Below are 72,089 nucleotides of genomic sequence, written 5' to 3'. Positions count from 1 at the left end.
TGGCTTGCGTGATATCTCTAGTTTCTCCAACAGTTATACTAGAGACAAAGTCTCTAACCGAAGACTTAGAAGGATCATTAATACTACCCCCATCGGGTATCTTGCAAATCCTATTGAAATCCTCCAAATCCACGGTATAGGATTTATCGTACAAATCAAACAGTATGGATGAGTCACGACCAACTTAAAATTTAAATCTACGCACGAAAGAGGCAGTGAGCATAGCATATTGTTCACATTTATCCGAGAGGAATTCTTCTAACCCGACATTGCAGACAAGGGTATCAAACTCATCCTTGAAACCTCCTTCGATCATGAACTCGTCGGAAGGCCATTCACATGGTTGTACTGGTGCGTCCCTTAGTTGAAAAGGTTCGGGCTCCCGAAAAGAGAGACGAGGACCCTTCTTACTTGAGGAACCACCATAAAACTTCCTCCTGAACATAATTTCCTTTTGCTGAAAATTTTGAAGTTCAAGAGAAAAGTGAATAAAGAACCACCACACCTTGTAGAAACTACTCCTACTAGTGCCTAGAGACCGTATCACACGCTAAAACTACTTGGGACCAGCTAAAATCAACATTTCTAGCTCAAGAACAGGGTCACCAAGGTAGCAAGAATACGCGAAGGATAAAGCACTAGAGCGAAAACTAATTGGACCAATGGAGGAGTCACTTACCAAGGAGTAATTTCCCCAAAACGGTTTGGAGAATGGTGCTTTGAGCAAGGAGATCGTAAATCACAACCAAATGAGCAAGAACACGGGTTTGAGCTGCGAAACAATTTTTTCTGGAGGTGGAAGAAGAGGCTGAGAGCTGGAATGAGTGGAGGGGGTGCCTGTGGGCCCCACAAGCTTGCACTCCGCCACCAGGGGGGTAGGTGGCGGTGGCAGGGCTTGTGGCCCACTGGTCTGGCCCCCAGGCAAGCTCTCAGGCCCAGAAATTTTCAAAAAATCCAGAAAAAATCATAATAAATTTTTAGGACCATCGGAGAACTTTTATTTTCGAAGTATTTTTCTCCGGGACGCTAAAACAGAAAACAGGAAAAGCTAAACTAATTCCATCATTTTTCTTCTAAGCAACAGAAAATTAAAGCTTAAAACAGAGGTATGTGATTCTTTGATTCATCCGTTTCATGGTCATCGAAAGAAATCCGTCAATGGGGTTGATCAAATCCTTATGACAAAACTTTCTTGAATCGCAAGAGAGAACGGAGAATTTTCAAATAGCCACTAAGTCACCTCAATGGGGATATGTATCTCCCCAACAAGCAAATCATACTTCAACTTGACACGAGGAATAGGGCATTCAAAGCTTCCAATGAGAATCGATGAAGTCTTTTCGATAGCGTTGATGCAATGTACTTGATATCGTTTTTTCGGAAAGTGCACTGTGTGCTCATTACCGTTGACATGGAAAGTGACATTGCCTTTGTTGCAATCTATAACAGCCCCTGCAGTGTTTAAAAAGGGTCTTCCGAGGATGACAACCATGGCATCGTCCTCGGGAATATCCAAGATAACAAAGTCTGTTAAGATAGTGTTGTTAGCAACCACAACAGGCACATCCTCGCAAATGCCGATAGGGAAAGCAGTTGATTTGTCGGCCATTTGCATAGAAATTTCAGTGGGTGTCAACTTATCCAATTCAAGTCTACGATAAAGAGAGAGCGGCATAACACTAACACCGGCTCCAAGGTCACATAAGGCAGTTCTTACGTAGTTTGCTTTAATGGAGCAAGGTATAGTGGGCACTCCGGGATCACCAAGTTTCTTAGGAGTTCCACCTTTAAAAGTGTAATTGGCAAGCATGGTGGAGATCTCAAGATCTGGTATCTTCCGTTTATTAGTCACGATATCTTTCATGTACTTGGCATACGGAGACATCTTGAGCATATCAGTTAACCGCATCTGCAGAAAGATGGGTCTTATCATCTCAACGAAGCGCTCAAAATCCTCACCATCCTTTTTCTTGGATGGCTTAGGAGGGAAGGGCATAGGTCTCTGAACCCATGGCTCCCTTTCTTTACCATGCTTCCTAGCAGTGAAGTCATTCTTATCGTATTTCTTTGGCTGTGGGTTATCAGGATTAACCGAAGGTTCAATCTCCACATCCTCATCATTGCTAGGTTGAGCATTATTATGAACATCACTGTCCATATTGTCACCAGGTTCATGTTCATCACCAGATTGTGTTTCTGCATCAGACGTAGAAATATCATTAGGTTCTTTAGGTGTGACCGTATTTGGTGAACTGGCATATAGGCTTCTATCATCCTTCTTCTTCTCCTTAGGATGACTGGGTGTATCAGCATTGATTCCTTGAGAATCTTGATCAATTCTCTTAGGATGACCTTCAGGATACAAAGGTTCCTGAGTCATTTTGCCTCCTCTAGTAATGATTCTGACAGAGTTGTCATTTAATTCATTGAGCAAGTCATTCTGAGCTTTAAGTACTTGTTCTACCTGAGTAGTAATCATAGAGGCATGTTTACTCAGAAGCTTCAGATCGTTGACATTTCTGTCTACACAAGCACTTAAATGGCTAAGCATACAAGTACTTTGTTCCAAATGTCTGCTAACATAATCATTGAAACTCTGTTGTTTGGCAACAAAGTTGTCAAATTCATGAAAGCATAGGCTAGCAGGTTTGTCAAAAGGAATATCACTCTCATCAAACCTACGCAGAGAATTTACTTCTACTACCTGTATCGGGTTATCGAGACCATGGATCTCTTCGATAGGTGGTAGATTTTTGACATCTTCAGATCTAATGCCTTTCTCTTGCATTGATTTCTTGGATTCTTGCATATCTTCGGGATTGAGGAATAGAATACCTCTTTTCTTAGGAGTTGGCTTAGGAGGTGGTTCGGGAATAGTCCAAGCATTATCGTTGATCAAGATGTTATTCAGTGGTCTCAGCTTGTTCTACAGTTCGTTCCCTAAAAACACAACCGACACAACTATCTAGGTGGTCTCTAGAAGCATCGGTAAGTCCGTTATAGAGGATATCAAGTATCTCATTCTTCTTAAGAGGGTGATCAGGCAAAGCATTTTGTAGCTGGACGAGCCTCCCCCAAGCTTGTGGAAGACTCTCTTCTTGGAGTTGAGCAAAGTTGTATATTTCCTGCAAGGCAGCTTGCTTCTTATGGGCAGGGAAATATTTCTCACAGAAGTAATGGACCATCTCCTGGGGACTACTCACACATCCAGGAGCAAGAGAGGTGAACCAGACTTTAGCATCATCCTTTAGAGAGAAAGAAAACAACTTAAGGATATAGTAGTGGCACATCTTCTCCTCATTAGTGAAAAGGGTGGCTATATCGTGTAGTTTGGCAAGATGGGCTACGACCGTCTCAGACTCATAACCTTGAAAAGGACCAGATTCGACTAGAGAGATTATCTCAGGATCGATAGAGAATTCATAATACTTATCGGTGATAAAGATAGGTGAAGTGGCAAACTTTGGGTCGTATTTCATCTTAGCTTCCCGAGATTTTTCCTTCCACTTGAGAAGTAATTTCTCAGCGTCATAGGAATCCTTACACGCAAGAAAATCCTCAGCTATCTCTCCATCCATAACGTAACCCTCAGGTATATCAGGCAATTCATATCTAGGAGAGCTAGATCTAGCAGGAGCAAAAGCAGGTTCTATCTCAATAGTATCAGCAGTATCAGAAGCATCACGAGCATTGGCAGTAACTCTAGCAATATGAGCATCAAGGAATACCCCTAGTGGGACATCAGGCAAAGTAGCATCTATAGCAGTATCAAGCATAGCATCATCAGGCAAAATAGCATCTCTAGCATCATCAGGCAAAGCAGTATCAAGCATAGCATCTCTAGCAGTATCAAGCATAACATCTCTAGCAGTATCAGACATAACATCACGCATAGTATCAATCATATCATCTCTAGCAGTATCAGGCATAACATCAGGCATAGTATCAAGCATAGCATCTCTAGCAGTATGAGGCATAGTATCAAGCATAACATCTCTAGCAGTAGTATCACAAGCATCATCAAGCATATGCGACATATCAAGATTTCTAGCAGGAGGTGATGTCGGAAACTTACTCATAACAGAAGGTGAATCAAGTGCAGAGCTAGATGGCAATTCCTTACCTCCCCTCATAGTTGAGGGCAAGACTTTGGTCTTCGGATCCTTCAGATTCTTCATAGTGATGAGCAGATATAAATCCCAAGTGACTCAGAGAATATAGCAATACCTCCCCGGCAACGGCGCCAGAAAAATTCTTGATGTCAACTGTTCTTCCCCTTTGCAACGACACCAGAAGAATGCTGTTAGCACTCTCCGGCAATCGAAACTAGAAGAATGTTGTTGAAGCCCACCAGCGCGTGGGATCGTAGCAGTTTTCGAGGGTAGAGTATTCAACCCAAATTTGTTTGGTTCGCACGACGGGAGGTGAGAGAATACTCTCAAGTATTAGCAGTTGAATATGTCAGATTCAACCACACCTGAAAGATCAGTATCTGCAAGCAAAGTAGTAACAACAAAGTAGCGAGTAACGGCAGCGGCAAGGAACAGTAGTAGTGACAGCAGTAGCAAGTAGCAATAGTAGCAAGCGACAGTAGTAGCAACAGTAGCAGTAGAGCAAGACAAGTAACAATAGTAGCAACAGTAGTGGCAGCAGCAGAGCAAGACAAGTAACAACACTAGCAACAGTAGTAGCAGCAGCAGAGCAAGACAAGTAACAGCAGTAGGACAAACTCGTAGGCAATGGGTCGGTGATTTGTTTGGATGATATTCATCATGCAAGAGTTATAACACAGAGAGATATGTGTCTAGCTCCCGTTCGTCAATGTGATGTAGGCATGCATTCCGTGTGTCGTCATACGTGCTTAGGGAAAAGAACTTGCATGACATCTATTGTCCATCCCTCCCGTGGCAGCGGGGTCCAAAAGGAAACTACGGGATATTAAGGTTCTCCTTTTAATAAAGAACCAGATCAACGCATTAGCACTTGGTGAACACATGAACTCCTCAAACTATGGTCATCACCGGGAGTGGTTCCGGTTATTGTCACTCCCGGGTTGCCGGATCATAACACACAATAGGTAACTACAACTTGCAAGATCGGATCTAAAACACACATATATTGGTGACAACATAATAATTTCAGATCTAAAACCATGGCACTCGGGCCCTAGTGACAAGCATTAAGCATGGCAAAGTAGTAGCAACATCAATCTCAGAACATAGTGGATTCTAGGGATCAATCCCCATCAAAACTAACTCGATTACATGATAGATCTCATCATACTCATCACCGCCCAGCGAGCCTACGAATAGATTACTCACGAACGACGAAGAGCTTCATGGAATTGGAGAGGGAAGAAGGTTGATGATGATGATGGCGACGATTTCCCCTCTCCGGAGCCCAAGACGGACTCCAGATCTGCCCTCCAGATGAAGAACAGGTGGTGGCGGTGGCTCCGTATCGCAAACGCGACGAAAACTCTTCTCTTTATTTTTTCTGGGACGAAAGTGAACTTATAGACCTGAGGTTGGGGGCGGCAGAGCCCTGTGGGCCCCACAAGCCTGCCCACCGCCACCAGGGGGGTGTGGCGGAGCCAGGGCTTGTGGCCCACTGGCCCACCCCCTCAGGTGGAACTTGGCGTAGATATTTTTCATATTTTCCAAAACTGCTCCCCGTAGATTTTTAGGACGTTTGTAGAACTTTGATTTCTGCACAAAAATAACACTAAGGCAATTGTGCTGAAAACAACGTCAGTCCAGGTTAGTTCCATTCAAATCATGCAAATTAGAGTCCAAAACAAGGGCAAAAGAGTTTGGAAAAGTAGATACGATGGAGACGTATCACTGCTACTGCTCCTTACTACTCCGCTGTTACTTGTTGCAAGACTTTGTTGGCGCTGTTGCCGGGGAGGCTAGGTAAGCAGCACTAACATCCCGTCAACAAGGCTTTTTCTGGCACCGTTTCTATCATACTACCTTGCTACTGAAACTTTGCTTGCAGACACTAATCTTTCAGGTGTGGTTTAATATGACACATTCAACTGCTAATACTTGAGAATATTCTTTCACTTCTCGTCGTGCGAACCAACAAATTTGGGTCGAATACTCTACCCTCGAAAACTGTTGTGATCCCATACGCTTGTGGGACATCATGCACCATTCCCTAACTTCGGCCAAGACCTCTACGTGTGCCTTGCCATTGCCGATCTTTGTACATGTGTGCCTCCCTATGTGTCTCAATTAGCATATTTTTTATTCTAAATCAAATGTGACATGACGATGGTTCTTGGTTGGCAAACATTTTGTAGGATCGAAAGTATGTCTAGAGGGGGTGATTAGACTACTTGATAGGATAAAACCTTAGTCTTTTTCCAATTTTATTTGTGGGCCAAATTTAGCAATTATGACTAGTCAAGTTCACCCTAGAGATGCACATCTAATAGTATAGCAGCGGAAATTAATGACATGCAAATATAAAGTAGAGGGTAAGGTAGGGAGATCAAACGCAAAGGTTGACACAGTGATTTTTGGCATCGTTCTGATAGGTGGCGCTATCGTACATCCATGTTAGTGGATACTTCAACACACGAAGGGTAACGACTGCGAGATTCCACGGAGGGCTCCACCCACAAGGGGTCCACGAAGAAGCGGCCTTGTCTATTCCACCATGGCTTCCGTCCATAGAGGACTAGCCTCAATCACGGTAGATCTTCACGAAGTAGGCGAGCTCCTTGCCCTTACAAATTTCTTGGTTCAACTCCACAACACGAAGTAGGAGGCTCCCAAGCAACACCTAACCAATATAGGAGGCACCACCCTCCAAAAGGTAATAGATGCGGTAGAACGATGAACCCCTTGCTCTTGTTCTTCAGAAATAGTCTCCTCAATGCTCAATCACTCTCTCACATATTTGGCATGGGTAGGAGAGATTGATCTTGTGGAAAGCAACTTGGGGAGGCTAGAAATCAAGGTTCAAATGGTTGGAATGGAATCTCTTGATCTCAACACATGAGTAGGTGGCTCTATCTCAGAAAAATGGATCTGGCAAATGTAAGTGTGTTCTGAGTGCTTCCTCTACGAATGAGAGGTAGGTGGAGGGGTATATATAGGCATCCCCCAAAATCCAATCGATACAATATTATTTCCCAACTCGATGACACCGAAAAGAATCTCGATGGTACCGAGTTGCACTAAATGTGGCAACTTTTGAATTCTTGGTGAGACCCATATAGGAATCTCGATGCTACCGATACGATGACCTAGACGAGTTTCCAAATCTCGGTGAGACTGATTTCAAACTTGGCAATTCCGATTCTTGAAATCTTCTCAACAAAAAGTTTGTCACTGAATCTCGGTGGCACCGATGTGAAATTTGATGGTACCGAGTTGGTAGGGTTTGGAATAGGATCTATCAAGCGTAAAATTGGCAGGGCCGAATGGAAATAGTTGGTGGCACCGATTTGCGCCGTCCTTACCATTCATCGAGGACGGCATGGCCGGCGCGGAGGTATAAAACGTCTAATAATACCATCTACTCCCTCTTTATAAAGATGTGGGTAATCCCAAAAGTAATGTCTCAAATCAAATAAGAATGTTTTCTTTTGCTGATAGGGGAAACTAGGTGGTATGTATTTAGCAACAATGTAATTAACATAATCAGCAAACCACATTATGTTAGGATAAACATTGACCATAGCTAGTTTTTCATCACAGAAGCTATCATCAATAGGTAGTGAGTCATCAAGAACATTTTCTAACCTAGATAAGTTATCAACTATGGGGTTCTCAGCTCCTTTCCTATCAATGATATGCAAATCAAATTCTTGTAGCAAAAGAACCCACCTAATAAGTCTAGGCTTAGCATATTTCTTTTCCATAAGATATTTAATAGCAGCATGATAAGTGTGAAAAATTACTTTAGAATCCAGAATGTAAGATCTGAATTTATCACAAGCAAATACAACTGCTAAGAATTCTTTTTCAATGGTAGCATAATTTCTCTCGGCACTGTCTAGAGTTTTACTAGCATAATGGATAACATTTAATTTCTTATCAATTCTTTATCCTAGCACAACACCAACAACATAATCACTAGCATCACACATGATTTCAAAAGGCAAGCTCCAATCACGTGGTTGAACAATAGGTGTAGAAGTTAAGGCTTTCTTAAGTGTTTCAAAGGTTTCTACACAATCATCATAAAAAATGGAAGGAGCATCCTTTTGTAATAAATTAGTAAGAGCCCTAGAAATTTTGGAGAAGTCTTTAATAAACCTCCTATCCAAGGAAACTACGGATACCTTTAATATCTTTAGGACATGTCATCTTCTCAATTACATCAACTTTAGCCTTATCCACCTCAATACCTCGTTTGGAAATTTTATGAGCCAAGACAATTCCTTCATTTACCATAAAGTGGCACTTCTCCCAATTCAAGACAAGGTTAGTTTGCTCACATCTCTGCAAAACTCGATCAAGGTTGCTTAAGCAATCATCAAAATAAGTACCATAAACTGAAAAACCATCCATGAAAATATCAACAACCTTTTCACAAAAATCACAGAATATAGTAGTCATACATCTTTGAAAGGTAGCAGGTGCATTGCATAATCCAAAAAACATACGTCTATAAGCATAGGTTCCAAAAGGGCAAGTAAAGGAGGTTTTCTATTGATCAGGTTGTGACACACGTATTTGAGAAAATCCAGAATAACCATCTAGAAAGCAAAAATGTGTGTGCTTCGATAATCTTTCTAGCATTTTGTTTATGAAAGGTAAACGATAATGATCTTTTCTAGTACCTTTGTTTAATTTTCTAAAATCAATTACCATTCTATAGTCAGCCACAATTCTTTGTGGAATGATTTCATTTTTATCATTAGGAACAACAGTAATATATCCTTTCTTAGGAACACAATGAATGGGACTTATCCATGTATTATCAGCTATCAGATAAATTATACATGCTTCCAAAAGCTTTAATATTTCACTTCTTACAACTAATTTCATTTCGGGATTCAGTCTCCATTGGTGATCAACAACGGGTTTAGCATCTGGTTCCATATTAATCTTGTGCTGACAAAGAGTGGGACTAATGCCCTTAAGATCATCAAGAGTATACCCAATAGCATATCGATGCTTCCTTGCAGTTTTTAAGAATCTTTCTTCTTCATGCTCTGTAAGGTTAGCACTGATAATAACATGATATATCTTCTTTTCATCAAGATAAGCATATTTCAAAGTGTCAGGTAATTGCTTTAATTCAAACACAGGATCGCCCTTGGGTGGAGGAGTACCTCCTAGAGTTTCAACAAGCAAGTTGTGTTTAAGCATATGCGTTTGCTCAAAGAACATATTATCTAGTTTATTTCTTTCACGCATATGCATATCATTTTCATGGTCTAGCAAATATTGTTCTAATGGATCAGTAGGAGGAATGGCAATAGAAGCAAGACCAATTACTTCATCTTTACTAGGCAATTCTTTCTCATGGGGTTGCTTACTGAACTTGGAGAAATGAAACTCATGAGACATACCACCAAAATTAACACAGATAGTTTCCCTTTTGCAATCTATTTGAGCATTGAGAGTGTTCAAGAAGGGTCTACCAAATATTATGGGACAAAAATCATCTTGTGGTGAGCCAAGTACTAGAAAATGAGTATGGTATTTTACTTTTCCACACAATACTTCAACATCTCTAACAATCCCAAGTGGTGTGATGGTGTCTCTGTTAGCAAGTTTAATAGTAACATCTATGTCTTCTATTTTAGAGGGTGCTATCTCATGCATAATTTATTGATATAGGGTAAGAGGAATAGCACTAACACTAGCACCCATATCACATAAACCATGATAACAATGATCTCCTATTTTGACTGAGACGACACGCATGCCAACAACAGGTCTATTCTTATCCTTAGTATGAGGTTTGGCAATTCTAGCAGCTTCATCACAAAAAAAAACAAGCCCATCAATATTATCGACCAAGAGATCCTTAACCATATCAATGCTAGGTTCTACCTTGATTTGCTCAGAGGGTTTGGTTGTTCTAACATAACTTTTGTTAACCACGGATGAAGCTTTAGCGTGTTCCTTTATCCTATCAGGGAAAGGTGGTTTCTCAATATAAACAGTAGGCACAACTAGGTAAACAATGTAAATGATAGTTTCATCCTCAACTTTAATTGGTTCTTCAACTTTTTATTTAATAGGTGGATGATATTTAAACCATTTCTCTTTAGGGAGATCAACATGAGCAACAAAGGTTTCAAAAATGAGGCTACTATCTCAGAGTCAAGTCCATATTTAGTGCTAAAATCATTGAAAGCATCGGTATGCATAAAAGATTTAACACAATCAAACTTAAGTTTTATATCTGACTCTTTACCTTCGTCGAGTTCCCAATCTTCATAGTTGCATTTAATTCTGACCAAAAGATCCCACCTAAATTCAATAGTCTTCTTCATAAAAGAACCAGAACAAGAAGTATCGAGCATGGTTTGATCATTACGAGTAAGCCAAGCATAAAAATTCTGAATAATAATTCCCCCCGGAGCTTATGATTGGGGCATGAATATAAAATTGAATTCAGCCTCCCCCAAGCTAGAGTGATACTTTATCCTTCACGAGGCCAAAACTTATAGATAAAATTTTGATCACGATGAACAAGATACATAGGATAATTTTTTTGGGTGAAACTTCAATTGCAATCGATTCCAGTTCCAAGATCTTGTATCATCACATAGCCTATATGTGACAGTCCGAGACCGACGTTCCAGAAGATTCCCCTTCTATTCCGTTCTCGTCGTGTGATTTATTTTATTTGTTGCACCATCATCGCATCATGAGCATCATCAGCATTGCATCGACATCCTGTTGCCGCCTGTTTTCAAAACTTGCATCCGTCGTTAGTTGCCGGTTCTCGTCGTTGTCCGTTCTGAGCCCGACCGCACATGCACGCGCCCGCGGCATCATCTAAATCTTGTTTTCAAAAGCGTGTTCGAAACTTTCTATGATTGGGTTGGAACTTGGCGTGCGGTCGTAATTAGTTATAGGTAGGCCGCCTGTCAAATTTCGTCGCAATCAGAGTCCGTCTGGTACCCGAACGGTCGTCCATAGCTGCATCGTATTCGGTCTATCGTCGGACGTCTTTCGATATTTTAAATCTCATTGCCGGCTCGCCCATTTTCCCTCTCGTCTCTGGATAACTACTCTACACGACCACTTAACCATCCCCGCGTTCGAGATTGTCCAATTCCGACCGCGCGGTTGGATCCGGGACGAAATTTCGCTAAACCTAGCCCCCCCCTTTGTCTATAAATAGACCCTCCTCCTAATTTTAGACAACCCCTCTCCTCCCGCCTCGGGATCTGTGCCACCCCGAAACCCTAGTCCCACCTCTCTCTCTCCTCCCACCAGCCTCCAGCCGCCGCGGGCCTGCCGAGCCCAGATCGGGCCCAGGCAGGCCCATCCACCGCCGCCGCTCACGAGCCTCTCCATCGCGTCCCCGCAGCTTCGCCTCCAGCGCCTCCCCGCAGCTTCGCCGCCAGCGCCTCCTGCAAGCCGCTGGTGCCCCGTGCCTCAGCTGCCCCGCCGCCAGCACCTTCCGGCCGCCACCATGACCGCTCCTCGCCGGCCAGCCTCCGGCCGCCGCACGGACTGGCTGCCCCGGCGAGCCGTTGCCCAGCCGTTCGTCGCCTCGGTTCCCCGCCGATGCCTGATACGTCTCCATCGTATCTACTTTTCCGAACTCTTTTGCCCTTGTTTTGGACTCTAATTTGCATGATTTGAACGGAACTAACCCGGACTGACGCTGTTTTCAGCAGAATTGCCATGGTGTTGTTTTTGTGCAGAAATGAAAGTTCTCGGAACGTCCTGAAAATTTACGAAGATTTTTTCTGGAATAAAAGAAAAAAATACACGCGCAAAGATCCACGTGAGGGGGTGTGCCAGTGGGCCACAAGCCCACATGGCGCGGCCACCCCCTAGGCCGCGCCATGCAGGCTTGTGGGGCCCACGTGGCACCACCGCCCCCAATCTTAGTCCTATATCTTCCGTGTTATAGCTGTTACATGATGAATCACATCCATCACACTCATCCATCACCGATCCACTGCCTACGAGTCTTTTACTACTGGTCCTCGCTACGTTACTTTGCCTAGGCTTGTCCCTTGCTACAAGAGGGATTGGGCCACTTTGCTGCTGTCACTACTGCTGTTACTTTGCTACTGCTGTCGCTACTGCTGTTGCTTGTTACTTTGCTGCTGCTATTACTACTGTTTCTTGCTACTCCACTGTTACTTGTTGCAAGACTTTGTTGGCACTAATCTCCCGTTAACGTGCCTTATTCTGGCGCCATTGCTGGGAATTGCCAAAGCTTTTTCTGGTGCCGTTGCTATCATACTACCTTGCTACTGATACTTTGCTTGCAGACACTAATCTTTTAGGCGTGGTTGAATTGACAACTCAGCTGCTAATACTTGAGAATATCCTTTAGCTTCCCCTTGTGAGCGAATCAATAAATTTGGGTTGAATACTCTACCCTCGAAAACTGCTGCGATCCCATACGCTTGTGGGACATCAAGGCTTTTTCTGGCGCTGTTGCCAGGGAGGCACAACTATATTCTCTGAGTCACTTGGGATTTACGTCTGCTGATCACTATGAGGAATCCGAAAGATCCAAGAACTAAAATCATGCCTTCCACTACGAGGAGAGGTAAGGAACTGCCATCTAGATCTGCACTTGATTCACCTTCAGCTTTGAGTAAGTTTGCGACTTCGCCTCCTGCTAGAAATCTTGATATGCCGCTTGTGCTTGATGATGCTACTTCTGCTGCTTATGATGCTATGCTAGATACTATGCCTGATGATGCTATGCTAGATACTATGCCTGATGATGCTATGCCTGATACTGCTTTGCCACTTGGTGCCCTTGATGCACATATTGCTAGAGTTGCTGCTAGATGTGATGATACTTCTGAAACTGCTGATACTATTGAAGTAGAACCTACTACTATGCCTGAATTGCCTGTTATGCCTGATACACGCTATGTTATGGAGGGAGAGATAGCTGAGGATTTTCTTGCGTGTAAGGATAGCTATGATGTTGAGAAACTTCTGCGCAAGTGGAAAGAAAAATCTCTAAATGCTAGGATGAAATACGACCCGAAGTTTGCTACTTCGCCTATCTTTGTGATCGATAAGGATTATGAATTCTCTGTCGACCCTGAGTTAATCACTCTAGTCGAATCTGATCCTTTTCACGGTTATGAGTCTGAAACGGTTGTAGCCCATCTTTCCAAACTGCACGATATAGCCACTCTATTCACTAGTGAGGAAAAGATCCGCCACTACTACATGCTCAAGCTGTTTCCTTTCTTGCTAAAGGATGATGCTAATACCTGGTTCACTTCTCTTGCTCCTGGTTGTGTGCGTAGCCACCAGGATATGGTCTACTACTTCTATGAAAAATATTTCCCTGCCCATAAGAAGCAAGCTGCCTTGCAGGAAATATACAACTTTTCTCAAGCTGAGGAAGAGAGTCTCCGAGAAGTTTGGGGGAGGCTTATCCAGCTACTGAATGCTTTGCCTGATCACCCTCTTGAGAAGAATGAGATACTTGATATCTTCTATAATGGACTTACCGATGCTTCCAAAGACCATCTAGATAGTTGTGCTGGTAATGTTTTGAGGGAACGAACCGTAGAACAAGGTGAGATTTTGTTGAATAACATCTAAGCTAACTCCGAAGAAAAGAGGTATTCTATTCCTCAGTCCTGAAGATATGCAAGAAGCCAAGAAATCTATGCGAGAGAAAGGCATTAAATCTGAAGATGTCAAAAATCTACCACCTATCGAAGAGATCCATGGTATCGATAACCCGATACAGGTAGTAGAAGTAAATTCTCTGCGTAGGTTTGATGAGAGTGATATTCATTTTGATAAACCTGCTAGCTTATGCATGGATGAATTTGATAACTTTGTTGCCAAACAACAAAGTTTCAATGATTATGTTAGCAGAAAATTGGAAAAGAATGCTCGTATGCTTAGTCATTTAAGTGCTTGTGTGGACAGAAATGTCAATGATCTTAAGCTTCTGAGTAAACATGCCTCTATGGTTACTACTCAGGTAGAACAAGTACTTAAAGCTCAGAATGACTTGCTCAATGAGTTGAATGATAATTCCGCCAGAGTCGTTACTAGAGGCGGTAGAATGACCCAGGAACCTCTGTATCCTGAGGGTCATCCGAAGAGAGTTGAACAAGAGTCTCAAGGAGTTAGCACTGATGCACCTAGTCATCGTAGAAAGAAAAAGAAAGATGATAGGAACCTGCACGCTAGCAACCCTGTTGCTGCTACCCCTGAGAGTCCAAACGATGCCTCTATCTCTGATGCTGAAACACAATATGGTGATGAACATGAGCCTAATGATAATATCAATAGTGATGTTCATGAAGATGCTCAACCTAGCAATGAAAAGGATGTGGAGATTGAACCTAGTGTTGATCTTGATAACCCACAGCCTAAGAACGAGAGATACAACAAGAATGACTTCACTGCTAGGAAGCATGGTAAAGAAAGGGAACCATGGGTTCAGAAACCTATGCCCTTTCCTCCTAAACCATCCAAGAAAAAGGATGATGTGGATTTTGAGCGCTTCGTTGAGATGATCAGACCTGTCTTTCTGCAGATGCGTTTGACGGATATGCTCAAGATGTCTCCATATGCTAAGTACATGAAAGATATTGTGACTAATAAGAGAAGGATACCTGATCTTGAGATCTCCACCATGCTTGCTAACTATACCTTCAAGGGTGGAACTCCTAAGAAACTAGCTGATCCCGGTGTGCCCACTATACCTTGCTCCATTAAAGGCAACTACGTTAGAACTGCGTTGTGCGACCTTGGAGCCGGTGTTAGTGTTATGCCTCTCTCTCTCTTTATCGTAGACTTGAATTGGATAAGTTGAAACCCAATGAAATCTCTCTGCAAATGGCCGACAAATCAACTGCTTTCCCTATCGGCATTTGCGAGGATGTGCCTGTTGTGGTTGCTAACACCACTATCTTAACAGACTTTCTTATCTTGGATATTCCCGAGGACGATGCCATGGCTGTCATCCTCGGAAGACCCTTTTTAAACACTGCAGGGGCTGTTATAGATTGCAACAAAGGCAATGTCAATTTCCATGTCAACGGTAATGAGCATACGGTGCACTTTACGAAGAAACAATATCGAGTACATTGCATCAATGCTATCAAAAAACTTCATCGATTCTTATTGGGAGCTTTGAATGCCCTATTCCCCGTGTCAAGATGAAGTATGATTTGCTTGTTGGGGAAATACACATCCCCATTGAGGTGACCTAGTGACTTTTCAAAAATTCTCCGTCTTCTTTTTCGATTCGAGAAAGTTTTGTCGAGGGGATTTGATCAACCCCATTGACAGATTTCTTTCAATGACCATGAGATGGATGAATCAAGGAGTCACAAACCTCTGTTCCAAGCTTTCACTTTAGGTTGCTTAGAAGAAAAATGATAGGTTTAGTTTAGTTTTCCCTGTTTTCTGTTTTAGCGTTCGGTGGAAAAATAATCCAAAAATAAAAGTTCTCCGAACGCTGTGAAAATCTTATGATTTTTGCTGGAATATTTGAAAAATACTGGGACAAAGAGTCTGTCTGGGGGCCACACCAGTGGGCCACAAGCCCTAGGGGCGCGGGCACCCCCTGGCCGCGCCACCCCAGGCTTGTGGGGCCCACAGGCACCCCCTCCACTCATTCTTGCTCCCATCCAGTTCTCCTACCTCCAGAAAAAATCATTTCGCAGCTCAAACCCATGTTCTTGCTCCTCTTCCTGGGATTTTCGATCTCTTTGCTCAAATCACCGTTCTCCGAACTGTTTTGGGGAAATTACTCCTTGGTAAGTGACTCCTCCATTGGTCCAATTAGTTTTTGCTCTAGTGCCTTATACTCCGCGTATTTTTGCTGCCTTGGTGACCATGTTCTTGAGCTTCGTATGTTGATTCTAGCTGGTCCCAAGTAGTTTTGATGTGTGATATGGTCTCCAGGCACTTGTGGGAGTAGTTGCTACGAGTTTCGTTGAGCCTTATTCACTTCTCCTTAGAATCACTAAAAATTTCAGAAATTTTAAGAGATAGAAAAGGGAAAAGATGAGGAGGTTCTTGAGAGGCTCGTCAAGCCGTGACCCCAAGGATGATGGGAGTGAGAAGAAGGCCAAGTATCCGGTCCCTCGAGTCATAGAAGTTCGCCCGTGCGAATGGCCAAGCGACGTGTTCTGACGCGCCGCTGGCATTTATGAGGACTTTTATCACTTGGTGGAGAACGCAGGCCTTACCGCCTTCGTTGAAGATAAGTGTTCGCAATACCTCCTCCTCACTAATATCTTCGTAGAAAGCTTTAACTTCTATCCGAGGAAGAATCCTCCTATGGTTGAGTTTAAACTTTATGATGTCCCCCAGCGCATGTCACTCCAGGATTTTTGCAATGTTTGCAAATTACCTTACGTAGGGGATATCCATGAACCTCGTCCACGGGAATTGGAAGCTTTTATAGGTACAACTGTTGTAGGAGAGGAGAGTGAGTGTCTTGCGCTAGAGCTGCTAGCATTCATTTTCCCGTGCTTCGGTACTTCTCACTATTTGTGGGAAAATGTTTGATTGGTCGTGGGAAAGCTGGGTCACTTAGTTCCCCAGATCTTGCGGTATTGCGCGAAGCCCTTTATAACGATAAAACTTATAGCTTGGGCGCCATAGTAGCTCAACGGTTGAACCTGAACCGTTCTAAAGGTGTTGTCTATGGAGGTATCTACGCTACTCGTCTTGCTAGACACTTTGAGATACCTACTAGACTGGAGGAAGAAGAAGAGATGCTTCTTCCCAAGAGATATCTAGATTACAATAGCATGGTTCGCCATGACTTTCTTGATAGAGATATAGGTGGAAGGATGATTTATAACCTGGTATTTAGTCAGGGTACTCGTGAGACTATTACTTTGCTTGCTCCTTCTTTGTTCAATCTTCATGCAGGCAGGTACACTATTATGCCCTCGGACATCTACGCATATAGGGGCTTGGCCCAACCACAAGTGCCCGTGCCCGAGCCGCCAGTCAAGTACCAGACGCCAGTTTATCAGTGGGAGCTAGAGAAGCTCACACAGCAGTGGCATACTCAGTCCACTCCGGAGTACCGCGGAGCTGGTTATTTCCCTCCTTGGGAGTAGACCAAGTTAGGCCAAAAGCCTAAGCTTGGGGGAGTATGTGTTCTCACCGACTTTACATTCTTGCTTATGCTTTCACTTTGTTAGCTGGTGTTCACACTTTGTCACTGTATCATCCATGCTACTTTATTTTCCTTTTCTTGTTTCTTTTCGTGTGTCTGTCTAGTTTGAGAAAAACTAAAAAGATTTTCTTTTTCTTCTTTTGCTTGTTGGGAGCTTTCCCGTGTAGATAGTTTTCTTTTTGTTTGGGTCAAGGTAGAAGATATTAGTTACAATGTTTAGTGGCTCTTGCATGCATACCTGTTTAGCTTTCAAAGAGCCATATTACTTTGTCTTCTCCTTTGTGTTTGCCTGCAGATTCCGGCTTTAGTCCAATGCACGAGCACGCTTATTATTGTTCACATCATTCGGCCGTGCAAGTGAAAGGCAATAATGACGATATATGATGAAGTGACTGAGCCTCGAAAAGCTTGTATGAACTCGATCTATTTTGTTTTTGTAAATATGACTAGCTCATCAGGCCTGATTCAACTTTGTTGTGAGAGAAACTTGTTTGCAATGACAACTTAGAGATCATAGTTGCTTATGCCATGCTTACTTAGCTAGGAGCTTATGATGGTTTGTCTTGGATGCCCACATGAATGTTGATATGACTATGATGTAGTATGATAGGATGGTATCCTCCTTTGAATGTTTCAAGTGGCTTGACTTGGTGCATGTTCACGCATGTAGTTGAAACAAAATCAACATAGCCTCTATGATGTTCATGTTCATGGTGATTTATGTCCTACTCATGCTTGCACTCAATGTTAGTTACTCTCAATGCATTTTGATGACTGTTGTCGCTCTCTAGTTGGTCGCTTCCTAGTCTTTTGCTATCCTTCACTTGTACTAAGCGGGAATACTGCTTGTGCATCCACCTCCATAAACCCAAAGTTGTGCCATATCAGTCCACCTTACCTACCTATGTGTGGTATCTACCTGCCGTTCCAAGTAAATTTGCATGTGCCACTCTCTAAATCTTCAAGAAATAATCTATTTTGCATGCCCGAACCGCTCATGTGGTGACAGGGGGCTATTGGCATCTTCCATGCTAGGCGTGTTATCCTCGATATGTGTTTATTCACTATCATTCACGAGAAAGGGGCCGCTAATTGGAATTCCCAGTTCCATACTCAAATCGAAAAGATAATTGCAAACTAAACTCCCCGAGGATTGATGATGGTTTGGACGGTACCCGAGGATCCGGCTAGCCATGAAGTGTGATTGATTGGTGGTGGGGGAGTCAAAACTTTACTTTTATGTTTGGGAACCTCTTATAGCATGTGTAGCGTGGAAGATGTCGAGAACTCTTAGTCATTGCGTTGACAATGAAAGCATGCCACCCAAAATTATTATCTCTGTTTTCAAAGCTTGAGCTTTGGCACCTCTGCAAATCAATGCTTCCCTTTGCGAAGGGCCTGTCTATTTATGTTCATGTTGAGTCATCCTCCTCTTACAAAAGCACCAATTAGAGACCACCTCTGTCATTTCTATGCTTTGCTTTTAACTGTGTTGAGTGTGACTATGACTGGATCTTCATTGCCTTGAATTACAATGTTTAGTCAGCCCTTGGTCTTTTAAGGTGCTCTGCATTTATGTTTTGCGGTCTCGGAAAGAGCTAGCGAGATACCATCTATTCGTACTGCTTCATGTTGTTTTGATTGAAGTGTTGACATTTGAGGCTTATTATTATTTGCTTGCTAGTTGATTATGCCATTGATATGAGTTTACCGTGAGACCTAGATGTCATTTGCTTATGTGGTTTGATTGTGATGTTGCTGAAATTCTGGTTATGAGTTAGACATAGTTGCAACAACAAGATCAAACAGAGTTCGTCAAAGTTTTTCTTTTGTCTCTCTCAGTTTGTCAACTGAGTTGCTTGAGGGTAAGCAGGGCTTTAAGCTTGGGGGAGTTGATACGTCTCCGTCGTATCTACTTTTCCGAACTCTTTTGCCCTTGTTTTGGACTCTAATTTGCATGATTTGAATGGAACTAACCCGGACTGACGCTGTTTTCAGCAGAATTGCCATGGTGTTCTTTTTGTGCAGAAATGAAAGTTCTCGGAATGTCCTGAAAATTTACGGAGATTTTTTCCGGAATAAAAGAAAATACATGCGCAAAGATCCACGTGAGGGGGTGTGCCAATGGGCCACAAGCCCACACGGCGCGGCCACCCCCCTAGGCCGCGCCATGCAGGCTTGTGGGGCCCACGTGGCACCACCGCCCCCAATCTCAGTCCTATATCTTCCGTTTCGCCTGGAAAAAAAAATCAGAGAGAAGGTTTCATCGCGTTTTGCGATACGGAGGCGCCGCCACATCCTGTTCTTCATCTGGAGGGCAGATCTGGAGTCCGTTTCGGGCTCCGGAGAGGGGAAATCGTCGCCATCGTCATCATGAACCTTTCTCCGTCGACAATTCCATGATACTCTTCATCGTTCGTGAGTAATCTCATCATAGGCTTGCTGGACGGTGATGAGTTGGATGAGATCTATCATGTAATCGAGTTAGTTCTTGACGGGGATTGATCCCTAGTATCCACTATGTTCTAGATTGATGTTGCTACTACTTGGCTATGCTTAATGCTTGTCACTAGGGCCCGAGTGCCATGATTTCAGATCTGAACCTATTATGTTGTCGCCAATATATGTGTGTTTTAGATCCTATCTTTCAAGTTGTAGTCACCTACTATGTGTTATGACCCGGCAACCCCGAAGTGACAATAGCCGGAACCACTCCCGGAGATGACCATAGTATGAGGAGTTCATGTATTCACCGCGTGTTAATGCGTTGGTCCGGTTCTTTATTAAAAGGAGAACCTTAATATCCCGTAGTTTCCATTAGGACCCCGCTGCCACGGGAGGGATGGACAATAGATGTCATGCAAGTTCTTTTCCCTAAGCACGTATGACTACATACGGAATACATGCCTACATTAGATTTATGAACGAGAGCTAGCCACATATCTCTCTGTGTTATAGCTGTTACATGATGAATCACATCCGTCACACTCATCCATCAACGATCCAGTGCCTACGAGTCTTTTACTACTGGTCCTCGCTACGTTACTTTGCCTAGGCTTGTCCCTTGCTACAAGAGGGATTGGGCCACTTTGCTGCTATCACTACTGCTGTTACTTTGCTGCTGCTATCGCTACTGCTGTTACTTGTTAATTTGCTGCTGCTGTTACTACTGTTCCTTGCTACTCCACTGTTAGTTGTTGCAAGACTTTGTTGGCACTAATCTCCCGTCAACGTGCCTTATTATGGCGCCATTGCTGGGAATTGCCAAAGCTTTTTCTGGTGCCGTTGCTATTACCTTGCTACTGATAATTTGCTTGCACACACTAATCTTTCAGGTGTGGTTGAATTGATAACTGAGCTGCTAATACTTGAGAATATCCTTTAGCTTCCCCTTGTGGGCGAATCAATAAATTTGGGTTGAATACTCTACCCTCGAAAACTGGTGCGATCCCATACGCTTGTGGGACATCAGTGCCTCGTTCCCCGCCTCGCCTTCTGACGCCGTCGCCCCGACGAAGCAGGTCGCCGCCGCCCTGGTCAGCCCCCGATCCAGATCGGATCGGGAAGACCCCCCCCGCGCGATGAGAGGTCTAGCGCATCGCCCCGTCCTAGGCCTCCCCCGCATAGCGGCCTAGCACCAGCACCCCGTTGACCTGCACCAACCGCTGCGGCCCAGAGCGCCCCGAGCCGGCCCACGCCAGTCGGGCTCCCCACCAGCTCGCGGCCCACGCCGCCCTAGCCTCCTCCGCCTGGGCTAGGCCCAAGAGTAAGGTGTGGCCGCCCCGAGCCTCTATTTTTTTCCCGCTCGTGCGCTGTATAGTGTTGTCGCGTTTTGGCACTGTAGACCCAATTAGTTAGATTCGGCCGAGTAGTATTTTAGGATTTAATCTGAATTTAATTCTTTTTCAAGAAATAGGTTATATTTCGAACACCCGTAGTTTAATATCCGTATGTCGGATCGCGATGAATTAGATACGGATCTTGTGTAGATTCTTGCGTAGATTACGATTTTGCAACTTGCATAAATGTTTGAAGTAGTTTGACGTGTCGAATGTCTAGTTTTGCGTGGTGGCTCAATAGGATAATTGCCCGTATTTATTTTTCGCGTGTGTTCGAATTGCTCGAACTCCGTAGATAAAATGCTCATGTTTTAGGAACCCTTGTGCCATGCATTTTAGAGTAGTCTTTGGTATTTTTCCATGTAGGGTTTAGTCGTTAGTTAATATTTCGCGTTTAGGGCATATTCCCGCATATACGTGTGACGTTGTTTTCATTTTTGCAACCCCACATATTATATATGTTTTTGGGGTAGAAAAATCCATAGGATTTAACTGTGCATTTCGTTTTAGCTTTTGAGCAAGTTAGTTCGTGTTTTTTTTGCCATGTTGCCCTTTTGTTTATTTTTGTGGGATTTATTGCGTGCTTGATATGATTAAGTTGTCAACTAGAGAGTTGCTCTTGGATGTTTAGTCTAGCCCATGGTATTTTTGGTTGCAATAGAAATCCATGTCTAGGTGTGGTTTGATTGCTCTCAACTTGCTAGGAAATAGTGCTGATTTGGAGATGCTGAAATATTTCTAAGTCTGAAATCTGTTATATTTTGTTGCTGTCTTTGCATGAGTTTATCTAGTGATCTGTAGCTTTTTTGAGGTTGGTGCAATGGAGTTAGTTGTAGGATTTAGGATTCTCTAGCATGCCGTGAATTTTCATGCCATTTGGAGTCCTGTAGCTTATGGTTTTGCTGCTGCCAATATGCCTTCACATCGAAAACTGCAGTTTCATAAACTGTTATTTTCACCAAGTCTGAAATAGTGTGTGAAAAGCCATTTGTGACTTCTTTTCCTAGTGATCAATGCTTCCATGCTAGGTGTTGTTAGTTGTATGTTGTAGTGCTTCTTGCCCTCTATCGTGTCATGCCTTGGTTGAGTATATTGGATTAGTGTAGCTCGTAGTTGTGGGGTGTAGAAAATGCTATGTGGCTGATTTTGGCAGATTGTAGTGATTTCTTGTTTAGCTCGTAGTTGTTGAACCGTTGCTCCGTTTTGATCGTGTCCTATATGAAAGTTGCTTACAATCTCGTGTAGTTTCATATTATCTTGCTGGTTGTATGTTTTGAAATGCTTGTGACTGCCATTTGCACACATATTGCATTCATGCCCCCTTATCTTGCGGTTGTCGTATCTTTTGAACCGTAGCTCCGTTGGAGATGTTCTCTATGTGTAAATTGCTTGTAACGACGCGTAGAATCACATGAACCTATTTGTTTTGCTGTTTAACAACTAATTAAATGTGTTAGTTCAGATCTGGACAGAATTGTAAATTAACATGTGAGGTCGTTTTGGAGGTGCTATATGTCATTTCCGACCTCATTTAAAATGCCTAGATAGGTAGCTTAATTACGCTTCACCTCTTGCCATGAGTAACCACATTTAATATTGCCATGTACCTAATCGGGTTAGAACTAAATAACTCATATGTGGAGTTTTGTCGATATGCAACTCGTTGCATATTGAACTTCACTTAATGTGTAGTGTTTGATTGTTGTGAATTGCCATGCCGTGTGTTGCATATACTCTTTTGTTCATGCATCATATGTGTTGTGCATCATGTGGTGAACATCGTGTGTTGATGCTTGTTTCCGGTTTGCTTCGTCTCGATAGAGTTCCGCAAGCGTGTCGGATTGTGAGGACCCGTTCGACTACATCGATTCGTCTGCTTCACGGAGTCATTCTTCTTACAAGCGGGATCTCAGGCAAGATGACCATTTCCCCATATACCCTTACTATCATTACGATGCTAGTATTATCGTTTCTATCGATTATGTCTCGTTGCCTACCACTTGTTAAACATTAGCCTCTCAACAATGCCATGAAAACCTTCAACCTGTTCACAACCTAGCAAACCACTGATTGGCTATGTTACTGCTTGCTTAACCATGTGTTAGCGTTGCTAGTTGCAGGTGCAGTTGCTTCCATGTGATAACATGGGTTCCTTGTTATATCACCATATTTAATGCTATTTAATTTTTAATGCACCTATATACTTGGTAAAAGGTGGAAGGCTCGGCCTTTCTAGCCTAGTGTTTTGTTCCACCTTTGCCCTCTTAGTTTCAGATACCGGTGTTATGTTCCATAATTGAGCGCTCCTAACACGATCGGGGTTGTTATGGGGACCCCCTTGATAATTCGTCTTAGATTAAAGCTGGTCTGGCAAGGCCCAACATTGGTTCTACATTTGCCCAACATAATAATTCTGTTAATATTGAGATGCATAGGGAGTTAGCGCTACCCGAGGAGTAATTCTACATATTACACGGGGGGGGGGGGGGGGGCAGCGATGATGGTGTTGGTCCAAAACAGAGCAGCTTACTAACGCTACCCGGGGCAACTCGGCGTCTGGCATGGTAACCATCGCTCATCCGTCGTGTCCTCAGAACGAGATACGCGGCTCCTATCAGGATCGTCGACACACCGGGCGGCCTTGCTGGATTAGTTTTACCTTTGACGAAATATCTTGTGCATCAGGATTCCACTGATGCTTTGGGTAATCTCAGAGTTGAGGTTTTCCACTAAGGAGTCCAACGAGATCGCGAGCTTCGTGAACGAGGATTTCTATGCGGCTTGTGGTAATTTGTGATGGATTAGTTGGAGCACCCCTGCAGGGTTAAATATTTTCGGAAAGCCATGCCCGCGGTTATGTGGCAACGTGGAAACTTTGTTTAACACTGGTTCTAGACAACTTGAAGTTAACTTAGTTAAAATATGCCAACTGAGTGCGTAACCGTGACTGTCTCTTTCGTGAGTTCCTTCTCTGAACGAGGACACGGTGGGGTTATGTTTGACGTAAGTAGTTATTCAGGATCATTCATTTGATCACCAGTAGTTTACGTCCGCTTTGCGTAGATCATCCCCCTCTTATTTCTTGTACTCGTAAGTTAGCCACCAAATACATGCTTAGTCGCTTGCTGCAGCCTCACCACTTAACCATGTCCCACCTAATAAGCTTTGCTAGTCTTGATACCTTTGGAAATGAGATTGTTGAGTCCCCTGTGGATCACAGATTACTACAACACCAGTTGCAGGTACAGGTAAAGGTTACTTGACGCGAGCGCGTTGATTGTTCATTTGGAGTTGCTTCTTCTTCTTCTTCATCGATCTAGGATGGGTTCCAGGCTGACAGCCTGGGATAGCAAGGATGGACGTTGTTCTTCTTTTCTCGTTTGTTTTCGTCCGTAGTCGGACCCTGCTCTTCTTCATGATGATTATGTATTGTACTGATGTGTCTATGATGTAGCTTGTGGCGAGTGTAAGCCAATTCTTTATATCTCTTTGTTTTAGTACATGTACTTGTAATGATATCCATTCTTGCAAAACGACGAGATGCACTTCTATCCCTAACGAGGCCCTCGTGCCAAATTGAGGATAGGATCACATCTTGGGCGTGACACTATACCATGTCAATGCCCCCCCCCCCCCAAAGATAAAGGGAAAACCTTCTTCTTGACTTCATCTCCGGATAGACCTGCAAGCTTAAATAACCCACAAACTTCATCCACATAGATTAGGTGTATATCGGGATGTTTTGTTCCATCTCGTGCATAAGGATTAGCTAGCAATTCCTCTATCATACTAGAAGGAATTTCATAATAAACATTTTCAGTAGGTTCAGAAGGTTGAGGGGCAACTCTTGGTGTTTCCGGTCGAGGTGAAGATACCACGAACAAACCCCTCAAAGGATTACTTTCCATAGTGACAAGTAACACTAAATTTCAGCACCTAATATAATTTTTTCCTTACCAAATTCCGCTTATCAAAGGCGCTTCACTCCCCGCCAACTGCGCCAGAAAAGAGTTCTGATGACACTCAAGTATAGGGGATCAATCATAGTCCTTTCGATAAGTAAGAGTGTCGAACCCAATGAGGAGCGGAAGGAAAAGACAAGCGGTTTTAAGCAAGGTAATTTCTACAAGCACTGAAATAGCGGTAACTAGTTGTTTGATGGCAAGATAATTGTAACAAGTAATGAGTAGAAATAGTAACAATAGGTGCAGCCAGTGAGCCCAATCCTCTTGTGGCAAAGGACAGACTGGAACAATTTCTTATAATAGGCAAAGCGTTCCTGAGGACACACGGGAATTTCATCTAGTCACTTTCGTCATGTCGGGTTAATTCGCGTTCGATACTTTGATAATTTTATATGTGGGTGGACCGGTGCTTGGGTGCTGTTCTTACTTGAAAAAGCCTCCAACTTATAATTAACCCTCCCTCCAGCATACGCAACTACGAGAAAAGTAGTAAGGATAAATTCTAACCATAGCATTAAACATAGGGATCCAAATCAGCTCCTTACGGAGTAGCTCATAAACTAGGGTACGAGTTTCTCTTACTCTCACAGCCAACCATCTAATTACTACTCCATAATGCATTAGCTTAGGCCCAAAGATGGTGAAGTGTTATGTAGTCAACATTCACATAACACCACTAAGGGAATCACAACATTCATATCACCAGAATATCGAACGTTGATGACGAGTTGATGGATATACTTCTCGCCCCTCCTTGGTTACCCCAAGTGGAAGGTGGAGATGTAGTCAGCAACAGATTTCCCTTACACGGGGACTGTAAGGTTTATCGAACGAGGAGGACTCTGAGGATCAACAAGTAGGTGTCCGTTGCTCTCGCGCTAGCAGAAGACGTGGACCTTCACACACAACAAATAACTTTGCTCCCAAGGACTTCAGAGAGGTTGTCAATCTCTCCGCCCTTGTAGTTTGCAAAGGATCAAAACACAAGCGGGAATAGCGACAATGATTGCAACGGAAAAGTAAATAAAAGCTAGTAAATGATGGAGGTGTAAATAATGGTGGTAATATGGACCAGAGTCACATGATGTTCACTATTGATGTCTCTCTCCCAAAAGACGATAAACAACTATGCTAGGTAAATTAATTACAGCTGGGCAATTGACAGAATTATAAACGCACCACAATGATAATCATGCTACAAGAAAGTTAGAGGCTCAAAAGTAATGGGCTATACACCAAGAAAACTAGACCGTTTATCCATCAGCATCTAGTCTCTAATCATCCACCTTGATATATCTATCCAGAACATCTCGCTGGTATTAAGTTGTGAGCCCCACCCAAAGTGTAAACTCAAAGCAACGGACAACTGCATTAACGAACTTTGCATAAGGTAAACAATCCTTACAACCGTGGTCACAAGAACCATTGTTTTCTCCCTGGTGGCAACAACACATCCCCTAGTCTCATGTTTCTGTCACTCAAGCTAGACATCAGGGGCACGAACCCACAATCATGCATAACGCTCCCTCTTGGAGTTACAACCTACTGCTCGGCCAAAGCAATAAAAAGCAATGGAGAACATGCATGAATTACTCAAGAACATAATATAAAAGGAGAACCAAATATATAACTCTTCACAATATGAAAATAATCTCATAATCCATCGGATCCCATCAAACGCAGTATAGCAACAACAGGTAAATTACATAGATGCCTTGATCATGTAGGGCAGCTCACAAGGGCTAAGCATTGAAGCACAAGATTGGAGAGAAGACGTCACATAGCTACTGGTCATGGACTCATGGTCCAAGGAGGACTACTCACGGTACGTCCGGGAAGCGCCCATGGTGGTGGAGAAGCTCCCGAAGGTCAATTCTCCCTCCGGCAGGGTGCCAGGAAGAGGTCTTCTCGTGCTCCCGATCTCGAAAGCATTGCGGCGGCGGAAGGTGGAGAAATTCGCAATTCTGGATATTATTTTAGGGTTTTCTGTCGGAGAGGTAAATATAGGCCGAAGGAGGGCACCATAGAGGGTGGGTCCCACCCAGGCGGCCTGGTGGCGCGGCTAGGAGGTGGCCCGTGCAGGGTGGCCGCATGGGCGAGCCCTGGCTCCCCTCTGGCCCCACTTGACGATTCATGAAGCTTCCGTCACGCTGATTTTTATAAATTTTTCTTAGAATTTTTGGGGCTCTGGAAATTGGGGTAAAAGTCCTTGCAAAAAAGACATCAGCACACAGAAACTGACACTAGGTGCACTGAGTTAGTAGGTTAGTCCAAATATGTGTAAAAAGGTATAAAAGTGTAGCAAAACATATAACAATGTCACCCAAAAGAGCATGGAACAAACAGAAATTATAGATACGTTTGGGACGTATCAACATCCCCAAGCTTAATTCCTGCTCGTGCTCGAGTAGGTTAATGATAACACAAATAATTTCTATGATGACATGCTAACACACATATAAGAACTTCAAAGTAAAGCAAGTAAGATATGCAATTCAAGTCAACACAATAACAAGCAAGAGTCCATATTTAGTATTGAAAATAGCAAAGTAAGAACATAAAGGTGCAAGAGCTCTCACTGTCCATGACTCGAATGTCTCCAAATGGTGTTTGCGTGCAAGAAGTGGGAGAAGGGTTTATAACATAAAAATATTATATAGTTTAATTGAGAAACTCAATCTACTAAAACTTCACACTTGGTCTCCTTCGGAATCTTATTTTGACTCATCGCGACACCACTAGTCAGGCACAAGTCAAAATGATCCTCTCCCTTTCGACTTTGAGTACTCATGCAATGGATGAGCGCAAGCAAGATATGTTGAAACTTAGGATGGCAAAGAGAATAATGATAGGGAAGGAAGAAAAAAAGGTGTGAAAGGCTCACATCAATGAGGAAAACCATAGGCGAGAGAAAGCCAAATGATAGATATGATGCGAGGAGTAGGGATTGCCATGCAACAGATGCACATATGAGCTAAGGTAAGCTCTACAATGGAACTAGTGGGGGTGCATCCAAGTTGCTTGCTCATGAAGACCTAGAGCTCATTTGAGGAGGCTCGTCATTGGAATATACAAGCCAAGTTCTATAGTATAAGGGTCCCCACATAGTTATGCACGAATGATAATCTCTATGGAGTACAAATATAACAACGGAGTATGGGTGTGGATCTTTCAAAATGAATAGTAGTGTTGCCCCCTTCTCTTTTTTTTCTTTTTCTTTTTTCTTTTCTTTTGTGGCCTCTTTGGCTCTTTCTATTTATCTCTCATTTGTCCTCTTTGGGATCTTTTCATGTGTCCTCCTTGGGATCTTTTAATTTGTCCTCTTTGGTATCTTTTCCTCACTTAAGGTCAACACTCTATGTTTTACAAGAATAAAAAGAAGATCTTCACACTTTATAAGAAGTACTCAACATAAAGACAAATGAAAACTATCATGATGTATGCAAATGTATGCCTCTGCCAGTGTAGCAGGATATGCAATGAAACTAGTGCATCATGTAGCAATAATAAGGGCAAGGTCCAACTAGCATGCGACTCCTCGATAAAGCAAAAGCATGTATGACATGAATATCAAGTCATGAGATAGTGGATGATGCATGGCAATGTATGGAAAGGCTACGGAAATGCCTTAATAGGCAGGTATGGGGGGCTGTTTTGAGGAAAGATATAATGAGGCTTATGATGACAGAGCGTATCATGCCAAGGATTTGGATGTACCGGCAAAGTTTGCACCAACTTTCAAGATGAGAAAGGGCAATGCACGGTACCGAAGAGGCTAGCAAAATATGGATGGTGGAAGTGCGAACAATCGAATACTCGCATTAGTCCGAAGAACTCATGCACTTATTATTAGTAACTCTCTATCTAGTCAGGAGATTCACAAAGAGACAAGTACCCCAAGGAGGAGTGTTTGGGGGTTTGGTTATCCTTGCGCATCCTCAACCCATGATAACGTGAGGGTACTCTATATATTCCAACCCCTCCAAAGGTTAGCGATCCATTTAGTAGCTAGAGTTCACAACTAACTTTTTAGTTTTTGAAAATACACATGGATTTCCCAAAATACGACACCTATCACTAATAGGCTCAAGCTCTTGACACCAATATTCCAAACATTACTCAAATCAATACCTCAAAACTATTGCAAGTTACTACTATACTTAAATAGCAACCACAGTTACCTACTCATGCAAGACACACAACTCAGTGCAACAAGCAAACTCTCTAAACAAGATAAGCATGATAACTCAAGAGAGTTCCAAAAGAAACCTAAATAAAATCTCTTAAAAATATAAAGCATGAAAACTAAGAGCTAAGCATGACAACAACTATGAAAAGATAAATAACACACAAAAAAGATAAGCATGAAAACCTATGTTGTGTTCTAGTGTGGAGCGGAGCGTGTTTCTCTCCCAAAAAAAGAAGGCTAGGTTCCAACTTGTTATGAATAGCAAGCAAAACTAAAACAAACTAAAAAGTAAAGAGCGGGACGCTCCAAGCATAGCACATAACATATGAAGTGATAAACATATAGCATGGAGAAGGACGAACTGATGATTGTTGATGGAGAAGGGGATGCACGGGGGCATCCCCAAGCTTACACACTTGAGTCTCCTTGAATATTTTTTGGGGTGCATGGGGGCATCCCCAAGCTTGAGATTTTGACACTCCTGGATCTTCTTTCATCATCTTCCATCGCATACTTGAAAACTCCCTTCATACGAAACTCATCATAAGTTGATTAGAGTGGTTAGTGCCCATAATAAAATAATTTATTCTCTATTGGAAATAAATATTTTAAGGAATAGCTGATGTTTCTCAAGATTTAAAAAAGGTTTTTGCAAAGAAAAAGCAAGCTTAAGATTTGCAAAATAATGAAAACGCAAAACAGGGCAGAATTTGGGAAAAACAGAACATCAGGTAGTAAATAATTGTTTCGGGGCACTTCTGCAACTCAAATAAAAAAACTCGAAACAGAAGCCAGCAAGAGAATCCAATAGAGCATATTTAAAAAAAATCAGATCAAAAAGATGATCTGGTGAGTTTTGGCGAATTGTTCCGTCAAGAAGACATAATCTGTTTCTGGACAGCATGTCACAACTTTTGAACTTTCTTGCAATCGGAGGCTAAAACTTGGCACAAAACTTGAAAATAAAGATACAATGATGTTGCTACAGTAGTAACAAGCATCAAGACCACTAAAATTGAAAGTAAAAAGAAATTGGGTTACCTCCCAACAAGCGCTTTCTTTGATGCCTTTGAGCTAGACATGATGCAAAAAAGATCAAGTATTCTCAACTCCAAAATAATAACTCGCCCGAGTAACAGACTCATAAGATAACTTAATCTTATTTCGAGGGAAGTGTTCCATTCCATTTTTAAGGGGAAATTGGAATCTAATGGTCCCTTCTTTCATGTCAATGGTAGCACCTACGGTGCGGAGAAAAGGACGTCCCAAAATAATTGGACATGAGGGATCACACTCAATGTCCGTAACAAGAAAATCAACGGGAACATAATTATCATTGACAACAATAAGAACATCATCAATTCTCCCTAAAGGTTTCTTTACGAAAGAATCAACAAGACGAACACCAAAAGTACATTGATCAAAAGGTTTCAAATCAAGCATATCATACATTCTTTTGGCCATAACGGAGGCACTAGCTCCAACATCACATAAAGCAAAGCAAGAGAAATTATTCAATTTAATCTTGACCATAGGATCCCAACCATCTTCTAGTTTTCTAGGAATAGAAGTCTCTAGATTGAGCTTCTCCTCCCTAGCTTTGATAAGAGCATTGGTAATATGCTCGGTGACGACAATATTGAGTGTACTAGTGTGGGGGTCTTTAGCCATTCTTTGCATCATTGACAACAATAAGAACATCATCAATTCTCCCTAAAGGTTTCTTTACGAAAGAATCAACAAGACGAACACCAAAAGTACATTGATCAAAAGGTTTCAAATCAAGCATATCATACATTCTTTTGGCCATAACGGAGGCACTAGCTCCAACATCACATAAAGCAAAGCAAGAGAAATTATTCAATTTAATCTTGACCATAGGATCCCAACCATCTTCTAGTTTTCTAGGAATAGAAGTCTCTAGATTGAGCTTCTCCTCCCTAGCTTTGATAAGAGCATTGGTAATATGCTCGGTGACGACAATATTGAGTGTACTAGTGTGGGGGTCTTTAGCCATTCTTTGCAAAAAAGTGATAACTTAGGAAAGACTACAATTATCAAAATCAAGATTACTACCATTAATTAAATGGTGGTGATGTCAACTAAGCTCATTCTTTTGATAGTCTCTAAGTTCAAAGGACCTTCTTTTCCTAAAGCTGAGGTATTAGCTTCACCATTAATAGGTCCACTGGGACTAGGGATGTGATGGGTGCTAATAGTTTTCAGATCCTCAACAACTTGTATAGTAGCAAGGGTAGTGTGTGTAGGAAGGCTCTTAATCCTATCTTCCTATTCTTAAGATACAAGCACTTTGGGTTTGGCCGCCATTTTATTTATAAAAGTGGCCTGGGTATGAGACATATTGGAAACTTGGGTCTCCGTGGTGGTGAGTCTAGTCTGGAGATTGGAAATCTCACTATTCAGGCTCTCAAGTTGTCTTCCAATGTTTTGCAAAATAGAATAATGCTCATCTAATTGTCTAGAGAATACCTTGTTTTGTTCATATTGGGTGTCCATATAATTCTTTGTAGCCTTATCTATCTCTAAAATTTTTTCATAACTAGGCATTCTCCTATCATTAGGAGTGTAACTATAGGTGTTGTTGTCCCCATAGTTGTTGGATGGTAATGGTATAGGATTGCTACCAAAATTACTCCTATAGACATTATTATTAAAGTTGTTCCTAGAGATAAAATTAACATCAACGTGCTCTCTTTCTTGAGCAACCAAAGAATTTAAAGGAACACCATGAGGATCAATAGGAGCTTGCTTAATAAGTAAATACATGATCATGTCAACCTTATCATTAAGGGAGGAGATCTCCTCAACAGAGTTTACCTTCCTACCTGTTGGAGCTCTCTTAGTGTGCCATTGAGAATAATTTGTCATCATCTCGTCCAATAGCTTTGTGGCAGCACCAAGTGTAGTTGACATAAAGGTTCCTCCCACGACCGGCTCCAACAGATTCCGCGAGGTAAAGTTCAGTCCTACATAGAAAGTTTGGATAACCATCCAAGTGGTCAAACCATGTGTAGGCAAATTCTTAACAAGAGATTTCATACGTTCCCAAGCTTGGGAAACGTGTTCGTTATCGAGTTGCCTAAAATTCATAATGTTACTTCTTAACTGGGTAATCTTAGGAGGCGGGTAATACTTCCCAATAAAAACATATTTGCATCCCAAGAATCTATGCTATTCCTAGGCAAATATTGAAGCCACACTTTAGCTCCTCCTCTCAAGGAGAAAGGAAAAAAGCTTAAGTTTAACAATATCACCATCTACTTCTTTCTACTTTTGCATATCTGATGACCCACAAGTGTAGGGGATCTATCGTAGTCCTTTCGATAAGTAAGAGTGTCGAACCCAACGAGGAGCAGAAGGATCTGACAAGTGGTTTTCAGCAAGGTATTCTCTGCAAGCACTGAAATTATCGGTAACAGATAGTTGCATGATAAGATGATTCGTGGCAAGTAGCAAGTAACAATAGTAACAAAGGTGTAGAAAGATGGCTCAATCCCTTTTGTAGCAAGGGACAAGCCTGGACAAAATCTTATAGGAGGTGAAGCGCTCCCGAGGACACATGGGAATTTCTGTCAAGCTAGTTTTCATCATGTTCATATGATTCGCGTTCGCTACTTTGATAGTTTGATATGTGGGTGGACCGGTGCTTGGGTGCTGCCCTTACTTGGACAAACATCCCAGTTATGATTAACCCCTCTCGCAAGCATCCACAACTACGAAAGAAGAATTAAGACAAAGTCTAACCATAGCATTAAACTAGTGGATCCAAATCAGCCCCTTACGAAGCAACGCATAAACTAGGGTTTAAGCTTCTGTCACTCTAGCAACCCATCATCTACTTATTACTTCCCAATGCCTCCCTATAGGCCCAAATAATGGTGGAGTTTTATGTAGTCTACGTTCACATAACACCACTAGAGGAAAGACAACATACATCGCATCAAAATATCGAACGAATACCAAATTCACATGACTACTTATAGCAAGACTTATCCCATGTCCTCAGGAACAAAAGTGACTACTCACAAAGCATAATTATGTTCATCACCAGAGAGGTATTGAATAGCATCAAGGATTTCAACATATAATCTTCCACCGAGTAATCCAACTAGCATCAACTACAAAAAGTAATTAACACTACTAGCAACCTTACAAGTACCAATCGGAGTCGCGAGACGAAGATTGGTTACAAGAGATGAACTAGGGTTTGGAGATGAGATGGTGCTGATGAAGATGTTGATGGTGATGAGTCCCCTCCGATGAGAGGAGTGTTGGTGATGACGATGGCGACGATTTCCCCCTATGGGAGGGAAGTTTCCCCGGTAGGACGGCCCTACAGGAGCTCTAGATTGGTTTTGCTCAAGTTTCGCCTCGTGGCAGCGGCGATTCCTCCCAAAAGCCTCCTCCTAATTTTTTCTGGAACGAAACCCTCCTTATAGCAAAAGATGGGAGCCGGAGGGGCAATAGGGGGCCCACAAGCCTCCTAGGCACGACCAGGGGGTAGGTCGCGCCTGGCAGGCTTGTGGCCTCCTGGTGGGTCCCCTCTGGTACTTCTTCCGCCCAGTATTTTTTATAAAATCCAAAATAATTCCTCGTTGATTTTCACGGCTTTTGGAGTTGCGCAAAATAGGTATCTCAAACTTGCTCCTTTTCCAAACCAGAATTCCAGCTGCCGACATTCTCCCTCTTCATGTAAACCTTATAAAATAAGAGAGAAAAGGCATAAGTATTGTATCGTGAAGTGTAATAACAGCCCATACAGCGATAAATATCAACATAAAAGCATGATGCAAAATGGACGTATCAACTCCCCGAAGCTTAGACCTCGCTTGTCCTCAAGCGGAAGCCGAGATCAATAAATATGCCCACATGTTTAGAGACAGAGGTGTCGATAAAACAAAATACGAACATGCATGCATCATGATCATAATTAGAACAACAATAGCATCATGTAAAATCTTATGCTAAAGCGACAATTCCTTCACAAAGTAAAGTATGGGTCAAGAACCTTAGTGAGAATTAACAACCAATAGCCTTTAGTCATTGAAGCAATTGCAATTTATCATAACATCGGAAAGAGTCAAATAAGAGCCTGTAAAGCAAATCCACATACTCAATCATCCTTTTGTCTTCTACAATTGCTAAAACTCACGTGGTACTCATGAGATCAAAGTTTCAGTTGGACACAGAGAAAGATAGGGGCTTATAGTTTCGCCTCCCAACTACTTACCTCAAGGGTAATGCCAACAATAATAATTCATGGATACATACTTCCAAGTTGACATATGAATATAGATCTTTCCCTAGCACATGACGTTAGCCAAGATAAAGGCGAAATAAGGAATTGGTGTCGATCACCATGACTCTTTTAAGGATAAAAAATAAAGGTACAAGATAGGCCCTTCGCAGAGGAAAGGAGAGGTTGTCATGCACTTTTGAGGTTTGGATGTGTGACCTCTTAATGTGAAGGAACGTCACTTTATATTGCCTCCTGTGATAAAGACCTTTATTATGCAGTCTGTCACTTTTATGTCTTTCTCATCACAGGTTCGTACAAAGGTTATTTTCCACACACAAATAGATCATACATATTTAGGGAGCAATTTTTATTGCTTGCACCGACGACAACTTAATTGAGGGATCTTATTCAATCTATAGGTAGGTATGGTGGACTCTCATGGCAAAACTGGATTGAAGGTTTATGGATGCACAAGTAGTATCTCTACTTAGTGCGGAAGTTTTGGCTGATATGAGGTGGAAGCAAGCGTCACATGCTAAGGGATCTCTAGTCATATAACATTGTTCGGAACCGAGCAAACATAATTCATTATGTTGTCTTCCTTGTCCAACATCTACTTCTAAGCATGTAATAGTTTAATGAGTGTTCACAATCATAGATGGTGTCCAAGATGATATATTTATAGGTGAACCTTGATACGTCTCCAACGTATCTACAATTTTTGATGGTTCCATGCTATTATCTTGTCAAACTTTGGATGTTTTGCATGCCTTTTATATCTTTTTTGGGACTAACTTATTAACTCAGTGTGAAGTGCCAGTTCCTGTTTTTGTCGTGTTTTTGACCTTTTTCAGAGGAGGATATCAAACAGAGTCCAAACGGAATAAAACCTCCGAAAAGATTTTTTTCGGGACAGAAAATACGCAAGAAGCTTGAGAACCAACGCACAGGGCACTAGGGGAGGCCACAAGCCCCCTAGCCGTGGCCTGGGGGGCCGCGCCTAGCAGGCTTGTGGGCCCCCTGTGGTTCCTATGCCCTACTTCTTCCGCCTATAAATACCCAAAAAATCCAAAACCACGGGAGGGAGCCACGAAAATACTTTTCCGCCACCGCAAGCTTCTGTCTCTGCAAAATCCCATCTGTGGCACGTTCTGGTGCCCTGCCGGAGGGGGAATTCAGAAACGGAGGGCTTCTTCATCAACACCATTGCCTCTCCGATGATGCATGAGTAGTTCACCATAGACCTTCGGGTCCATAGCTAGTAGCTAGATGGCTTCTTCTCTCTCTTGGATATTCAATACAAAGTTCTCCATGATCTTCATGGAGATCTATCCGATGTAATCTTCTTTTGTGGTGTGTTTGTCGAGACCCGATGAATTGTGGATTTATGATCAGATTATCTATGGATCTTATTTGAGTTTCTTCTGATCTCTTATATGCATGATTTCATATCCTTGTAATTCTCTTCGAGTTCTGGGTTTTGTTTGGCCAACTTGATCTATGATTCTTGCAATGGGAGAAGTGCTTGGTTTTGGGTTCATACCGTGCGGTGACCTCACCCAATGACAGAAGGGGTAGCGAGGCACGCATCGTGTTGTTGCCATCAAGGGTAAAAAGATGGGGTTTATATCTATTACATGAATTTATCCCTCTACATCATGTCATCTTGCTTAAGGCGTTACTCTATTTGTCATGAACTCAATACACTAGATGCATGCTGGATAGCGGTTGATGTGTGGAGTAATAGTAGTAGATGCAGAAAGTATCGGTCTACTTGTCTCAGACGTGATGCCTATATGTATGATCATTGCCTTAGATATCGTCATGACTTTGCGCGGTTCTATCAATTGCTCGACAGTAATTCGTTCACCCACCGTAATATTTGCTATCATGATAGAAGCCTCTAGTGAACACTATGGCCCCCGGGTCTACTTCACATCATATTTTCAGCCTTACACTTTTACTTTGTTGCACTTTCTGCCTTCAGATCTCACCTTGCAATCAATCGTGAAGGGATTGACAACCCCTTTGTAGCGTTGGGTGCAAGTTTGCTGTTTTTGCGCATGTACTTTGGAGACTTGGCTTGATACTCCTACTGGATTGATACCTTGGTTCTTAAACTAAGGGAAATACTTACTGCTACTGTGCTACATCACCCTTTCCTCTTCAAGGGAAAAACCAACGCAAGCTCAAGAGGTAGCAAGAAGAATTTCTGGCGCCGTTGCCGGGGAGCATCAAGTGAAGCTTATCCAAGTAACCGTCGCGAACTCATCTCTTGCATTTACTTTTTTTGACCCTCGTTCTCCTTTCCCCCACTTCTGAAAAGCAAAAATTTACTTGATTTCTGTTCGCTTGTGTGTTTGTGTGATTGCTGAAGTCATCATGACTGAAAACACCAAACTTTGTGACTTCTCGAATACTAATAATAATGATTTTATTAGTACTCCGATTGCTCCCGCCACTAGTGCGGAATCATATGAAATCAATGCTGCTGTGCTGAATCTTGTTATGAAAGAGCAATTCTCCCGCCTTCCTAGTGAAGATGCCACATCCCATCTTAATACTTTCATTGAGTTATGCGATATGCAAAAGAAGAAAGATGTGGATAATGATGTGATTAAATTGAAGCTATTTCCGTTCTAATTGCGAGATCGAGCAAAAACTTGGTTTTCATTTTTGCCCAAAAATAGTATTGATTCTTGGAACTAGTGCAAAGATGCTTATATATCCAAGTATTTTCCACCGGCTAAGGTTATCTCTCTCCGTAATGATATCATGAATTTTAAGCAACTAGATCATGAACATGTTGCACAATCTCAGGAGAGAATGAAATTGATGATTAGAAATTGTCCCGCTCATGGCTTGAGTCTTTGGATGATTACACAAATCTTCTATGCTGGTTTGAATTTTGCTTCTAGAAATATCCTTGATTCCGCCTTCGGTGGAACTTTCATCTAAATCACATTAGGAGAAGCCACAAAACTCCTAGACAATATCATGACAAACTATTCTCAGTGGCACACTGAAAGGTCACCTACTAGTAAAAAGGTGCACGCTATAGAAGAAATTAACTCGTTGAGTGCTAAGATGGATGAGTTAATGAAATTGTTTGCTAGTAAAGGTGCTCCTTTAGATCCCAATGATATGCCTTTGTCTTCCTTGATTGAGAGTAGCAATGAGAGCTTGGACGTTAATTTTGTTGGTAGGAATAATTTTGGCCACAACAATGCTTTTAGAGGTAACTATATTACTAGGCCTTTTCCTAGTAATCCCTCTAATAACTTTGGCAATTCCTACAACAATGCTCAAGGAAATTACAATAAATTACCCTCTGATCTAGAGAGTAATATTAAAGAGTTTATCAACTCGCAAAATATTTTCAATGCGTCCATAGAAGAAAAACTACTCAAAATTGATGATTTGGCTAGGAGCGTTGATATAATGTCTCTTGATATTGATGCTTTGAAAGTTAGATGTGCTCCTCCCAAGATCAATATGCATGAAACTTTGAAAGCTATGCGTGTTTCCATGAATAGAGTAAAGAAAGAACCGCCCAAATTCGTGTTAAACATGAATGGCTTAAAAAGGCGTGTTCTCGTGATGAGAATCACGAAGATCTTAAAGTGCTTGGTGTGACTCCCATTGAATCCTTGTTTTCTAGTGTCAAAACTAATGATGATGGGGCTGGATATGAATCCACTTTGGTTGAAAAACGCCCCAACGATTCGGAGTCCATCTATCTTGATGCTAAAAGCATTGAAAGTGGAGTAGAGGATATCAAAACTTTGAGTAGTAATGAAACTACTACTTTGGATTTCAAGGAATTCAATTATGATAGTTGCTCTTTGATTGAATGCATTTCCTTGATGCAATCCATGCTAAACTCTCCACACGCTTATAGCCAAAACAAGGCCTTTACCGATCATATCGTCGATGCTATGATGAAATCTCTTGAAGAGAAACTTGAATTAGAAGTTTCTATTCCTAGAAAACTTCATGATGAGTGGGAAACTACTATCAAAATCAAGATCAAAAACTATGAATGCAATGCTTTGTGTGATTTGGGTCCTAGTGTTTCCGCGATTCCTAAGTCTTTATGTGATGTTCTAGGCTTCAATGAGATTGATGAGTGCTCTCTTAAGTTGCATCTTGCGGATTCTACTGTTAAGAAACCTGTGGGGAGGATCAATGATGTTATTATTATTGCAAATAGGAACTATGTACCCGTGGATTTCATTGTGCTTGATATTGATTGCAATCCTACATGTCCTATCATTCTTGGTAGATCTTTCCTAAGGACTATTGGTGCTGTCATCAATATGAAGGAAGGGAATATTAGATTTCAATTTCCATTAAAGAAGGGCATGGAACATTTTCCTAGAAAGAAAATAAGATTGCCTTATGAATCCATGATGAGGGCTACTTATGGTTTGAGTACCAAAGATGACGATACGTGATTCTATCGCCTTATGCCTAGCTAAGGGCGTTAAACAATAGCGCTTGTTGGAAGGCAACCCAATGAATTTATATTTGTTTTTTTCCTTTCTATTTTTTTGCGTACGCACCATCATAATTCTGTTATGATTGTGTTTTTTGTGTTTCTTTTTGTGTTTGTGCCAAGTAAAACCTTTATGACTAGTTTTGGTGATGGTTGTTTGATCCTACTGGAAAAAGACATAAAGTTTTCGCCCACAAAATTATTTTTCATTTTTATCCAGAAAGAGCGTTTGAATTGATTCTTTTTTCTGCTGGTTGATATGCGAATTTCCCAAATTGTCGTAGTTTTTCAGAAGTTTTGAGATACCAGAAGTATACGAAGTATACAGATTGCTACAGACTAGTCTGTTTTTGACAGATTCTGTTTTTGTTGTGTTGATTGCTTATTTTGATGAAACTATGGATAGTATCGGGGGATACTAGCCATGGAAAAGTGAGAATACAGTAATCTAACACCCTTATAAATAGAAATCAAGTTTTCCACAGCACCTAAAGAGGTGGTAGTTTGTTTTCTTGTGCTAATGATATCACGAGTTTCTGTTTAAGTTTTGTGTTGTGAAGTTTTCAAATTTTGGGTGATGTTCTCATGGACAAAGGGATAAAGAGTGGAAAGAGCTCAAGCTTGGGGATGCCCAAGGCATCCCAAGCCAAATTTAAGGACACCAAAAAGCCTAAGCTTGGGGATGCCCCGGGAAGGCATGCCCTCTTTCGTCTTCAATCCATCGGTAACGTTACTTGAAGCTATATTTTTATTCACCACATGATATGTGTTTTGCTTGGAGTGTTGTGTATTATAGGAGTCTTTTCTTTTTGTTGTGTCAAAATCATCCTTGCTGCACACCTTTTGGGAGAGACATGCACTCATCGTGAATTTGCTAGAATACTCATTGAGCTTCGCATATATCTTTTGAGTTAGGCAATTTAGCTCACATGTGCTTCACTTATATCTTTTGAGCTAGATAACTTTGCTCTAAGTGCTTCACTTAGATATTTTAGAGCACTGCGGTGTCATATTTTGGAGAAATAAGAACTCTCGATTTTCACTTATATCTTTTTGATAGTGCTCTCTCTGAGTAACTTGGTAGTTGGCTTGTGCTATGAAAGTAGTCCTAAAGATGATAGGCACCCAAAGAGGATACAATAAAACTTCCATATTCATGTGCAATGATTAGTAATGAGAAGTTTGATTCCTCTCAATTAGTTTTGAGACATGGATTTGGTAATATTAAGAGTCATGTTAGTAAGGTGCTGTGAATCTAGAAATACTTGTGTTGAAGTTAGTGATTCCCTTAACATGCACGTATGGTGAACCGCTATGTTAGGAAGTCGGAGCGTAATTGATTCACTAATTGTCATCCTTTGTGTTGCGGTCGGGACCGTGCGATGGTTAACACCTACCAACCCTTCCCCTAGGAGTATGCGTTTAGAACTTTGTTTCGATCACTAATAAAAACTTTCGCAATAAGTATGTGAGTTCTTCATGACTAATGTGAGTTCATGGTATAGATGCACTTTCACATTCCACCATTGCTTGCCTCTCTAGTGCCGCGCAATTTTCGCCGGTGCACAAAACCACCACAGACCTTACTCAAAACAGCCACCATACCTACCTATCATGGCCTTTTCATAGCCATTCCGAGATATATTGCCATGCAACTCCCACCGTTCCGTCTCATGACTTGTCTCGTCACTTACATATTGCCATTGCATGATCGTAAGATAGCTAGCGAGATGTTTCAACGTCATACGCTAAGCTAGATCGTTGCACATCCCGGTACATTGCCGGAGGCATTTCCTATAGAGTCATTATCGTTCTAAGCATTGAGCTGTGAGTAAATGAAAGTGTGATGATCATCATTATTAGAGCATTGTCCCATGTGAGGGAAAAAAGGCCAAAGTTTCCCACACACAAAAAAAGGAGAGAGATATGGAAAGATGCCAAAGAGCCCAAACAAAAAAAAGAGAAAAAGAGAGACGGGACAATGCTACTATCTTTTTCCACACTTGTGCTTCATAATAGCACCATGTTGTTCATGATTGAGAGTCTCTTGTTTTGTCACCACCATATACTAGTGGGAATCTTCATTATGTAACTTGGCTTGTATATTCCAATGATGGGCTTCCTCAAAATTGCCCTAGGTTTTCGTGAGCAAGTAAGTTGGATGCACATCCACTAGTTCTCCTTTTGAGCTTTCACATACTTATAGCTCTAAGTGCATCCATTGCATGTTAATCCCTACTCTTTCACATTGATATCTATTGATGGGCATCTCCATAGCCCTTTGATACGCCTAGTCAATGTGACCATCTCCTCCCTTTTGCCTCACAACCTCCACCACACTCTATTACACCTATAGTGCTATATCCATGGCTCACACTCATGTATTGCGTGAGAGTTGAAAAAGGTTTGAGAAAGTAAGAGTGCGAAAAAATTACTTGGCCAATACCGGGGTTGTGCATGATTTAAATTCGTTGTGTGGGGATGATGGAGCATAGCCAGACTATATGATTTTGTAGGGATAACTTTCTTTGGCCTTGTTATTTCAAAAGTTCATGATTACTTTGCTAGTTTGCTTCAACTATTATTGTTTGCATGTCAGTAGCAAACTATTGTTTTGAATCTTACGGATCTGAACATTCATGTCACATGAAAGAAGTTACAAAGGACAAATATGCTAGGTAGCATTCCACATCAAAAATTCAGTCTTTATCACTTCCCTACTCGAGGACGAGCAGGAGTTAAGCTTGGGGATGCTTGATACGTCTCCAACGTATCTATAGTTTTTTATGGTTCCATGCTATTATCTTGTCAAACTTTGGATGTTTTGTATGCCTTTTATATCTTTTTTGGGACTAACTTATTAACTCAGTGCCAAGTGTCAGTTCCTGTTTTTTCCGTGTTTTTGACCTTTTTAAGAGGAGAATATCAAACGGAGTCCAAATGGAATAAAACCTCCGAAAAGATTTTTTCCGGGATAGAAGATACGCAGGAAGCTTGAGAACCAAGGCAGAGGGCGCCAGGGGAGTCCACAAGCCCCCTAGCCACAGTCTGGGGGCCGCGCCTAGCAGGCTTGTGGGCCCCCTGTGGCTCCTCTGCCCTACTTTTTCCGGCTATAAATCCCTGAAAAATCGAAAACCACGCGAGGGAGCCACGAAAATTCTTTTCCGCCGCCGCAAGCTTCTGTCTCCGCAAAATCCCATCTGTGGCACGTTCTGGTGCCCTGCCGGAGGGGGGATTCGGACACGGAGGGCTTCTTCATCAACACCGTTGCCTCTCTGATGATGCATGAGTAGTTCACCATAGACCTTTGGGTCCATAGCTAGTAGCTAGATTACTTCTTCTCTCTTTTGGATCTTCAATACAAAGTTCTCCATGATCTTCATGGAGATCTATCCGATGTAATCTTCTTTTGCGGTGTGTTTGTCGAGATCTGATGAATTGTGGATTTATGATCAGATTATCTATGAATATTATTTGAGTTTCTTCTGATCTCTTATATGCATGATGTCGTGGGTATAAGTTTGACAGTAGAAGTACGAGGTACGAAAGTATATGGGCAAAGCCTTAGCTACGGCGAGGATGTATGAGTTCAGGCCCCTCTACGGTGGAGGTAAAAGCCCTACGTCTCAGTGCTCTGGGGAGCTTTGTGTCGAGTGTATTAGGGGATTCCAGCCAGTGCCAACCCCAGTACCAGTGGTGAAGGGCGGCTTATATAGAGTGCGCTGCCCTTCATAATGGCCCAGGGAACAGGGGTGGAATAGTGGCGAGTAAACACTGGTGTTACAGGTAACGTAAGCTTTAAATGCTAATTATGGTGTATGAAAACGTATGACCGTTTCCCTCCTGGGAGGCTACGATGTACAGAGTGGATTCCAGTCGGTACGTTAGATATGCTCCGAGTGGATCGCCGTCGACTGGATGATGGGGGCGTCCTTAGTACAGTCGAAACTGTATAAGGGCCTTGTCCTGTATGAAGGGTAGTCCTTGGGTAGGACCTATAGGGCAGACCTATGACCCTACCCTGGGACTATAACCCCATCATTAGTCCTCGAATGGATCGGGGTTGGAACGATGAAGTGATGTTTGGAGTTTGGAGCCGACTGGTATTGAGGTGATCTTAGCGTTGTTTGCCTTGATCCATTTTATATTTGCAGCTAGTGATTCGAGTGAATATGCGAACAAAATGAACCATGAGGGACCAATTGCTTCCGCGGAATCTTTCGAAGTGACCGGTCATACTGACAGCGCCGGATTTTCCGGGATCCTCAAATTTCGGTTGCCGCGCGGCCAGCGGGGATGACGACATCGCCGTCGAGTAGATTTTGCATCCTCAATTACCGCGCCACGATCTTCTCCACTAATCTTGCAGCGGACGGTTGGGAGGATAAAATCCTGGGCCCACCTATAGGTGACTCAGTTGGAGGCCTATTAAAGCTTTCCCGACGGTCTTTCCTGTTGCGCTGCTCGTCCTCCTCCCGTTAATCTCGCCCTCCCCCGCAACTCCTTGCGCATCCCTAGCCACCTCCTTCCTCTCCTCCTCTGTGGATCTGTCGCCCTCGCCATGACGAAGGGGCAGACCAGCAAGCTCGAGGCGAAGAAGAAAAAGAAGGGGGGGCCTCCACTCAGCGGCGGCAGCGGGCATTGCCGGCGGGCTGGATCCAGGGGGACTTCCTCCCCTCCACGGTGACGGAGAACGACGTGTTGGAGCTGGTGGAACACGGCATGGTCGTCAACAAGTCTTGGAGGCTGCCGGAAGGCGAGACAGAGCCGTCGCCGAAGGAGGGGGAGCGCGTTCTGCTGCTCAGCCACGTGGCCAGAGGTTTCTCCTTGCCTCCCCATCCTTTCTTCCGAGGTATCATGAATTACTTCGGGGCGTAGCTCGATCACTTTCCGCCGAATGCGATAGCTCATCTTTCCGCATTCATCACCCTCTGCGAGTTCTTCATAGGATGTCCTCCCCACTGGGGGCTCTTCAAGTATGTTTTCTCCGCTAGATCTCAAACTGTTAAGAAGCTTAGCCAGTCTGATGACAAGACACACATCCTCCAGCTCTGCGGGGGTTTAGGATTTCAGAAGAAAACGAAAAGTAGCTATCCCTCCCTTCAGCTATCCGAGTTGGTTAGGAACTGGCAATCGTCCTGGTTCTATTGCCAGGACATAGCCTGCCCGAATGCTTCGAGTGGGTTGCCACCCTTCAGTTTAGACCGTCCGGGCCCTCCCAGGAAGCTTGCACTCTCTAAGGGAGAAAGAACCCAGATCCAGCCTTTGGTCGACGCGTTGATAGCCGTCGTCCGGAGGGGAGTCACCGGCATGGACCTGCTGGAGACTTTTCTGGGTCGACGCATCCAGCTGCTGCAGGCCCGAGACCACGCTATGTGGCATTACACGGGGCCTTCGGATACCACTCGGTCCCATCCCGAAGACGTGAGCGAGGAGACCGTGAGTGCATGGGTCCGCAACATCACGGGCACATGTGATAACCCTGTGGGAGCTCGGCGGGTGAAGGCCTTCCATGCCGAAAATCCTCCTCCGAATGAGGTGAGTACATGTCGTCGAGTGCTTTTAACCTTCTCAGCTTTATTGCTTTTCTTGTCTCGCTGACTGACGTTGCCGACTGTGTTTTGTGCAGGAGTGGACGAACTGGCATTCTGGAGTCTCAAATGGGAATCCGGTCGAGGAAGAAGAAGGCAGCGTGGAGGGCAGCGCGGATAGTACCGAGTACGTCTCTGACAGTAGGGAGACGGAGGGGGAAACAAAAGAGGAGGAGGAGGAGAGTGAAGAGCAGAGCTCGTCACCCTCACCACCAAAACACCGAACCAAGCACCGTCATGACCCCGCTGTTCCGCCGGCTCCTCCCGTGGCCCCGAGTGCTCGGAGTGTGAAGAGAACCAGGGGTGCTTCTGCCGAGCCCGTGAACCAGCCGTCCAAGGTGGCTAAACCCAGCGGGTCTAAACCTCGGAAAGCCTTGCCCCGGATGAGGATCGTTGTTCTGGTCGCGTCAGCGTAAGTATCTTTTCTCTTCCATCTTCCTTTAGTATCCGATTGGACTCTTCTTTTTGGGAATTCATGTTTACCTGTCGAGTGGATTTCACTCAACAGAGCTGCTACCTCCGCCACCTCTCTGTCGCGTCAGGATGATGATCCCATGGACACTGATAACGCCGCCACGTCCCAGCAAGGTACGTTGTCACGACTCCGAGAGCTCTATTATTGTTTCACGAGTGCTGTCTTTGATCTTGACCTTTTTCTGTATTTTTATTTTGTTCAGTCGGGCTTCCTTCGGAGGTGATCCATCTGGACGACGACGACCAAAGGAGGTCGGAACCAGCTTTGGCGCCTGTCCCTAGGGTTATCCAACCTGCTGCCAATCCCGCCATGAACGTGCCGCTGACTGAGACGGTGGCCCTCACGGCGGAACCGACTGGAGCACAGCTTGGGATGCCCAGGGAGCCTTCTGCCATGCCGGATCCGTCGGCTGTTCAATATGATGCCCGATGCCTCCCGGAAGATCCAGTAGGAGCCGCCAAGGACGCCATGGTACAAGTGGAGCTGATGGTGGGCGACGCCAAGGGAGCATATGACTCCATCGCATCCCTGTACAAGAAGAGCTTGGAGCTTCGGGATGATATCCGAGTAAGTGCGCTAGTAAGTGTTTACATTCCTCTTGGTGCCCACTCGGGGTTTCAGCGAGATACTCGGATACAGTAGGTTGAGTTTCCAGTGGGTTCACTCCGAGTGAACCTAGTGGGTGTAGTCCCCGAGACCTGTCGAGTGTTTGCACCGGCAGTTGTCTTTATATGTATTTTCCATAATCTCTACAGATTAGAGCTGACCTGCCCGAATGGTACCAGTGGGGGCACGCCGAGTGCACCCACTGGGTGTAGTCCCCGAGAGTAGTGTTACTCGGGTCGAGTAAAAGTAATCTCATAGTGTTGTTGGTGTGCTATGGAGCTCAATGGGACAGACCTGTTCGAGCTTCATACAAGTGGGGTCACTCTCAGTGAACCCACTGGGTGTAGTCCCCGAGACCGCTGTCGATTGCTTGCATCGGCAGGGGTCTGAAGAATCTTGAGTTTTGACTGTTTTGTCATATCTGTCGAGACTTTTTCCTTGTTGAATCTGGCTGATCCTCCCTTTGTGTCTCTTTGCCAAAAGACTTGTGAAATGGGATCGTCCTATAATGCTCTGAAGGATGAGAAGACTCAACTTGCTGCCGACTTGGAGGTGGCTGTGAATGACCTGGCTGGCATGAAGGAGGCTCTCGCTGAACGAGAAAAATCTTTGGAGGAAACTCGGGAGACTAACAAGGCACTGGTAGCCGAGGTAGAAAAAATGAAGAAGGAGAGATCCGAATGGATGGGTGAGCTGAAGTTAATGAACACTCGGTGTAGAGCACAGGAGAACTACGTCGTCGACTGGGCGAAGAAGATGGTCGCACTGCTTGGTGGTAAGTTGCTTGCCGAGTGCTTTTTGACTTTGGAGTTCACTCCGCGCTTATTTTCTCCCTGTCTTTTGTTTGCAGATTTCTGTCGCGACGTTGAGGCCGAAACGACCGAAATTGAACGGTCGCTTGGGCAACCGAATGTTCCACTCGGTGATGAAGCTAACCGGGACATGTTCCGAGTGAATTCCCGCCTTAACAGGGTGGGTCCTTTCATTGGTCACCTGAGAGGAGTTGTCGGCCGAATTGACAAGGAGCTGTGGCCTGAAGATGACTCTCGGAACGAGATAGAGGGATTGATGACTCGACTAGAGGACGTTCCAAGCAGAGTGCAGGCATGGAAGAAGTCTGCCGCTCAGTGTGGTGCGGACGAGGCGCTGTCTCTGGTCCGAGTGCACTGCAAGGAAGCCCGTGAAGACAAGCTGAAGACGTTGCAGGTCGCCAACACCAAGAAGCTTCGATTTGAAGATTTCATGGAGACCTTCCTCGACACGGCCACTCGGATTGCAGATGGAATCGACCTCGACACCTTTGTGGAGCCTGCCAACCCCGGCGATGCTTGATAAACTTTATGCTGAATGCGCATTTACCTCGGTATGCCGAGTGGAGTCTGTATTAAACTTTGGCCACTGCTGTTGGCCGGTACATTCGTGGCTCGGTGTGGATAAACTTGATTCACACCGAGTCGACTGATCGTAGAACCAATTTGAATTCGAACCGGATCTTTTGCTCTTCTTTCGCTGAGTTTTTTTTGACACGATTTTGGCTCGTGGTTTTTGTTTGGGCGTCTCTTGGTGAAGCCGATGGCAAACATGCGGAGCATGTAGTTGTCAGTTGTCTTCACATCCACATGAGCCTCAATGAGGGTCTGCTAAGCCTCCGAGTGTATCTCGAGTGTCCACTCGGAGGAAGCTTTTTATTTAAGCGACCCTGGTTCGCAGCTAAGTCTCCGAGTGTGCTTTCAGTGCATGCTCGGAGTGAGCTTTTACTTAGGCGACTCTGGGTCGCAGCGAAGTCCCCGAGTGTGACTTTTGGTTCACACTCGGAGCGAGTTGTTACTTAGGCGACCCTGGGTCGCAGCTAAGTCTCCGAGTGTGACTTTTCGTGCACACTCGGAGCGAGTTGTTTACTTAGGCGACTCCGGATCGCAGCTAAGTCCCCGAGTGTGACTTTTAGTGCACACTCGGAGCGAGTTTTTACTTAGGCGACTCTGGGTCGCAGCTAAGTCCCTGAGTGTGACTTTTAGTGCACACTCGGAGCGAGTTGTTTACTTAGGCGACTCTGGGTCGCAGCTAAGTCTCCGAGTGTGACTTTTAGTGCACACTCGGAGCAAGTTTTTTAGACCAGAGTCTGCAAACGCGGAAGAATTTTGAATCGGCAAGAAATTAATCCGCTTCGTATTACTTCGATGACATTTGCTCTTTACATTGTCTCTGTCGGCGGTTATGTGTAGAAGCGCTTCAGTAGATCTCCATTCCATGCTCGCGGCTCGTCCGTCTCCCTGTCGAGGTTGTAGAGTCGATACGCTCCGTTGTTCAGCACCTTAGAAATGATGAACGGTCCTTCCCAGGCGGGAGCCAACTTGTGTGGTCTCTGTTGATCCACTCGGAGCACCAGGTCGCCTGCTTGGAATGTGCGGCTCCTGACGTGCCGCGCATGAAACCGCCGCAGATCTTGTTGATAAATTGTTGAACGGATTAATGCCATCTCGCGCTCCTCTTCTAAAAGGTCTACTCCGTCTTGCCTGGCTTGCTCTGCTTCGGCTTCGGAGAAGAGTTTGACTCGTGGAGAGTTGTGAAGCAAGTCACTCGGAAGGACCGCCTCTGCTCCATAAACGAGGAAAAACAGGGATCGCCCTGTCGATCTATTCGGAGTTGTTCGGAGGCCCCACAACACCGAAGGCAGCTCGGTGACCCATGCGCCGGCGGCATGTCCAACTTCCTGCAGGAGTCGAGGCTTCAACCCTTGAAGAATGAGTCCATTCGCTCTCTCCGCTTGTCCATTTGTTTGGGGGTGCGCAACGGATGCAAAATCCACTCGGATACCTTGGCCCGCGCAAAAACCTTTGAACCTGTCCGAGTCAAAGTTTCTGCCATTGTCGGTGATTATGCTGTGTGGAACCCCGTATCTGGTGATGATGTCTGTGATAAATTTGATGGCCGTAATGGCATCAAGCTTCTTGATAGGCTTGGCTTCAATCCACTTGGTAAATTTGTCGACTGCCACTAGCAGATGGGTGAATCCTCCTTGGCTTGTTCTGAATGGTCCGACTGTATCTAATCCCCACACGGCGAATGGCCAAGTAAGGGGAATTGTTTTCAGCGCGGACGTTGGCTTGTGGGACTTATTTGAATAGAACTGACAACCCTCGCAATGGTCGACTATATCTTTTGCCATTTCATTCGCCTACAACCAGAAGAAACCAACTCTGAACGCTTTGGCGACGATTGCCTTTGAGGAGGCATGATGACCGCAGGTTCCTGAGTGAATTTCTTCCAAAATTAACTGTCCCTCCTCAGGAGAGATACGTCGCTGAAGAACGCCTGAAACACTCTCTCTGTATAACTGGTCATCAATGATGGTGAAGGACTTCGACCTGCGAACGATCTGCCTAGCTTGGACCTCATCTTCCGGTAACTCTTGCCTCAGGATGTACGCAATGAATGGCACAGTCCATTCGGGAATGACAGCTAGAATCTCCATGACCAGGTCAACCACAGCGGGAACTTCGACTTCAGTCTGATCTGTTGAGCTCTTCGGTTGCACAGGCTCCTGTGTAAAAGGATCTTCTTTTACCGAGGGGAGGTGTAGGTTCTCGAGGCACACATCACTCGGGACAGGTCTCCGGGTGGATCCGAGTTTTGCCAATTCATCTGCTTCATGGTTTTTCAGTCGAGGAACATGGTGAAGTTCCAGACCTTTGAACTTCTTCTCGAGCTTCCTTATTGCGTTACAGTATGCAGTCATGGTGGGGTTCCTTACAGCCCACTCCTTCATTACTTGATTAACCACTAGATCTGAGTCGCCATAGACCATCACGCAACGGACGCCGAGTGTGATGGCCATGCGCAACCCGTAAAGGAGAGCTTCGTACTCTGCTTCGTTGTTGGAAGAATCAAAATGGATCTGCAACACATACTTGAGTTTATCACCTTTCGGGGATATGAGCACTACGCCAGCGCGGGAGCCATTCAACATCTTGGACCCATCGAAGAACATGGTCCAATGAGCCGAGTAGATGTGAGTCGGTTGCTGTTGTTCTACCCATTCTGCTATGAAGTCAGCAAGAGCTTGAGACTTTATAGCTTTCTTGGCTTCGAACTTGATGTCGCGGTATAGCATCTCCATTGCCCACTTTGCCACTCGGCCTAATGCGTCCCGATTGTGGAGAATTTCCGACAACGGAGCATCAGATATGACAGATACCGAGTGGTCTTGGAAATAATGAGCCACCTTCTTTGCAGTCATGTAGATCCCATAAATAAGCTCCTGATAATGGGGATACCTCTGCTTCGAAGGAGTCAGGACTTCGGAAACATAATATACTGGCCGCTGAACCTTATACGCTTTGCCTTCTTCTTCGCGTTCGACTGTCAGAACGGTGCTCACGACTTGATTTGTAGCCGCGATGTACAGAAGAAGGGGTTCTTTACTGAGCGGGGCAGTAAGAACCGGCTGGGTGGAAAGCAGGGCTTTGAGGTCGTCGAATGCGATTTGGGCTTCGTCTGTCCACTCGAAGGTATCTGACTTCTTCATGAGTCGGTACATAGGTAACACCTTCTCGCTGAGTCGAGCGATAAACCTGCTCAAAGCCGCTAGGCAACCTGTGAGCTTTTGCACGTCATGTACTCTTACTGGCCGCTCCATTCGAGCAATGGTCCCGATCTTTTCGGGGTTGACATCGATCCCTCGTTCGGAAACGAAGAAACCGAGTAACTTCCCGCTGGGAACGCCGAATGAACACTTGGCTGGGTTGAGCTTGATATCGTACCTACGTAGGTTGGCGAATGTTTCTTCCAAGTCAGTCAGCAGGTCGGAACCTTTGCGTGACTTGACTATGATATCGTCCATATATGCCTCCACATTTCGGCCAATCTGGTCTAGGAGGAAATTTTGGATCATTCGCATAAAAGTTGCTCCTGCATTCTTCAAACCGAATGGCATAGTGATGTAACAGAAGCACCCGAATGGGGTGATGAAAGATGTCTTTAATTCATCTGGACCATATAGACGGATCTGATGATAGCCTGAATAGGCATCAAGGAAGGATAAGCGCTCGCAACCCGCAGTCGAATCAATAATTTGATCAATGCGGGGGAGCAGGAAGTGGTCTTTCGGCCAGACCTTATTAAGGTGCTTGAAATGAATGCACATACGGAGAGACTTGTCCTTCTTGGGCACCATGACCACATTAGCGAGCCACTCGAAGTGGTGTACCTCACGAATGAAGTTGGCTGCCAGGAGTTAGCTACCTCCTCTCCGATTGCTTTTCTCTTGTGCGCGGCGGACCGACGCAGGCGTTCTCGGACGGGCCAAGCAGCAGGATCCACATGCAGTCGGTGCTCAGCCAACTCCCTGGGTACACCTGGCATGTCAGCAGGCTTCCATGCAAAAATGTCCTAGTTCTCACGGAGGAATTGGGTGAGCTTGGCTTCCTATTTTGGATCAAGGGTGGTGGAGATGTTTGTTGGGGCGGCGGTGGCATCCGTCGGGTGGATGCTTACTTTCTTCGTGTCTCCCGCCGACTGGAATGCGGACTCGGAAACTGGTTTCTTTGAACGCATCAGGTCAGCGGGGTCAGCAGTCTTCTTGTACTCATCCAACTCAAGTACATCCATCTGATTGTCTGCAATTCTCGACCCCTGCTGCAGACACTCCTCGGCCCGCTGCCGATTGCCTGTGACGGTAATCACGCCTTTGGGACCAGGCATCTTCATCTTCAAATATACGTAACATGGACGGGCCATGATATGTATGTATGCCGGACGGCCCAGAATGGCATGGTATGCACTCTGGAAGTCTACCACCTCGAATGTTAACTTCTCTTTGCGGAAGTTCTTGTCAGAGCCGAAAACGACATCCAACGCAATCTGGCTGAGTGATTTGGCCTTTCTTCCTGGGACGACTCCATGGAACTACATACTGCTCTCGCTAAGTCTGGACATCGGAATGCCCATTCCCTTGAGAGTATCGGCGTACATGATATTCAAGCCGCTGTCGCCGTCCATGAGGACTTTGCGCAGCCTAACTCCTTCCACCACCGGGTCGACGAGCAGAGCTTGCCTCCCTGGGGTGGGTACGTGTGCTGGGTGGTGTGACTGATCAAAGGTGATTGCAGTCTGTGACCACTTGAGGAACGTGGGAGTGGATGGGGTTGCCATGTTTGCCTCCCTGTTGACCAGCTTCAGTTGACTTTTGCTTTCTACATTAGCAAAAATCATTAACGTTGCATGGACTTGAGGGAGCGGATCCTCTTTGTCCTCATCATCTTTCTCGGTGTCTTTCTCACTCGGTTGTCCTTCACCGAATCCTTGGATCAGGAGGCGACACTACCCAGTGGTATGCTTCGACAATATGACATTGCCTTCTTCATCCGTCTTCGTGTGGATTGGACACGGTTGATCTAGGATGGATTTTCCTGACTGTCTCTTCTTGGGGGTGTACTGTGCTTTCCCCTTGCCTTTGAACTTAGCGTTTGTAACGACTGCCGGCTCTGCTTGCGGAGTGGGTTGAGCTTTCTGTTTCTGCTTCCGACTGTTGTTCCCATCTCCATCGGCAACTGACTTATGCTTGCCGCTACGTATGCGGTCCTCCTCTTCGCCATTTGCATAGCGCACGGCTATCTCCATCATCTTGCTCATGGAGATGTCGCATGTCCGACCAAACTTCAGGTATAGATCTCTGTACCGAACGCCTGCCTTGAAGGCGCAGACTGCTTGGTGCTCTGTAACATTCTCCACCGTGTGGTAGAGGGTCGTCCAGCGCTGGATGAAATCGCGCAAGGGCTCGTTTTTCTTCTGGACACAGTGCTGAAGCTCTATGAGACCAGCAGGGTGTTTGCACGTAGCCTCGAAGGTCCTAATGAAGACTCAGGACAGATCTGCCCAACTGTAAATGCTTGATGGAGCTAACTGGTTTAGCCAAGCTCGAGCCGAACCGTCGAGCTTCAGTGGGAGATGTTTCATGGCGACATGGTCATCTCCGCCACCGATCTGGACCGCCACTCTGTAGTCGTCTAACCAAGTTTCTGGTTTGGACTCTCCTGTGAATTTGCTGATTCCTATCGCCAATCGGAAGTTGGGAGGGATGTCAGCCGAGCGGATGGCCCGACTGAAGCACTCGGGACCAGAAACAACGGTCCTGCTTCCACTCGGACGGTCTCTATCGTGACCATCATGGTGGGCTCGACTTCTACCGACCTTCTTCTGAGTGATATAACCTCTTGCATCAGGCCTTGGATCATGCGCGCCACCGCCCGAACGATGATCATCGTAATGCCGGGGTCCGTAGGGCCCACTCCGCGGAGGAGTACGCAAACGGCAACGATCTTCGGGATGAGACCGAATGGAAAGCGGATTCCGACTCGGGTCCCTGGAACGGCTGCCTCCTCTACGTCGTTGGTGGGAGTCGGGACTGAAAACCGACCGATGTGTGTTCGCTTGAACGGAACTGTTGTGGATCTTGTTGTGCGACTGGGAGACCGCCGAGTTTTGTTGTTGCACCGTATGTAACAAGGCATGGATCTGCTCGATTCCTCTACCAGCCTCCGAATCAGTCGGCTCGAGAGAATCAACTATTCTGGAGGCTGCAGCCAAGTTAAGGATGGGTGTGCGGAACACCTCGACGTTGCTCTGGCGAGTGCGTCGACTGGAAGAACGATGGTGCTGACGACGAGCGCTGGATGATTCTCCGAACTCACGCTCGCTCCGACCAGTCCCGAGGGGACTTTCGTGGGAATCGGCCATGAGTACTTCGGCTGCAGGCCCGTGACCCTGATACTCGGAAGGTAGTTTAGTCGGAACTGACTCCAAGCACTGGGATGGCGGCGGGACCACAACCGATTCGAGCACCGCCACTTGAGAGGAAATGTTTTGTCGCGCTAGGGCGTGTCGCACCCAACGCTGGAGCTGCGAACGACCGGATCGCTTGTTGCGGCGCGTGACGGGGCGAAGATCAACACCGGGGTCGATGGCTGGAGAAGAAGAACGCCGCAAGAACTGGCACGGAAGTGCGTAGCCCCACGACTCGGAAGCGTCTCGACGTCGAGGGCCGCATCCCGAAGCCATGCCGAATCGTCGGCGATGAAGGAGAGTGCGCCGAAGAGGATCTCATGACCCATGCACAGATCTCCGCCGGATGACATGACGAAAAGATGAAATCGCAAACTCGCCGGAAGTCGCTTAGACGCCTGCCCCACAGTGGGCGCCAACTGTCGTGGGTATAAGTATGACAGTAGAAGTACGGGCTATGAAAGTATATGGGCATAGCCTTAGCTATGGCGAGGATGTATGAGTTCAGGCCCCTCTACGGTGGAGGTAAAAGCCCTACGTCTCAGTGCTCTGGGGAGCTTTGTGTCGAGTGTATTAGGGGATTCCAGCCAGTGCCAACCCCAGTACCAGTGGTGAAGGGCGGCTTATATAGAGTGCGCTGCCCTTCATAATGGCCCAGTGGACAGGGGTGGAATAGTGGCGAGTAAACGCTGGCGTTACAGGTAACGTAAGCTTTAAATGCTAATTATGGTGTATGAAAATGTATGACCGTTGCCCTCCTCGGAGGCTACGATGTACAGAGTGGATTCCAGTCGGTACGTTAGATATACTCCGAGTGGATCGCCGCCTACTGGATGATGGGGGCGTCCTTAGTTCAGTCGGAACTGTATAAGGGCCTTGTCCTCTATGAAGGGTAGTCCTTGGGTAGGACCTATAGGGCAGACCTATGACCCTACCCTGGGACTATAACCCCATCACATGATTTCATATCCTTGTAAATCTCTTCAAGTTGTGGGTTTTGTTTGGCCAACTTGATCTATGATTCTTGCAATGGGAGAAGTGCTTGGTTTTGGGTTCATACCGTGCGGTGACCTCACCCAATGACAGAAGGGGTAGCGAGGCACACATTGTGTTGTTGCCATCAAGGGTAAAAAGATGGGGTTTATATCTATTGCATGAATTTATCCCTCTACATCATGCCATCTTGCTTAAGGCGTTACTCTGTTTGTCATGAACTCAATACACTAGATGCATGTTGGATAGCGGTTGATGTGTGGAGTAATAGTAGTAGATGCAGAAAGTATCGGTCTACTTGTCTCGGACGTGATGCCTATATGTATGATCATTGCCTTAGATATCGTCATGACTTTGCGCGGTTCTATCAATTGCTCGACGGTAATTCGTTCACCCACCGTAATATTTGCTATCATGAGAGAAGCCTCTAGTGAACACTATGGCCCCCGGGTCTACTTCACATCATATTTTCAGCCTTACACTTTTACTTTGTTGCACTTTCCGCCTTCAGATCTCACCTTGCAATCAATCGTGAAGGGATTGACAACCCCTTTGTAGCGTTGGGTGCAAGTTTGCTGTTTTTGCGCAGGTACTTTGGAGACTTGGCTTGATACTCCTACTGGATTGATACCTTGGTTCTCAAACTGAGGGAAATACTTACTGCTACTGTGCTGCATCACTCTTTCCTCTTCAAGGGAAAAACCAACACAAGCTCAAGAGGTAGCAAACCTCTATTTTTATTACTTCCTATTAATTGCAACAATGAGCATGGTGAACTACTCACGCATCATCAGAGAGGTCATGGTGTTGATGGAGAAGCCCTCCGTGTCTGAATCCCCCCTCCGGCAGGGCACCAGAACGTGCCCCAGATGGGATCTTGCGGAGAGAGAAGCTTGCGGCGGCGGAAAAGTACTTTTGATGATCTCCTGATTTTTTCTGGAATTTATGGGAATATATAGGCGAAAGACCTAGGGCAAAGGGCGTCCAGGGGGCCCACAAGCTTGGATGGCGCGGCCTCCCCCTGGCCGCGGGGTGGGGGCTTCTGGGGCCCCTAAGGCTCCCCTGCCTTGGCTCCCAAGCTTCCCGATCTTCTTCCGTTCCAGAAAAAATCTTTTCGGGGATTTTCTTCCGTTTGGACTCCGTTTCAAAATCTCCTCTGAAAGGGGTCAAAAACATGGCAAAAGCAGGAACTAGCACTTGGCACTGAGTTAATAAGTTAGTCCCAAAAAATATATAAAAGGCATACAAAACATCCAAAGTTTGACAAGATAATAGCATGAAACCATCAAAAATTATAGATACGTTGGAGACGTATCAAGCATCCCCAAGCTTAACTCTTGCTCGTCCTCGAGTAGGGAAGGCATAAAGAATGAATTTTTGATGCGGAATACTACCTAGCATAGTTGTCCTTTGCAACTTCTTTCACGTGGCATGAATGTTCGCATCCGTAAGATTCAAAACAATAGTTTGCTATTGACATGAAAACAGTAATACTTCAAGCAAACTAGCAAAGTAATCATGAACTTTCAAAATAACAAGGCCAAAGAAAGTTATCCCTACAAAATCATATAGTCTGGCTATGCTCCATCATCCTCACACAACTAATGTAAATCATGCACAACCCCGAAATTGGCCAAGTAATTGTTTTCGCACTCTTACTTTCTCAAACTTTTTATAACTATCACGCAATACATGAGCGCGAGCCATGGATATAACACTATAGGTGGAATAGAGTGTGGTGGTGGTTGTGAGACAAAAAGGAGGAGATGGTCACACTGACTCGGCGTATCAATAGGCTATGGAGATGCCCATTAATAGATATCAATGTGAATGAGTAGGGATTGCCATACAAAGGATGCACTAGAGCTATAAGTATGTGAAAGCTCAAAAGGAAAACTAGTGGGTGTGCATCCAACTTGCTTGCTCACGAAGACCTAGGGAAATTTTGAGGAAGCCCATAATTGGAATATACAAGCCAAGTTATAAAATGAAGATTCCCACTAGCATATGGTAGTGACAAAGCAAGAAGCTCTCAATCATGAAGAACATGGTGCTAACATGAAGCACAACTGTCGAAAAAGATAGTAGCATTGTCCCTTCTCTCTTTTTCTCTCTTTTTTTTCATTTGGGCTCTTAGGCCTCTTTTTTCTTCTTTTTTCTCTTTTTTTGTTTTTGGGCTCTTTGGCCTCTTTTTTTTATTTCCTCACATGGGACAATGCTCTAATAATGATGATCATCACACTTTTATTTACTCATATCTCAAAGATCACAATGATGATGACTCCATAGGAAATGCCTCCGGCAGTGTACCGGGATGTGCAACGATCTAGCACGGCGTATGACGTTGAAACATCTTGCTAGCTATCTTACAATCATGCAATGTCAATATGAGAGTGACGGCACAAGTCATGAGACGGAACGGTGGGAGTTGCATGGCAATATATCTCGGAATGGCTATGAAAATGCCATAGTAGGTAGGTATGGTGGCTGTTTTGAGGAAGGAATTTGGTGGGTTCGTGCACCGGCGAGAATTGCGCGACACTAGAGAGGCTAGAAATGGTGGAAGGTGAAAGTGCATCTATACCATGGGCTCACATTAGTCATGAAGAACTCACATACTTATTGCAAAAGTTTTTATTAGTAATCGAAACAAAGTGCTAAACGCATACTCCGAGGGAAAGGGTTGGTAGGTGTAAACCATCGCGCGATCCCGACCTCAACACAAAGGATGACAATCAATAAATCAATTATGCTCCGACTTCCTAACATAGCGGTTCACCATACGTGCATGCTACGGGAATCACTAACTCCAACACAAGTATCTCTAGATTCACAACACCCTACTAACATAACTCTCAATATTACCGAATTCACGTCTCAAAACTAATTGAGAGGAATCGAAACTTCTCTATCTACTCAATGCACATGAAGATGGAGGTTTTTGCATCCTCTTTTGGTACCTAGCACATTTGGGACTACTTTCATAACATAAGCCAACTACCAAATCACGCACCGCCGTGCTCTAAAGATATAAGTGAAGCACAAGAGCAAAAGTATCTAGCTCAAAAGATATAAGTGAAGCACTAGAGCAAAAGTATCTAGCTCAAAAGATATAAGTGAAGCACTATGAGCATTCTAGCAAAATCACGATGAGTGCATGTCTCTCTCTCAAAAAGGTGAGCAGTAAGGATGACTGTGACACAACAAAAAGAAAAGACTCCTAAGATACAAGACGCTCCAAGCAAAACACATATCATGTGGTGAATAAAAATATAGCTCCAAGTAATGTTACCGATGGATTGAAGACGAAAGAGGGGATGCCTTCCCGGGGCATCCCCAAGCTTAGGCTTTTTGGTGTCCCTCAATTTGGCTTGGGATGCCTTGGGCATCCCCAAGCTTGAGCTCTTTCCACTCTTTATCTCTTTGTCCATGAGAACATCACCCAAAACTTGAAACCTTCACAACACAAAACTTAAACAGAAACTTGTGATAACATTAGTACAAGAAAACAAACTACCACTTCTTTTGGTACTGTAGCAAACTTGAATTCTATCTATACTGATGATGGGCTACTGTATTATCACTTTTCCATGGCTAGTACCCCCCGATACTAACCATAGTTTTATCAAAACAAGCAACCAACTCAACAAAAACAGAATCTGTCAAAAACAGACCAGTCTGTAGCAATCTGTATACTTTGTATACTTCTGGTACCTCAAAAAATCTGAAAAATTACGACGTCTTGGGAAAAAAGCATATAAATTGGCAGCAAAACGAATCAACTCAAAAGCTCTTTCTGAATAAAAATGAAAAATCATCTCGTGAGCAAAAGTTTTTGTCTTTTTCCAGCAGGATCAAACAACCATTACCAAGACTAGTCATAAAGGCTTTGCTTGGCTCAAACAAAAAAAACACAAAAAAAACAATCACAACAGAATTATGAAAGTGTGGACACAAAAAAACAGAAAGAAAAAGATAAATTCATTGGTTTGCCTCCCAACAAGCGCTATTGTTTAAGGCCCTTAGCTAGGCATAGAAGGGATAGAATCACGTATCGTCGTCTTTGGTGCTCAAACAATAAGTGGCCATCATCATCTTAAGGTTTTCATCTTTCTTGCTAGAAGATTCACCACTACTTTTAGGAACAAAAATAGACTTGGTGATTTTATTGTGGGAAAAACTTGGAGTATTCTGCACAACGCAAAAGCGGAACCCAAGTTGGTTATAACATCCTCTAGTTTGCCAATCCTAGCGGAATCATGACCTAGCTTTTCGTTAACTGTGGGTTCCTTCTCCTTTAAATTTTTCAAAAACATTCCCACCTTGGATCCGTACTGAGTGATTTGATTGTGGATCTTTTTATCCAAATTCTCACTGAATTCTATCGTAGCAACTTTATTTTCAATAACGTCCAGCCTACGCATCACATGTTCCAGAGTTAAGGTAGTTCCATTAACCAAGAGTGGGGGTGAGCCTACCAAATTTATCACAGCTCCGTAAGAATCAATGGTATGGCTACCTAAGAAATTTCCACCTACGATGGTGTCAAGAATATACCTATTCCAAGGAGAAACACCCACATAAAAACTGCGAAGCAAGATGGTAGTGGATTGCTTATGAGTAGATCGACTCTGAGCGTTGCAAATCCTAAACCAAGCGTCCTTTAGGTTTTCTTCCTCAATTTGTTTGAAATTGAGGACTTCGCTCTCGGGAGTATCATTTGAAGTGGTGGATATAGCCATCAGGATAGACTATCCCAGACAGACGAGCAGAAAGCAAGCGATAGAAAAGGGCGAACAAAAAGGCGAACGAAAAAGGCAAATTGGTGAAGTGGGGGAGAGGAAAACGAGAGGCAACTGGCAAATAAAGTAAATGCAAGATATGAGTTTGCGACACCTACTTGGATGAGTTCTTGACTTGATATTCCTCCCCGGCAACGGCGCCAGAAATCCTTCTGCTATCCCACAGACAACAACGCCAGAAATTGACACGTTGACAAAGGCTGGGCTTGCGTTGGTTTTTCCCTTGAAGAGGAAAGGGTGATGCAGCACAGGAGCAGTAAGTATTTCCCTCAGTTTGAGAACCAAAGTATTGATCCAGAAGGAGGGTCTCGTCAAGTCCAGAGTACCTGCGCAAACACAAACAAGCTTGCGCCCAACGCTTCAAAGGGGTTGTCAATCCCTTCAAGATTGTTTGCAAAGTGAGATCTGAAGGCACAAAGTGAAATGAAGTAAAAAGTGTAAGGCTGAAAATATGGTGTGCAGTAGACCCTGGGGGCCATAGTGTTCACTAGAGGCTTCTCTCAAAATAGCAAGTGTTACGGTGGGTGAACAAATTACTCCCGAGCAATTGATAGAACCGCGCAAAGCCATGACGATATCTAAGGCAATGATCATACATATAGGCATCACGTCCGAGACAAGTAGACCGATACTTTCTGCATCTACTACTATTACTCCACACATTGACCGCTATCCAGCATGCATCTAGTGTATTGAGTTCATGACGAACAGAGTAACGCTTTAAGAAAGATGACATGATGTAGAGGGATAATCTCAAACCAATGATGAAAACCCCATCTTTTTACCCTTGTAGGCAACAACACGTTGCGTGCCTCGCTACTCCTTCTGTCACTGGGTGAGGTCACCGTACGGTATGAACCCAAAAGCAAACACTTCTCCCATTGCAAGAATGATAGATCTAGTTGGCCAGACAAAACCCACAACTCGAAGAGAATTACAAGGATATGAAATCATGCATAAGAGAGATCAGAAAAAACTCAAATAAGATTCATAGATAATCTGATCATAAATCCACAATTCATCGGATCTCGACAAACACACTGCAAAACAAGACTACATCGGATAGATCTCCATGAAGATCATGGAGAACTTTGTATTGAAGATCCAAGAGAGAGAAGAAGCCATCTAGTTACTAACTATGGACCCGTAGGTCTATGGTGAACTACTCACGCATCATCGGAGAGGTCATGGTGTTGATGGAGAAGCCCTCCGTGTCCGAATCCCCCTCCGGCAGGGCACCAGAATGTGCCCCAGATGGGATCTTGTGGAGACAGAAGCTTGCGGCGACGGAAAAGTACTTTCGATGATCTCCTGATTTTTTCTGGAATTTATGGGAATATATAGGCGAAAGACCTAGGGCAAAGGGCATCCAGGGGGGCCACAAGCCTGGAAGGCGCGACCTCCCCCTGGCCGCGTGGTGGGGGCTTGTGGGGCCCCTGAGGCTCCCCTGCCTTGGCTCCCAAGCTTCCCGATCTTCTTCCGTTCCAGGAAAAATCTTTTCGGGGACTTTCTTCCGTTTGGACTCCGTTTCAAAATCTCCTCTGAAAGGGGTCAAAAACATGGGGAAAACAGGAACTGGCACTTGGCACTGAGTTAATAAGTTAGTCCCAAAAAATATATAAAACGCATACAAAACACCCAAAGTTTGACAAGATAATAGCATGAAACCATAAATAATTATAGATACGTTGGAGATGTATCAGAGACACAAAGCAAAACTCAAGCCTAGAACAAACTAAGAACTTTATTCTACTAGAGAAAGATAAAACCAAAAAGGATCGAACTAAGAAAAAGGTAAAGGCAAAAGATGTGATAGTGATACGATACTGGGGCAACTCCCCCAAGCTTGGCACAAGCCAAGGGGATTTCCCATACCCGTGCTTAATTGTCTTCCTTTGAAGGTGATGGTGGTGGAGTTGTCCTGTCTTTTGATTACAAGAGGGCCATCAATCTTTGATTTATACCTTGGAGTTCTGTGATATGTTTCTCCAGCAAAACAACTTCACGGGAGAGATAAGTATTACGAACACGAGTTATTTAACATAACCTCAAGAGTTCGATCAAGGATGGAGGTAAAAGGTGGAGATAGGGTTGAAGAAAATCCTCTTCCTCAGATTCTTCCTTGTTGAGCACAGATTGCCCTTCGTCCAACGCCGGATTCTCCTCCTTAATTTTGCCCTTAGTTTTTTCAAGCAGCCTTTCCTTGGCCTCCATGACCTCCATTCTTTTCAGATCAGCATTTACTTCTTCATAGACTTGAGGGAGATCGTTCTCCCCGACAGATTCCTGAGACGACATCCTTGCCCTGACTCTGCGGCAAAAACAGGCACGAAACGAAAACATAGGATATTTGCGTGATACGAGGGTCAGACCTTTTGGGAGAATATATAATGAAGTTTTCCAACCAAAAGGAGTACTCCGCAAGAAAACGAAGTTCGGGAGGCACACGAGGTGCTCACAAGCCCCCCACGCGCGGCCAGGGGGTAGGCCGCGCCTGGCAGGCTTGTCGCCTCCTCGTGCGCTTTCCGGACTACTTTAAATTTTTCTATTTTTCTAAAAATTCCAAAACGGAGAAAAATTGCTACTAGAAAAGTTTTGGAGTCGGTTTACTTACCGAATCACATACCTCTTCATTTTTGGAGTCTGAAACAAGCTGATAAATATCCTTTATGTACTCCTCCGGAGTTATGGTATTAATAATATTGCTTTCAACATTTATGGGAGTACCTGAGATATAATGCTTGATTCTTTGCCCATTTACCACTCTCGGAAAATTACCTTCTGTGTTGTTGATCTTGATGGCACCGAAACGATATACTTCCTCAACAATGTAAGGACCTTCCCATTTAGAGAGAAGCTTGCCTGCAAAAAATCTTAAACGAGAATTGTATAGCAAGACATAATCACCTACATTGACCTCACATTTTTGTATCCTTTTATCATGCCACCCCTTAACTTTCTCTTTAAACAACTTGGCATTTTCATATGCCCGAGTTCTCCATTCATCAAGTGAGCTAATATCAAATAACCTCTTCTCACCAGCAAGTTTCAAATCAAAGTTGAGCTCTTTGATTGCCCAATAAGCCTCATGCTCTAGCTCAAGAGGTAAATGACATGCTTTACCGTAAACCATTTTGTACGGAGACATGCCCATGGGATTCTTATAAGCAGTTCTATAAGCGCATAGTGCATCATCAAGCTTCTTAGACCAATTCTTTCTAGACCTATTAACAGTCTTTTGCATAATTAGTTTAATCTCTCTATTACTTAGCTCTACTTGACCACTGGACTGAGGATGATAGGGAGATGCAATTCTATGGTTGACATCATACTTAGCAAGCGTTTTACGGAAAGCACCATGAATAAAATGTGAACCACCGTCAGTCATCAGGTATCTAGGGACTCCAAATCTAGGGAAAATAACTTCTTTAAGCATCCTAATAGAGGTGTTATGATCAGCACTACTAGTTGGGATAGCTTCTACCCACTTAGTAACGTAATCAACAACAACTAGGATATGCGTATACCCGTCGGACTTTGGAAAAGGTCCCATATAATCAAAACCCCAAACATCAAATGGTTCAATGACAAGTAAATAATTCATAGGCATTTCCTGACGTTTACTGATATTACCTATTATTTGACATTCATCACAAGACAAGACAAACTTACGGGCATCCTTGAAGAGAGTCGGCCAATAGAAACCGGATTGCAATACCTTGTGTGCAGTTCTATCTCCCGCATGGTGCCCTCCGTAAGCCTCGGAGTAACACTTATGTAGGATCTGTCCCTGTTCATGCTCAGGTACACAACATCTAATAACACCATCTACTCCTTCCTTATAAAGGTGAGGATCATCCCAGAAGTAATGTCTCAAATCAAAGAAGAATTTCTTCTTTTGCTGGTATGTGAAACTAGGTGGTATATATTTGGCAACATTATAATTTCCATAATCATCATACCAAGGTGTACTACGTGAAGCCTTGATGACATTCAATTGTTCATCAGGAAAGCTATCATCAATAGGTTGTGGGTCATCAAGAACATTCTCTAACCTAGACAAGTTATCTGCTACGGGGTTCTCAGCACCCTTCCTATCAACAACATGCAAATCAAATTCTTGTAGCAAGAGAACCCATCTGATAAGTCTAGGTTTAGTATCTTTCTTTTCCATGAGATACTTAATAGCAGCATGATCAGTGTGAATAGTAACTTTGGAATCAACAATGTAAGATCTGAACTTTTCACATGCAAACACGACTGCTAAAAATTCCTTTTCAGTAGTAGCATAGTTTCTTTGGGCACTGCCTAGAGTTTTACTAGTATAGTGAATAACATTCAACTTATTATCAACTCTTTGTCCTAGAACAGCACCAACAGCATAATCACTAGCATCACACATAATTTCAAATGGTAGATTCCAATCAGGTGGTTGAACAATAGGTGCAGTTATCAAGGCCTTCTTAAGTATTTCGAGTGCTTCCTCACAATCATCGTCAAAAACAAAAGGAATATCCTTTTGCAAGAGACTGGTAAGAGGCCTAGAAATCTTAGAGAAGTCTTTAATGAACCTTCTATAGAAACCAACATGACCAAGGAAACTTCTTATACCATTGATATTTGTAGGGCATGGCATTTTCTCGATCGCATCAACTTTAGCCTTATCGACTTCAATACCTCTTTCGGAAATTTTATGTCCTAAGAAGATGCCTTCATTAACATAAAGTGGCACTTCTCCCAATTCAAGACAAGATTGGTATCTTTACATCTCTGCAAAACTCGATCAAGGTTGCTGAGGCAATCATCAAAAGAAGACCCTAAACGGAGAAATCATCAATGAAAACCTCAACAATATTTTCACAAAAGTCAGAGAATATAGCCATCATACATCTTTGAAAGGTAGCAGGTGCATTACATAAGCCAAAAGGCATACGTCTGTAAGCAAAGGTACTGAAAGGGAAGGTAAAAGTGGTTTTCCTGTGATCAGATTGCACAACACGTATTTGGGAGAAACCAGAATAACCATCTAGAAAGCAGAAGTGTGTGTGTTTAGACAATCTTTCTAGCATTTGGTCGCTAAAAGGCAAAGGGTAATGATCTTTCCTAGTGGCTTTATTCAATTTCCTAAAATCAATCACCATCCTATAGCCAGTAATAATCCTCTGTGGGATCAATTCATCTTTATCATTAGGGACAACGTAATACCTCCCTTCTTGGGGACGCAATGCACCGGACTTACCCAATCACTATGAGCAACAAGATATGTAATACCTGCCTCCAGGAGCTTTAGTATTTCTTTTCTTACTACCTCTTTCATCTTAGGATTCAATCTCCATTGATGATCGGCAACTGGTTTGGAATCAGGATCGGTTTTAATTTTATGCTGGCATAGAGTGGGACTAATGCCCTTAAGATCGTCAAGAGTATATCCAATAGCAGCACGGTGCTTCCTCAAAGTTTTTAATAACTTCTTTTCTTCATGCTCTGAAAGGCTAGCACTAATTATAACATGATATATCTCTTTTCCATCGAGATAAGCATACTTAAGAGTATCAGGTAACTGCTTAAGCTCAAACACAGGATCACCCTTTGGTGGGGGTGGATCTCCAAGCAGTTCAACAGGCAAATTATTCTTAAGGATATGATGTTGTTCAAAGATAACTCTATCTATCTCATTCCTGTCATCCATATGCATATCATTTTCATGCTCAAGCAAGTATTGCTCTAAAGGATTAGTAGGAGGCACATCAATAGAATCTAGGGCAATAATTTTATCCTTACTAGACAATTCTTTTTCATGAGGTTGTCTACCAAACTTGGAGAAATTGAACTCATGTGACACTCCTCAAAGCCAACAGTGACAGTTTGCTTCTCACAGTCAATATGAGCATTGACAGTATTGAGTAAAGGTCTGCCAAATATGATGGGACAAAAGCTATCTTGTGTGGTAGCAAGAACAAGAAAATCAGCAGGATACTTAGTTTTACCACACAAGACTTCAACATCTCTAACAATTCCCAAAGGGCAGATAGTATCTCTATTGGCAAGCTGAATAGTGACATCAATAGGTTCCATCTCGAGAGGTGCAATCTCGTCTTTAATTTCATCATATAAAGATTGAGGTATTGCACTAACACTAGCACCCACGTCACATAAACCATGATAACAATGATCTCCTATCTTAACAGAAACAATAGGCGTGCCAACAACAGGCCTATGTTTGCCTCTAGCATGAGGTTTAGCAATTCTAGCAGCATCTTCACAGAAGTGAATATCATGGCCATCAACATTGTCGGACAGGAGATCTTTGATAATAGCAATGCTAGGTTCAACTCTAATTTTCTCACGGGGTGTAGGTGTTCTAATGTAGCCCATACGTATCACAGTTGAAGCTTTAGAATGATCCTTTATTCTAACAGGGAAACGTAGTTTCTCAATGTAAGCACTAGGAACAATAGGATCATTATAAGTAATGACTTTCTCTTCAACTGGGTTGGGTTTAACTACATTGACTTCTAAGGAAGGATGATATTTAAACCACTTCTCTTTAGGGAGATTAATATGAGCAGCAAATGATGCATATAATGAAGCTACTATCTCAGAGTCAAGTCCATGTTTAGCGCTAAAATCACAAAAAGTATTTGTTTCGACAAAGGATTTAACGCAATCAAACTTGAGATTCATACCTGACTCCTTACCTTCATCAAAATCCCAATCTTCAGAGTTGCGTTTAATTCTTTCCAATAAATTCCATTTGAAGTCAATATCTCTCTTCATAAAAGAACCGGTACAAGAAGTGTCAAGCATGGTGCGATTATCATGAGAAAGCCGAGCACAAAAGTTCTAAATGATAATTTCTCTCGAGAGCTCATGGTTGGGGCATGAATATAACATTGACTTAAGCCTCCCCCAAGCTTGAGCGATACTTTCTCTATCACGAGGCCAAAAATTATAGATATAATTCCGATCATGATGTATCAAATGCATAGGATAAAACTTTTGATGAAATTCCAATTTCAATCGGTTGTAGTTCCATGATCCAGTATCATCACATAGCCTATACCATGTCAATGCTTTATCCCTCAAAGATAAGGGAAAGACCTTCTTCTTGACCTCATCCTCGGGCAAACCTGCAAGCTTAAATAAACCACAAACTTCATCTACATAGATTAGATGCAAGTCGGGATGTGATGTTCCATCTCCTCTAAAAGGATTAGCCAACAGTTTCTCTAGCATACCCAAAGGAAATTACAAATATTTTCAGTAGGTGAAGCAGGTTGAGGAGCAACTCCTTGTGCTTCCGTTTGAGGTGAAGATACCCCGAACAAGGTCCTCAAAGGATTAGTTTCCATAGTGACAAGTGACAATAAATTTCAGCACACTATATAAATGTTTCCTTACCAAATTCCACTTACCAAAGGCGCTTCACTCCCCGGCAATGGCGCCAGAAAAGAGTCATGATGACCCACAAGTGTAGGGGATCTATCGTAGTCCTTTCGATAAGTAAGAGTGTCGAACCCAACGAGGAGTGATACGTCCATTTTGCATCATGCTTTCATGTTGATATTTATCGCTTTATGGACTGTTATTATACTTTTTGGTACCATACTTATGCCTTTTCTCTCTTATTTTGCAAGGTTAATTTGAAGAGGAAGAATACTGGCAGCTGGAATTCTAGACTGGAAAAGGAGCAAGTCTGAGTCCTCTATTCCACGCAACTCCAAGTGCCGTGAAAATCAACATGGAATTTTTGGGGAATATATAAAAAATATTGGGCGAAAGAAGTGTCACAGGGGAGCTGCCAGGGGCCCACAATCCTGGTAGCCGCGGCCTGCCCCCTGGCCACGGCTACAGGGCTTGTGGGCACCCTGGTGGCCCACTGGCCCCCCTCTTCTGCTATATGAAGGGTTTCGTCCAGAAAAAAATCAGGACAGAGCTTTTTCGTGGATTCTCTGCCGCCACGAGGCAGAACTTGAGCACAACCAATCTAGAGCTCCGGCAGGACGATCCTGCTGGGGAAACTTCCCTCCCGGAGGGGGAAATCGTCGCCATCGTCATCACCAACTCCTCTCGTCGGAGGGGAGTCATCTCCATCAACATCTTCATCAGCACCATCTCCTATCCAAACCCTAGTTTATCTCTTGTAACCAATCACCGTCTCGCGACGCCGATTGGTACCCGTAAGGTTGCTAGTAGTGTTGATTACTCTTTGTAGTTGATGCTAGTTGGTTTACTTGGTGGAAGATTATATGTTCAGATCCATTATGATATTCATTACTTCCCTGGTCATGAATATATCCATGCTTTGTGAGTAGTTACTTTTGTTCCTGAGGACATGGGATAAGTCATGCTAATAGTAGTCATGTGAATTTGGTATTCGTTCGGTATTTTGATGTGTTGTATGTTGTTTTTCCTTTAGTGGTGTTATGTGAACGTCGACTACATAACACTTCACCATATTTCGGCCTAGAGGAAGGCATTGGGGAGTAGTAAGTAGATGATGGGTTGCTAGAGTGACAGAAGCTTAAACCCGAGTCTATGCGTTGCTTCGTAAGGGGCTGATTTGGATCGACTAGTTCAATGCTATGGTTAGACGTTGTCTTAATTCTTCTTTCGTAGTTGCGGATGCTTGCGAGAGGGGTTAATAATAAGTGGGATGCTTTTCCAAGTAAGGTCAGTACCCAAGCGCCGGTCCATCCACATGTCAAACTATCAAAGTAACGAACGCGAATCATATGAACATGATCAAACTAGCATGACAGAAATTCCCGTGTGTCCTCGGGAGCGTTTTCCTCCTATAAGACTTTGTTCAGGCTTGTCCCTTGCTACAAAAGGGATTGGGCCACTTTGCTGCACCGTTGCTATTACTTGTTACTTGTTACTTTTCACCTGCTACGTTTCACCTCACTACACCATCACTTGTTACCGCTACTTTCAGTGCTTGCAGTTATTACCTTGCTGAAAACCGTTTATCAGAGCCTTCTGCTCCTCGTTGGGTTCGACACTCGTACTTATCGAAAGGACTATGATTGATACCCTATACTTGTGGGTCATCCAGACTATTTTCTGGCGCCGTTGCCGGGGAGTGAAGCGCCTTTGGTAAGTGAAATTTGGTAAGGAAACATTTATATACTGTGCTGAAATTTATTGTCACTTGTCACAATGGAAACTGTTCCTTTGAGGAATTTTTTCGGGGTATCTTCACCATGAACGGAAGCACGAGGAGTTGCTCCTCAACCTAAGGTACCTACTGAAAATATCTTTTATGAAATTCCTTCAGGTATGCTTGAGAAACTGTCGGCTAATCCTTTTACAGGAGATGGATCATCACATCCAGACTTGCATCTAATCTATGTAGATGAAGTTTGTGGTTTATTTAAGCTTGCAGGTTTGCCCGAGGATGAGGTAAAGAAGAAAGTCTTTCCTTTATCTTTGAAGGATAAGGCGTTGACATGGTATAGGCTATGTGATGATACTGGATCATGGGACTACAATCGGTTGAAATTGGAATTTCATCAAAAGTTTTATCCTATGCATTTAGTACATCGTGATCGGAATTATATTTATAACTTTTGGCCTTGTGACAGCGAAAGCATAGCTCAAGCTATATTCATGCCCCAATCATGAGCTCTCGAGAGAAATTATCACTCAAAACTTTTATGCTCGGCTTTCTCATGAAGATCATACCATGCTTGACACTTCTTGTACCGGTTCTTTTACGAAGAAGGATATTCACCACAAGTGGAATTTATTGGAAATAATCAAACGTAACTCTGAAGATTGGGAGCTTGAAGAAGGTAAGGAGTCAGGTATGAATTTCCAGTTTGATTGCGTTAAATCTTTTGTTGAAACAAACACTTCTAGAGATTTTAGCACTAAGTATGGACTTGACTCTGAGATAGTAGCTTCTCTATGTGAATCTTTTGCTGCTCATATTGATCTTGCCAAAGATAAGTGGTTTAAGTATCATCATCCTGTAGAAGTCAACATAGTTAAACCCAATCTAGTTGAAGAGAAAGTCATTCCTATAATGATCCTATTGTTCCTTGTGCCTACACTGAGAAACCACCTTACCCTGCTAGGAAAAAGGATTATTCTAAAGCTCCAACTGTGATACATAGGGGTTACATTAGACCACTTGCACCCCGTGAGGAAATTAGAGTTGAACCTAGTGTTGTTATTATCAAAGATCTTTTAGCCGAAGACATAGACGGGCATGTTATCAAATTCTGTGAGGACTCTGCTAGAATTGCTAAACCTCACGCGAAAGACAAATACGAACCTGTAGTTGGCCTGCCTGTTGTTTCTGTCAACATAGGAGATCACTGTTATCATGGTTTATGTGATATGGGTGCTAGTGTTAGTGCAATACCCCGGTCCCTATATGATGAAATCAAAGATGAGATTGCACCTGCTGAGTTAGAACTCATTGATGTCACTATTATGCTAGCTAATAGAGACACTATCTGCCCTGTGGGAATTGTGAGAGACGTAGAAGTCCTGTGTGGTAAGACGAAGTATCCTACTAATTTCCTCGTCCTTGTTACTGCACAAGATAGCTTTTGCCCCATCATATTTGGTAGATCCTTTCTCAACACTGTCAATGCTCATATTGATTGCATTAAACAGACTGTCACTGTTAGTTTCGAGGGTGTGTCTCATGAATTTAACTTCTCCAAGTTTGCAAGACAACCCCATGAAAAAGAGTCGTCTGGTAGGGATGAAATCATTGCTCTTGCCTCTATTGCCGTGCCTCCTACGGATCCTTTAGAGCAATATCTGCTTGAGCATGAAAATGATATGCATATGGATGAAAGAGATGAGATAGATAAAATTGTTTTAGAACAATATCCTATTCTTAAGAATAATCTGCCTGTTGAACTGCTTGGGGATCCTCCCCCACCAAAGGGTGATCATGTGTTCGAGCTAAAACAGTTACCAGATACACTTAAGTATGCCTATCTTGATGAGAAGGAGATATATCCTGTTATTATTAGTGCTCACCTCTCGAATCACGAAGAGAAGAAGTTATTAAAAACTTTGAGGAAGCACTGTGCTGCTATTGGATATACTCTTGATGATCTTAAGGGTATTAGTCACATTCTATGTCCGCACAAGATCAAAACCGATCCTGATTCTAAGCCAGTCGCCGATCATCAACAGAGGTTAAATCCTAGGATGAAAGAGGTCATGAGAAAAGAAATATTAAAGCTTCTGGAAGCAGGAATCATTTATCATGTTGCTCATAGCGATTGGGTAAGTCGAGTGCATTGCGTACCTAAGAAGGGAGGTATCACCGTCGTTCCTAATGATAAGAATGAACTAATCCCACAGAGGATTATTACTGGCTATAGGATGGTGATAGACTTCCAGAAACTGGACAAGGCAACCAGGAAAGACCATTATGCTTTGTCGTTTATCGACCAAATGCTAGAAAGGCTATCTAAACACACACACACACACACTTCTGCTTTCTAGACGGTTATTCAGGTTTCTCGCAAATACCTGTTGCACAATCTGATCAGGAGAAGACCACTTTCACCTGCCCCTTCGGTACCTTTGCTTATAGACGTATGCCTTTTGGATTATGCAATGCACGTGCCACCTTTCAAAGATTTATGATGGCAATATTCTCTGACTTTTGTGAAAAGATTGTTGAGGTTTTCATGGATGATTTCTCCGTTTACGGTTCTTCCTTTGACGATTGCCTCAGCAACCTTGATCGAGTCTTACAGAGATGCAAATATACCAACCTCGTCTTGAACTGGGAGAAGTGCCACTTCATGGTTAATGAAGGCATCGTCTTAGGACACAAAATCTCTGAGAAAGGCGTTGAAGTTGATAAGGCTAAGGTTGATGCAATTGAGAAAATGCCTTGCCCCACAGATATCAGAGGTATACGAAGTTTCCTAGGTCATGTTGGTTTCTATAGAAGGTTCATTAAGGACTTCTCTAAGATTTCTAGGCCTCTTACCAACCTCTTGCAGAAGGATGTTCCTTTTGTTTTTGATGAGGATTGTAAGGAAGCTTTCGAAATACTTAAGAAGGCCTTAATAACCGCACTTATTGTTCAACCACCTGATTGGAACTTGCCCTTTGAAATCATGTGCGATGCTAGTGATTATGCTGTAGGTGCTGTTCTAGGACAAAGAGTTGACAAGAAGTTGAATGGCATTCACTATGCTAGTAAAACTCTAGACAGTGCCCAAAGAAACTATGCTACTACGGAGAAGGAATTTTTAGCAGTCGTGTTTGCATGTGAAAAGTTCAGATCTTATATAGTTGACTCCAAAGTCATTATTCACTCTGATCATGCTGCTATTAAGTACCTTATGGAGAAGAAGGACTCTAAGCCTAGGCTAATCAGATGGGTTCTCCTGCTACAGGAATTTGATTTGCACGTTGTTGATCGAAAGGTTGCTAATAACCCTGTAGTAGATAACTTATCCAGGCTAGAGAATGTCCTTGATGACCCACGACCTATTGATGAAAGCTTTCCTGATGAGAAATTGAATGTCATCCGTACTTCACATAGTGCACCGTGGTATGCTGATTACGCAAACTATATCGTAGCCAAATACATACCACCCAGTTTCACCTACCAGCAAAAGAAGAAATTCTTCTTTGATTTGAGACACTACTTTTGGGATGATCCTCACATTTATAAGGAAGGAGTAGATGGTGTTATTAGACCTTGTGTGCCTGAACATGAACAGGGACAGATCCTGCAGAAGTGTCATTCCGAAGCCTACGGAGGACACCATGCTGGAGATAGAACTGCTCATAAGGTATTG

This window comes from Hordeum vulgare, chromosome 3H (assembly GCF_904849725.1).
Source record: "Hordeum vulgare subsp. vulgare chromosome 3H, MorexV3_pseudomolecules_assembly, whole genome shotgun sequence".
Lineage (NCBI taxonomy): Eukaryota > Viridiplantae > Streptophyta > Magnoliopsida > Poales > Poaceae > Hordeum > Hordeum vulgare.
The sequence above is the reverse complement of the archived record's forward strand: the minus strand, read 5'-3'. Positions refer to the sequence as shown.